Source organism: Artemia franciscana, chromosome 20, assembly GCF_032884065.1.
Source record: "Artemia franciscana chromosome 20, ASM3288406v1, whole genome shotgun sequence".
Classification (NCBI taxonomy): domain Eukaryota; kingdom Metazoa; phylum Arthropoda; class Branchiopoda; order Anostraca; family Artemiidae; genus Artemia; species Artemia franciscana.
This window is the reverse complement of record NC_088882.1, coordinates 29,477,403-29,542,503: the sequence shown is the minus strand read 5'-3', so window position 1 is coordinate 29,542,503 and position 65,101 is coordinate 29,477,403. Positions and strand designations below refer to the sequence as shown.

The following is a 65,101-nucleotide window of genomic DNA, read 5'->3' as shown; positions in this document are numbered from 1 at the left end:
TTTTTTCACTTTTTTTTACAAAAATACACCCTCATTTGCAATAAAAATTGTCAATCCACCAGTCGACATTACTGGTATTGATCAATAGCGTCAATTCATGGAAACTAGGGGATAGGGCCGGATCAAGTGAGCTAATCCCCAATTTTTTTGTCCGACTCGTTAAAATGTAACGCAATGCATTTAAAAAAGTTTCTGATGGGTTTTATTTTCTATTATTATTTTTTTTTGTATCCCTTCCCCAAAAATGATTTCTAAACACAGCCTAAGTGGGAGGGGAGAGGAGGTGAAAGACTATTCTTCAGAGTCCAGGGAGGGGAATCTTGTTGTCTTTTCAATTTCTTTAACAAAAATACAAAGAAAAAAACAAACCCTTTTTCAATGATAATACAACGAAGAGATTTTTTTTTAGTCTAAGAAGGGGCATACAGGAAAAACATCTTGTTGAGAAAACTCCCTTCCCTTAATTAAAGCCACTGGATTTCCATATATGCTACATGATAACAATGCAAGTTATATATTCAGTCTTCATTCAGAGTTCATGGTATGAGGACCTTTTTTGGATATAACCTATTACTAAAGGATTATAGTCTCTACCCGACCTACAGCTAATATTCAATTCAGTAACAAAGGGATTATATTTTGAAAAAGCGAATTATTTTTCTTCTTGAGTGGAAATTCCCTTGGGAACTTTGATTAAGATTTAACCTGGGTGATTTCCCTAGAGTGATTTAATATACGATTGCTTAGATTTATTTACTATTGACATTTTTGCAATTTGAACTTGGTGTACTCAGTAGCGATACTTATTATAGATCTGGAACAGTGTGGTATCTGTTTAAAAAGAATTACAAGCAAGACAGGCGGCGTGCAGTGTATCAAATGTAATAAATGGTCTTATTTTAGTTGTGGAAAAACTAAATACTCTAATGACTTGAAGAAGACCTTTGTGTGCGTAATTTATACACAAAAAGATTCCCCAAAAACCTTTACTCTGAAAAAACTGAGATCGAAAAATAATAGTCCGAAACAGCAAAGTAACAACGACAAAATCCAGGATCAACTTAAAAAGAGCACTATCTTCCCAATAGAAAACTTGTCATCTAAATCTGCAGCCATTCCTGGCGGTGCACTGAGAAGTATGGATACTATAGAAAATATCAACGAGGAAAGAAATGACTGCTCAGGTCCTGATCTGAGCTGCCTCTTATGTGACGAACCAACAAAAGACAGCCCTTCGTTTGATTGCCATCTTTGCTTACACCGCATGCATGCGGCCTGCGCTGCAATTGATGCAGACATAGTCCTTGCTCTGCAGAAACCCTCGGGACGTTTCTTTCTTTTTACCTGTGAGAAGTGCTTAAACTAGGGTAATATAACCAGCTCTAAAGTTGTCAGTAATAATGTATCTGTTCAATGCAGTAGCTTTGTTACTAGTCAAACAACACAAACCGACCTAGAGTATTCTCAGTTTCCGCATAAAGATGAAGAGGGTCTTACAACAGATCATATTCCTGAACGACTTGTCTGCAGATTTCACATAAGGCGAGGCTGTAGAAAGGCGGAAAATTGCACGTTTCTCCATATTTGCGTGTATTATTTCAAAGGCATCTGCCGTGATGAGTGTTGTATTCTGCCTCACATATCTCTATGTAAAAAATTTGCCCATGGCCTTTGTTTCATGAACTGTTGTCCTAATGTGCATTTCACTTCCCACAGAAGGAAAAAGCTACGCTCCAATACTGAATTGCGAAGTTCAAAAACGGGGAGCGAAAAATTCCACCTCTGTTAAAACATGGTTGCCAAAGACAGCAATTTACAGTCTCACTTATGAGCTTGAAGCTCAAACCACCTGTCTTAAATCAGCCAATGCAGATCCCTCCCCCCTCATACCAACCACTCCTCGTGAAACCTTAGAGAAACTGGCAAGAACCAACATCTGCCAGCCTTCCGACAATATATCCAGTACTAGCAACCAACCAGTTTGGAATTTCAAAGAAATCAGAGATTCACCCACCCCTCAAACCATGTCTTCCGAGTATCCCAGCTTGGAACCGGTTCAATGTGCTGGCAAGGAGATTCGAGACCGCAGTGTAAAGCCCTTCTTCATCCCTATATATTTCCGAAAATACTATTATCAAATGTCCGGTCACATATGAACAAATTAGAAGAGGTTGAACTTTGGTTGAAGAATGAACTGGCTGATATTGCTTGTATCTGTGAATCATGGTCCGTGACTGAAGATGTTGTAGCATTTGAAGGATATGATACCTATTTCAAACGTAGAATGACACCCAATGATATTACAGTAACACATGGTGGTGGTGTTGGTATTATTTGTCGATCCTCTATAAGAAATCGAGTTCTCACTTTCAGTAATATACCAAATAAGCTTGGTTTGGAAGTATTATGGTTGTGGTGCAGGCATAAGAACCTTCCCAAGGAAGTGGCATCACTGGTGATATGTGTTGTTTACTATCCACCCCGTGGTCCCTATCGTAAAGACCTTGTGAAATGCTTACAGAATTGTACTGACAATGTACGATCCTTGTATCCTAATGCTGGTATCATAATGTGTGGTGACTTTAATGACTTAGATGCCAAGTGCCTAAGTAATTCACTATCACTTAAGCAGGTTGTCAATGTGCCCACAAGAGGTAACCGTAAGTTGGATCTCATTTTTAGCAACTGTCCTGAATATTATAATACTCCAGTTACATTACCCCCATTAGGTTTGAGTGATCACCTGTGTGTTGCTTGGACACCCAATCATTCTATCCCAAATAGACAAATAAATAGTGTGGTGTACAGGCCTTTCACACCTGGTCTAGTAAATCTCTACAAGAATTGGCTCACATATCGTGACTGGCGTGATATTCTCTCATTGTCTGACGGTGACAAAATGGCAAGTTTATTCTGTGAGGAACTGTTCAAAAAATACTGTGAAATTTTCCCACAACAAAAAAATATATATATGTGAAATCTAATGATAAACCATGGATTACTCAAGAGATTCGGAATCTGATAAAAGTGAGAAACGAATTGCATTTAACTGGAACCGTAAAAGATTTCAAAAGAGTAAGAAATTTAATTGTATATAAAATAAGATATTCACGTAAGCAGTATGGGTCTAAAATAATAAGCAAAATATATAAATCCAACCCAAGGAAGTTCCATGACTGAGTTCAGAACATTATCGGCAAAAAAGTAACTAGAGTTGAAGTGAGAGATGTCAATGGTAAACCCTTGTTACCTAGTGAAATTAATGACTTTTTTGCATCAATTTGTAAAATTCATCGGCAACTAAGAAAATTACCACCGAATGATTCAGTTTCAAATATCCCTATACTAGAGATTTGTTCAGTTGCTAAAAAGTTGAAGGCACTTGATTCTCGTAAATCTAGTTATACTAGTGAGATACCGATTAAATTGATTATTGAGTGTGCTGATCTTTTATCTACTCCTTTAACGGCAATTTTTAACCAATATTTTATTGATGGTATTTTCCCATGTATTTTTAAACAGGCGTATGTAACGCCAATCCCCAAATGCAAGGCACCTAAAGATATTACCGAAATGAGGCCGATTTTGAAATCACCAGCTCTCAAAAGTATTTGAAAGTTGTATTTTTGATTGTTTATTTGAGGACATAAATGATAATATTGATCCCCAAAAATTTGGATTTAGATCCGGGCATATTACTGTTCATTATTTGGTTGCATTGTTGGATACTATCCTTAAGCACTTAAAATAATGGGGCCTAGGTTGATGCATTATTTGCAGACATAGTTAAGGCTTTTGATAGTCTTGATCATAATGTAGTTGTGGAAGAAGCAAAGGCTATGGTGTCGTCCATTTGTTCTAAGAATACTCGCTAGTTTTCTTTTTGAAAGATCTCAGTGTGTCCAACTCCCTGATCATGAGCCATCTGAATTTGTAAATATTTTTTGTGGTTCACCACAAGGGGCTAAATTAGGCCCGCTTTCTTTTCTTATTTTTTTTTAACCGTATTTTAACAACAATTCGTGAGCGTTTTAAATTTGCTGATGATTTAACTGTTTTATCACTGCGACTAAGCCCTCCAACTACTGAACAGTCTGACTTAATCGAAATCTATCATGAACTAAAAGCTGAATTAGAAAAGGTAAAACTGACGGTCATGTGAAACTAAGAGCTCTTATATGACGTTTTCCTTCCTAAAAGGGTAACAACCACTCTTCTCATAATTCCATACTGCCAACAAAGAAAACTGTTGTAATACTTGGGATACTTTTGGACGGTGATTTAAGATGGAATTCGAACGTTGACTATCTGACTAAAAAAGGCGCATCGCTTTTACATTTATTTTCCAACCTAAAAAGATTTGGTGCACCAGCTGAGGTTTTAAAGTCTGTATACTGTAGCTATGTTAGACCTTCTTTTGAGTATGAATGTCCTGCTTGGCATCCAGGATTGACAAAAGATCAAACGGATAGACTTGAGACCATACAAAAAAGAGCTGTAAAAATTATACTTGGACAAAACTACTCAATTTACGAGGATGCACTGAAACAACTCAATTTGGACTCACTTGATAGTCGTAGACATGGCTTAACATATAGATCTGGACTAAATTGTTTGAATTCCCCAACTCATTGTCGTCTACTACCCAACCTTGAGAGCCTCCCAACTGAAGGACCAGTTACTAGACTCCGACAAGTAAAAAAGAATTGCCCACAGTTACTGACTTGCTCAGTCTATAGTACTGAGAGATATCGCAAATCATCTGTTCCATATTTTACCCGTCATTTTAATAATGTTGACTCGACTAATATTTAATGTTTGATTAATATAATGTTTCTTTAAATTTTCCTGTGAGTGTTTTTGAAGGTATAAATTATTTTTGTCATGACATGCTAATGCTAGCTCCGGCTATTGTAGTGAATAAATATATTCTATTCTATTCTGTATTAAGACACTATTAAATTTGCTTCAACTATGGACACAAAAGCTGAATTTTCTACCACCTAAGAAAGATACACTGACACGAAACAGTGAGACTTTATCAGAAAAATGATTGCTTACTTTATTTTATAAGTATTTATCATTTTCATTTGTCATTTACTTGATTAATTCTATAATTCTATCTTATTACTAACAATGTAGCCAGAAGACTGTCTTGAATAATAGATGTCCTTCAAGTATAATTCTAGTTTTATAAAATTCTATAAAAAAAAGTTTTTAAAAATTTATAAAACTTAGGACGGTTCTGCAGGAAGGCCTGCTAAAGAAACAAGGGCCAGTCATGACCATACCAATTCCTTGTACCGAAATATGTTGCAGAATGCATTTCAGTCATCAACTAAATGAATTCATTGTTCATTGAAATATTTTAATATATATATATATATATATATATATATATATATATATATATATATATATATATATATATATATATATATATATATATATCTATATATCTATATATATATAAATAAGTTGTCTGTCTGTCTGTGGATCAGGTGACGTCATGTTTCTGTGTCGACTGACGTCATGTTTTCAACTGACGAAATTACAGACCGGGACATCGGGACACAAATGACGACCGGGACACCGGCACATAGGGAATATAAATGACGACACTCAAAGAGAAAGCGACCGGGACAAAAGGAATGTTCGATTAGCAATCACCATCAACAAAGCACCGGGACACAAATGACGACCGAGACACAGGGAGTATAAACGACGACCAGGACATAAGTAAAAAAAAACTAAAAAAACTAAAAATAAAGGTAAAAACTAGAAAAAAAAAAAAAAAAAAAAATAAAAACTAATAAAAAAACTAAAAAAGCTAAAAAACTAAAAAAAACTAAAAAGAAAAAAAATAAAAAAGGAAAAAAAATGAAAAATAAAGGAGAAAAACAAAACTAAAAAACGAATGTATATACAGACCGGGACACAAATGACGACCGGGACACAGGGAATATAAATGACGACCGGGACACAGGGACACAACTACAACGGGGACGCCGGGGGGCACAGAGGGATATAAATGACGACCGGGACACAAGGAATATAAATGACGCCCGGGACACTCAAAGAGAAATCACAGACTGGGACACCGGGACACAAATGACGACCGGGACACAGGGAATATAAATGACGACCGGGACACAGGGACACAACTACAAAGGGGACGCCGGGGGGCACAGGGGGATATATAAATGACGACGGCGACACAGGGAATGGTCGATTAGCAATCACCATCAACAAAGCTCAAGGGCAATCATTAGAATCATGAGGTATAGATCTGAATACGGATTGTTTTCCCATGGACAATTATATGTTGCATTTTCTAGAGTCGGTAAACCTGACAATCTATTTATATATATATATATATATATATATATATATTCACAGGTGGGACATAGGGACACAACTACAATGGCGCGTAACGCCTTACGCGCGCGGGGGGGCTTGGGGGGGGGGTGCGAAGCGCCCCCACCAACTAGGTGTTGGGGTGGCGCGAAGCGCCACCCCAACAGCTAGTATATATATATATATATATATATATGAAATCTCTTAGAAACAGAAATCAAAATTACAGTGGAATGAATGAATGTGTCATTAAAGCGTGCGAATGAAAATGAAGCACAACGAGATGTGTGGTTAAGATACAAGGTGTGGAACTAACAGCAACAAAAATCACGTTGAATTCCAAACGGAAATGTCACAAAACGAAACCGGCGGTTAGAAGACAAATTAAAATTATAATAGAATAAAGGAATGTATTATTTTAGAATCTGTGAAGGCTAAACAGGGATTGGATTCATACCAGAATTTCTTAATTCAAATAAAATAGCTGATTATGATTCAGAGCAGATATTTCAGAGGATATATGCAATGGAACATGCCTGCTTGCTACCGAATTTTATAAGAAAGTCATTAAAGCAAAAATATAACTACTGGGGAAAAGCTGAAAAAGAGGTTTGTAGGGTATTTATGACGTCATGCAAAATTATACAAAATGATGAATGAATATACAAGTCTAAAGCAAAATGCATGGAAAAAACGTCTGTGATAATGATGATTGGAAATGAACTACGATCATCATATAGCGACAATCACATAGAATCATGAATGAAACCTGTGGTTATAACAAAAGCAATAGCAAGAATCACAATGAATCCCACGAGATTACAAATCGTATAAACTGCATGACTGTGAAGAATAAACCCTTTTGATTTTGAGTCTAACCCTTTTGATTTTTCCATATTCCAGAGCCATGATAAATTTTCAGGAAATAAGATAAATGACGGTGGGCTAATTAACTTTCCAAATTGTAAATATAAATTACCTTCCGAAGTTTCTGATCTTCCCAGTACCGGTGTTGTGAGAACAGGATTCTTAAATTGTAGGGGTTTTTTTAGTTCACAGGATGATCTTATTGATGTAGTTCATAAATTATCTTGTCATGTCGTTGAATTCTGTGAGACTTTTCTTACAGACCTGACTCCTCAGGTTGTTTTTCCTGGATATCAATTTATTTTTAAAAACCGATTGACTAGGCGCCAAGGTGGTTTAGCAGTAATAGTTAAAGAAGGTATCTCTTTTCGACGCATTGCAAATCTGGAAGGTTCTCATGAGGAAATGCTTTTTGAAGTAATGGTGACTGAAATTAGTCTTGGAAAAAAAGATGTTTTTTTTTTGCGTAGCATACCGACCGCCTTCTTCTCCAGTCAAATCTTTCCTCTCTAAACTCCATGATTTTTTGCATCAACCCCATTTTCAAAATAAAGATGTAATCCTTTCCGGAGATTTCAATATTGACCTTCTAGAAGCTTCAAATGAATCTTCTGTTGAGTTATTGTCTTCTTGCTTTTCTGCGTGTCTGCTTCCTACTTGCCTGATACCTACAAGAATTTCACCTAGTTCTGCTTCTCTCATTGATAATATTTTTACATCTTTACCTATTCAAGCAAATTTTGCTGTTTTAAGTGATATATCGGATCATTTCCTGCTGGTTTCAGATTTAGCTTTTACTTATAAAATACCACAGGTAAGTAAGGAACGTCAAGGACGGTTAATAAATAAAATAACATTAAAGCACCTGAATGAAAGCCTTGGACTATTGGATTGGCAGGAGGTAATATCCACGGAGGATACAGATATGGCAACTGATAATTTTCTAAGAAATTTCAATTGCTGCCTTGGATTCTAGTTGCCCATTTGTTACGATTAAAATTTGCAGAGAAAAATTTCCTATAAGGCCATGGATAACGTCTGGAATTTTGATATCAGTTAAGAAAAAAAAATCAGTTATTTCAAAAGCAGTTAAAGAATCCAACTGATTATAATATTAAAAATTTTAGAATTTTCAAAAATAAATTAACCACAATGATACGTTTGTCGAAACAATTGTATTATAAAAAGTCTCGAAGAGGCTCAAAATTCTCCTCGCAAAACGTGGTCTTTAATTAATTATTTTATAAAAAAAGAAAGTAAGTCTAATTTTCCTGAAGTTATTAGTTTAGAAGATGGTTCGACTACTAATAAATCGGAGAAAGTGGCTGATATTTTGAATACTCATTTTGCTAAAATAGGAGAGAAAATTGTTTCATCAGTAATGAACCAGTTTGATTCACGTAGTAATAAACATTTTTCTTCATACCTTCCATCTCCTCAAAGTAATTCAATTTTTCTCGGGTCTATTTCTCATTCTGAAATAACAAAAATAGTGTGTGATCTAAATCCAGGTAATTCAGCGGGAATTGACGGGTCTAGTTCTAAAATTGTTAAAGAAATACTGTCTGCAATAATATTACCATTACAGCATATAATTAATCTTTCATTTAAAACTGGAGTTTTCCCATCTGCTTTTAAAGAAGTGCGGATAGTTCCGCTTCACAAAGGTCTCTCCTGAAAATCCATCAAATTACCGTCCTATTTCTATTTTGTCAGCATTTTCTAAAATACTTGAGAAGGCAATTTATAAGAGGTTTTATGACTTTCTTAAATCGTCTAATTTCTTCACAAATTTCCAGTTTGGTTTCCGGTCTGGACACAACACTGAACATGCTATCGTTGCTCTCATCCAATATATTCATGAATGCTTAGATAGAGGTGAAATTCCAGCAACATTATATTTAGATTTTAAAAAAGCATTCGATACAATATCCCATTGTATTCTTTTTAGTAAATTGGATAATTGTGGTGTGCGTGGACCGGCGTTGGATCTAGTTAAATCTTATCTTGATAAGAGAAAGCAACGATTAGATGGAGGCAATTTCCTCTCTTCACCTGTACATCAGTCTTCGAAGGTTGGGGTACCTCAGGGCTCTGTCCTAGGTCCTCTCCTTTTTTTAATTTATATAAATGATTTTCACCGCGCTTTTACATCCCCGTGTCTCAACACACATTTTGCTGATGATACGGCAGTTTCAATTTCTGAAAAGAATGACGAGGAGTTGGAGACAAAACTGAATACTGCATTTTCTAATGTTCTTGATTGGTGTTCTTCAAATTTTATTGCTTTGAATGTATCAAAAACAAATTTCATAATTTACGGCAGAAAGTCAAATATCTGCCCTCGTATTACCCGAGTTACTTCTCCAAAGTATCTATTATCAATATCTCGGGTGAAAATGACAAAGTACCTTGGACTTGTGATTGACGAAAGCTTATCTTTTAAAACACACATTCAAAATCTACGATAAAAGAAATCAAGGTATGTTGGTTTAATGCGAAGGTTAAAGCTTTGTTTGCCCTACTCTGCTTTACGAAGTATTTATTTTGCTCTGATTCAGACTAATATTAATTATTGTTCTCTAGTATATTTATCTACATTTAAAAGCCATATTAAAACAATACAGATTTTACAAAATAAAGCCCTAAGAATCCTTAAACTTTTTATTCCATCACCTATTGAACTTCCAAATAAGTCTTCTACTGCATCTTTATATACTTATCTAGATATACTTCCAGTCTCTCAACAATTTGCTTTTGGAGCAATTCTTTTCAAAATCAATTATGACATTAAGAAATTACCGCCATATTACCTCCATCAAAGTTTGTTCTCCCAATCACAAGATTTACATGATTATAACACTCGACAAAAAAAGAATATCTACATTGACAAGTATAATACTTAGAGATCTAAATTCGCTCCGTTTGTGTCAATAGCTCGGTGCTGGGATGCTCACAAGGCTCTTATTGATAAGTTTTCCTCTATCCATTTAATAAAAAGGAAACTTAAATTTCATTTAGTTCAGAATTATTTTTAATTAATTAAGTATCTTTTTAGTAAGGCAAAGTTTTTGTATGGTTCGTTGCTCTGGGTGATTATGGGCCTCTCAGCTATCTTCCAGTATTAATTTATATTTAATAATATTACATTCTTAATTTCTTCAACAGTATTGAATGATCCTGAGCTAGCTGCTACTTTCATACTATTGTTGTGTCATTGTATCTTTGCCGTCATGTTTATCTTTGTATTGTAGTATGTTATTATTTTATTCTCTGTCTAGGCCTAGTTTTTCGAGCTTGTCTCCCCATGGGCCTATGTCATATATATACATGTATGTGCGATTAATAAATAAATGAACTTGAACTTGAGTCAACAATAGAATTTCTTAATACAATCTACATTGTTGATTTACCACCCCATGACTAAAAACTAAAGAATAATATAATAAGTATGCTAATGCGTAACTTGAGAATTTAAGACATATAAGACTACCGTCTGCCGAGTGCCAGGGTCCAAGCAAAGCTTGGGCTTACATACAAATACATGAAAATAGGAAAATAGAAAAAATAATTGTAAACAGTTAGGTTAGTTTAGTTAAATATGGCTACAATTCTTCCTATACTAATTAACAATTCATTTGATTTCTATCTTATCGGTATCATTTTTCAAAAACAAAAGAACCATGACATTAATTTTGATAAGCAAAACAAATGGAAATCAATAGTAAACTAAATAAAAGCTTAATCTAAGTCATCAGGTTGCAAAGTAGGTCTCGGTATTGGTGACGGCTCTGTGGCTAATGGTTGCTGGTTACTTCTGGTCTCTGCGGAGCCGGTTGCAGATGATTCACCCAAGAGACTTTGAATCATTCCTAAATATAAAGCACCGTTTTTAGTTACATCAAAGTTAAACATAGATGGAAGTAGTCAAAATGCAAATAGAAGTCCACGGTTTCGTCGTTTGACCCCCCACAAACATAAATGCTTTTTTTTTTACCCCTGACTACGGAACTCAATCCAGTAATAAGGTAGGCTGGATTTCTTAGGAAATTTCTGCACCTCTGTCGTTCAACTAAAACTTTTTCAGCTTATAAAAATGATTTCTCTGGGGAGCAGCCAATAAATGTGTTTTTTTTAATCAACGTCCGTGACTAAAACGCCCATTTATAATTAAAAATTATCAAATGGGGTAGAAGGAAAATAATGTTTAATACTTTCTTACTCTAAGAAAAAGCTAGATTAACAACACTTTTTCGCAAGACATGTATGTTGTCCTGTTAAAAAAAAAGAAGAAGAAAAAAGTTTCCAGCCACTTTGGATAGTTTCTGAGCATATTTCCACCTTGTCCCCGTTCGCAACTGTACCTTCAGATATGAAACAAAATCTTTTGTCTCCCTACATCGTAAAAAAAAAAACTTGAAAAAGCTGAAAAAGAAGTTTGTAGGTATTTATGACGTCATGCAATATTATCCAAAAAGATGAATTAATATAAAAATCTACCAAATGTCTTAAGCCTAAGAAAAAAAAAAAGATCGTTGAATTAGTTTCAACGTAACCTAAAATATATGCCCAAGAAGGATTTCGAAAACTGCACATAAAATTAATGCGAGATTTAAACTCTGTGGAAGTTCCAAGGGCAGTGAAATTGAAATCTGATTATTTGAATTGGTTTGGTGGAAACTTACACAACCGAATCTTTCTAAATAATAATCTATCAACATAACCAAACAAGATGACATCCCGCTAGCTTCTTTCTTTTTATTGCTTGTCTAAACAACATATCTAATATCCTTTGTTTGCATTTTTAATGATTTCCATGAATCTAATTCACAAGTTTCACTTATTACAGAGATATCATAGAAAGCTTATTATAGGCACGCGATGTTTGGGTCAGGAATTTAAGCACCGAAACCTATAAAGACTAGTGTGTATTCCTATCTAAAAAAAATACCAGAAAGGAGAAAGCAACAATGGTAAACTGAAATAATATTTTTATATCTTCCATGCTCTATGTTTATGGTTTCAAAGCATGTTTCGATTATTACATTAAAAACCTTAAAAATGATAGAAGAATCAAAATATTAGGTTAAAAAAATAACGATAAAAAAATAGATCTTAAAGTGACAATAAAATTTAAACATAAAAATTTACACAACAATTAACAGAACAAATTATCAAAAAATAATCAAAATTTTAGTACCAGTAGTTCCACACTTACGTAAGTTCTTGTTTTTTCCTTTGTAATGTAGAATATTTCAAAATATACTAGATAAGTTTAAAAACTTGTTCTGAAAATTTGTATCTCAAAGTTTTTGAGAACCAGCGGATGTTATTCAAAATGTTTTATGCACTAATAAATAACTAATATTCATATCATATAACTAATATAATTCCGTCAATAACTAATAAAAAAAACAATTATCTGAAGCAATACGACAGGTAACCAGAAAGGCAACGAATTTTAAGCATAGTTTGGCAATTTTACCCTTTTCGTTTCACGTGTGAAGAACTGAGCTGAGAATTCAAATTTATTTTTGTGCGCACGGAGGGAGGATACTTTTTCCCCATCGTCAGAAGAATTTAGCCTAAGGTTTCTTCTTTATTCAACCTGTACCATAGTTGGTAGTGTCAACGGTATAAAGTTTTCAGAAGGGGGGGGGGGAGATTTTCAGAATATTTTTCACTCATTCAATAATTTCATTAGTTTTTCAGAATGGCAATTCTTAGCTTTCTTCCTTTCCAACTTATAGCTTAAATCTATGCCGTTTGGTGATAATTCAAAAATCACTTCTTCAGTACATCATCTTTGTTTTATATAAAATCTGAAGCACACTACGTACTTTTTTGTCATGTTAACTTTTTTCCTGTATGGTTTTCCCCATACTTTTATTATTTTATAGATGTTGGTGGGGGCGCGTCGCGCCCAGCAACCCCCCCCCCCCCCGCGCGTAAGTCGTTACGCGACGTATTAGTTACGCGACATTTTAGTTGTGTCCATGTGTCTCACCTGTGAATATAGATAGATCGATAGATAGATATATACATATATACATCCGTATTCAGATCTATACCGCATTTTTCTACTGATTGCCCTTAAGCTTTGTTGATGGTGATTACTAATCGAATATTGCCTGTGTCCCCGTCGTCATTTACATATCCCCCCTGTGCCCCCTCCATCGGCGTCCCCGTTGTAGTTATGTCCCTGTGTCCCGGTCGTCATTTATATTCCCTGTGTCCTGGTCGTCATTTGTGTCCCGGTGTCCCGGTCTGTAATTTCTCTTTCAGTGTCCCGGTCGTCATTTATATTCCCTGTGTCCCGGTCATCATTTTCTCTTTGAGACACAAACCTGTTTTCACGTTGTTCTTGTGATTCCTCGGCACGCTTTCTTTTCTTACTTTCTCTATTAGCCGCAAGCCTTTTGGCATTAACTGATTGAACAGCTTCCTCGCTTTCTTCGGTACATTATCTTTGTCAAATAGCTCATTAATGAATTGTAAGTAAGGAGCGACTCGGCAAAATAGTAACCGAAATTCTAAAAAACCGGAAGAAAGTCGATAACTATACCTGCATGAAAAGAGTTGCCTTTTTATGCTCATTCAATATGCGTAAAATTTACCAACTTTGATTTACTCATTAAAAGCTACAATCTAAGGGGAGAGTTCTTTATGCCGAAGTTTGGCTTTTCGCCCAATCTTTTAAGAATGACTCCAGAAACATAAGGGCCGTTTAATTAGAATAAGAAGTTTTTTCAAATTACTATACGCTTTAGCATGAAGAGGAAAGGGCTGAGGAGGAGGGAGTCCGCCATATATATGAAAAACATTCGGCTCGTTTTAAGTTTTAATGTCGCTGCTTACTTTCAGTTGAAAAACATTTTTTCACTTTATTCTATACAAAATATTAAACATATTGCATACTTTTTTCAAAACACTTGTGCTATTTTTTGTTGTTGTTTGAACTTTGGGAATAGTTGGAATTAGCCCCTCTTATACCTCTAATAAACTTCTTATCATAGGCAGCGCAATAGCGCTGCCTAAGTAAAGAACGATGTTGACCTGATCTATTATTATTTTTTTTTTTTTTTTTTGTGTGTTTACCTTAGGCCAGGGCACTTCGTATCAAAGGAGCTGTCATAGAAATTCCAAAAAAGGCTCATTCGATTAGAAATTGAAAGGGCTAGTTTCTTTTTTTAATAGTCGAAAGTGATCGGAAAGCTAATGCACCCCCCCCCCCCACACCCATCATTTCCCCAAACACTTCCGATCAAAGTTTTCATATAGCCATTTTGTTCAACGTAGTTGAAAGGTCCAAAAAAGTATGTCTTTGAAGATGACATCCCCCACAGCCCTCAGGACACGGATGGACAGTTATGCCCTTGGGGTATATAAGGTTTTTATGGAAGTCGTTGTCGTAAACTTCAAAAAAGAGCTCATTCGATTAGAAATGGAGAGGACTAGTGCCCTTTTTATAAGTCGAAAGTCTTCGGAGGGCAGTTCTCCCCCCTCCACTCCCATCATTTTCCGTAAGACTTCCAATAAAAATTTTGAAAAAAACCATTTTGTTCAACATAGTTGAAAGGAGATATAGGGTTTTCTTGACAGCGTGGTCATATAAACTTTTGAGGGGGATCATTGGATTGGTAGTCAGAAGCTCTAGGGCCCTTCTTAAGAGTCAAAATAATTGGAGAATAGCTACCAACCCCCCACACACACAAACATTTATGGAAGTGTGTTATGGAAAGTATGGTTGTATAACCTTTAGAGGTGGCTCATTTGGTTGAAATTGGAATTTTTAGTTCCCTTTTAAGAGTAAATAGTGATGGGGGTCAACTAGAGCCCCCTCCCCCCTAAGCCACCCCTCTTTTCACCAAATGTATCTGATTGAAATTGTGCGATGAAAATTTTGTTTAAAATAGTCCAAAGAACATATATGTGCACACTATTACTAATACTACTGCTACTGCAACATTTACTAGTTCTACTACTACTATTACTATTGCTCCAATTACTAATTCTTTTGCAACTGCTTGCAACATTATGAGCATTAAGATGAAAATTTCAAGAAGTATATGAATATAGAGGTTTTCAAAAGAGCAAATCGACAATATCATAGTAATGGCTAATTGTATTAATTTATACTACTGCTGTGACTAATATTACAGCTATACCTAAGGATATGAAGGTGAAATTTTCAGAGGAGATTTCCTCAAAAGTTCTGATGCACGGATGACAACCTACCATCCATATGTGGGCAGTCAAATGGGCTGTATGTAGCAGTCAAAAATCACTAATATTTTAAGAAGAGTATCGCGTGTAAAATTAAACCTTACAACGCTTGTTGTGGAGAATTTTGAAATAACCAAAAGAAAATATTTGCATCGTAACACTACTGCTTCTGCTCCTACAACTACTACTGCTACTATTATTATTATTACTGCTACTACTACTACTGCTTCTAAAGCTAAAACTACTACTATTAACTCTACTCCTGTGCTACAACTACAACTACTGGTGCTAATACTAATAAACCTATAGGTATTAAAACGAAAATTTTGGGCAATATTGAAACTGTATTTAAATAAATCAAAATTGACCTTGTTCCTTGACCTTGTAAACTAGGCATCCTCATTACTTGTGCTGGATACAGGCGAAATATCCGCGTTATTTTAGTCTTTTCTCTCTACTGGCCGCAGTCTCGTTTGAGGTTTTTTTTTGCAGAGTTTTATCTCTCTTTGTTGTTTGTTGTCATGTCTGGCCAGTTCGGCTTAAGAACTTTCATCAAAATTTAAGATAACTTTTTTGATCAGCATAGCTGAACGGTCTCGTAACTGTATCTCTAGGGCTATTGCGCATGTCAATCCCCCACAGTTATGTAATTTGCCCATTATGTTTAAAAACTAAATGTTGCCTTGTGATTAAATAAAAAAGCACTGTGTGTATGGTGATAGCCAATAAGGTATCTCAGTAGTATCCCAAGAACGACTGAGGGTATTATGTTCAAACTTTCGGGGCTACTGCTATTACTGGTTCTGCTCTTAAAATTTAAAGAAATCTAAAGAAATTTTTCTATTTCTTTATTTCTGGTTCTTTATATTTTTTATATTTCTATTTCTTATATTTCTTTTTATATTTTTATATTTCTTATTTTTTATATTTCTTTTTTTTATATTTCTTTTTAATTTTTTATATTTCTATTTCTGGTTCTGCTGTAAAGAAAACTTTGAAATTAATTTTTTTTTTCACTTTCATAACTTTAATAAATCAAGCAGCCTATTATTAACAATTTAAGAAATAAATATCATCATATGTATGTTAAACTGACAATGCACATTCATTTGTACTTTTTTCACTAAAGTACAAATTATGGTCTGGCCTTGGGAAGGCATAGGGGTTTTCAGCCCAACTCATTTTAATTTCTGCTCGTTTTAAGCTTGACTCGGCTATTTATTGTAATTTCCATTCGTTTTGGGTTTTATTTATTTATCGATGCTGATTTGTGGTAGTTATATGCTTGGTAGATCATTTGATTTGATTTCTGCTCATTTTTGGTTTAATTGAGTTCTTTACTTTTCTTTGAAAGACTTATTTCGTGGATAAAATTTCTTAAATTCATTTCTATCTAGACCAACAAATTAGACACAAAAATCTACCAAGTCTTATTCCACTAATTAGCTTCAAAAATGTATTGAGCTATTAATAATTAACAGGGAATAAAATTCACACTCTGGTTATGATATTAGAGTTAGGAGGACCCCCTAAATGTCGAAATGAAATTATTTCCCCTTTAGTTTCTATCACTTTCTATACAATTTGCCTATTTTTGACATGCTTGGGAATCTGTGTCCTCTTGAAGCTCCCTTTTACGAACAAAATTCGTAAAATTCGTAATTCGTTTTTTGTCTCTTTTCCATTGACTAATATAAACAAAAGAAACTAGTCATATCAGTCAAATGAAAAAATATATTACAAGGCAATACAGAGAAGAAAAACTAATAAAAAGTAATTACAACTATTACTGATTAATAAAAATTAAAGTAATATTAAAAAAAAAAAACAAAATAGATATAAGTATGCACTAAATTAAAGTGATTATTGATTAAAGTAATAATATTTTTTCTTTACCGAGAATTCCGCCGCCTTGTTCTCTTCTTGAAGGAATGTCGAAGTAGAGGTTTCCGATTTTTTCTAGATATGACTTAAATGAAGGATCAACTTCTAAGGCTGGTTTATACTGTTCTATCAATACCTCAAAAGAATCTTTTCTCCTCCTAAAAAATAGAAAATCATATCATACATTGTAAACCACCAGTATGAGCTTCGGCGCAAATTCACGAAAATATAGGGGGAGGGTCTTCTTTTTTTTTACCGGAAATACAAAATTTTGGCTTATTAATTTTCCAATAAAAAGTTTATTTTTTGATCTGGAGGAATCCCTTATCCTTGCCAATTGACATCCCCTGAGAACCCCCAGACTTTCAAGATAACCTTGGTACTAGAACTCTATTACCTTTTTTCTCTCTGTGCAATAAATGTATGATCGTATACAACTCGAATTCAAAACTAGGCATTTAAAGATAAAAAAGATTTTGAGACACAGCCTTTTTCTATTCTTCTTTAGGTTCCAAATGTGTAAAACTTTATAGGGGTTACTTTTTTAATCTTCCTACAGCTATTTTACTGTTAAATTACATGAAAATAGAACAATAGATCAAACTGGAAAAGCTTGGGTAAAGAAAACCAGATTCTGTTATCAGTATCAACCTAAAGTCAATTAGTCAGTTAATCCTACCAAGACTTTCCCAACTAAAGGCTCAATTATATGAGGCGAGTTTACAAGCTACTAGCCAGTTGTTTCGCAATTAGATCGTAAAGTAGTCCCATATACTCAATGCACGCGCTCCATTAGCTGCTTTTATAAACACTCTGAAAAAACTCGAGCTGCCAGCGACTTTATACACCACTCACCCCCTTTTGTGTGAGCTAGCTTGTAAGAAACTAGCCACGTGTCCAGCAGAATTTTTCCTCCCCATTTGATTCCGTAGTCTCCAATTGCCTTTTCTGTGCTCTTTAAGACGAGATTCATTAAATGATCCATATAAAGGGGGATAGAGCACAACCATGCTTAACTCCTGATTTAAGACAAAAAAAGTTGCTAATCTCATTTCCTACCTTAACCGCAGCAGTTTTATTCTCGTACATAGCACAAATCACTTTAATGTATTTGTCTGGTACACCATATAAGGATAAGACCTTTGCTAATGCTCTTCTATCAACAGAATCGAACGCTTTCTCATAATCTATAAAACTGAGGACCAAAAGTGTTTGAAAACGAAGGCACTTCTCAATTATTAACCTAAGAGTGAAAACTTGGTCGACACATCCTCTACCTTTTCTAAAGCCGCACTGTTATTCTCTTGTGGTTTAATTGAGTTTTTTTTTTAAATCATTGGGTACTTCCCCTTTTAAAGAATCATATTCATAATCTTTAGTAGTTTATTTCTAACCTCAGAGCCACCATATTTAAGAAACTCATTTATCACACTATCAGCACCTGGAGCCTTATTATTTCTTAATCCTTTTAGTACTGTCGCTAATTCTTCCTCACAAAACAAATTTTCCTTCACATCCAAGGTATCACAAACTTTTTCATTTTCATCTATGTCATTTCCTGACACTGTATCTCGGTTTAGCACATTCTCAAAATGTTCCGCCCATCTCTCTTTAACTCTTTCCTTATCACTAATTGTGGCCTCATTCCTATCTTTAACTGGGACTACTCCGGATTGACTACTCCCTCTCAGTTTATTAGCATACCAGTATAATATTTTACTAGTATGCCGTCTAGCTGCATCTTCCAGATCCTCAGCAATTTTATCCATAGCCTTCACTTCACATCTCCTTTGTTCATATTTTAATGCTTTCTCCACCTTCTTTACATTGTTTTCATATGATCTATCACTCAGATAATTCTTGAACAAACCCCTTCTATCCTCTATTAAACATAAAGCCTTTTCATTGATATTCCTTGTTGCAGTCTTAACAGTCTTCCCAAAGACACCATCAGCAACTTCACAAATTATTTTTCTAAAATTGAATGAATGCTGGATTTTGAATTACGTAAAGAAATCGCCTATGATTTTCAAGAAGTGTGTTTTTCTTTTTGTCGACACAAATGTGGGAATATTCTAATACGGTATTCGATTCATCGTTTATATCGAAAGCAATGTTAACAGTCTGTAAACCATATAAACCAAAGAGGTTATAACCGATGTCAACATGATAAATAGATTCATTCAATAACTGATTATCCGATAAAACAAAGCAATAATACTTGCGTAATAAACAATATTACGGAGCATTTTCAATCTATTTCAGTGGCATCCACTGAACGAAGCCAATATATCAATGGCATTGAGGCAACAAATCAACAACAAGAGGGCAAAGTGTCAACAGCATAGGCAAAAATGAGAGAAATATAAAATGAAAAACAGAGAAAAATGAGAACAATAGAAAACTTGATTTTTTTTTAATTTCAAGTGATTCATCATGAGCCAACCATGGCCTTTTATTCATAAGTTACCGCAAAAAACTCACAGTGTTTTTTAATAAAAGCATTAAACCCCACCATCAAATGAAAAAAAAAATGAACAGGGTAAAACTTACATTTTCAAACTTTCTAGCAGCAAAAACATAAAATTGAGCAATGGAAGGCGGAAAACGTCGCCACTTCTTTGGAAACGTTACGATAATAATTTTTTTTTTGTTATTCCAAGTGATTCTTCACGAGCCAACCATGGCCCTTTATTCATAAGTTACAAAAAAAAAGAAAAAAAGAAAACAGTATAATGCTTTTTCAATAATAGTATTTATAGTTCCCCCCCCCAAAAAAAAAAATAAATAAAAGCGTTGAACAGATAAAACTTACATATTCAAACTTTCTAGCAGCATAAACGTAAAATTGAGCAATGGAAGACGAAAAACGCTGCCACTTCGTTGAACTTGTGGATGAGTTGCAACATACTTTTGAAAGCAATCATTTGCTACTTCAATATTACGTAAACACAATGCCCTGCATAAAAGTTTGTAAATTAATTACTTCCAAAATCAAAAACTTCTGAAATGAACACACCTTACATTAATAAAACGAAAAGAGAATGTTAAGAAAGGGACAAAACATTTGATAACCAAGTGAAAAAAAAGACAATACAAATATTAATTTGTATTGATATTTCGATATTTGATTGATATTTTGATATTAATTTGATATTTCGGCTTCAAACCCGGAAGTCTTTTTGAACAAAAACAGCCAAAATACCAATCTAAACAAATATAAAAAAGCAACAAATAAACGTTGTAAAAATTATGTTCAACAAGACTAGATGTCAGCTATATACTACTGTTTGTAGAACTATTTTGTGTACGAATTATCTACTAATAAAATATAAAAATGGAATATTCTTTTTATCTAAAATTCGATTTATGCCCATGGTCAAGTTAATTAAAAATCTGATAAATTTTCTAATCAAAATGTTAACTTTTTTGAAAATTCCATTTTCAAGTTTTCGTATTTCCATTAAAAGCATGTTTTTCATCAAATTATTCAGTTTTTCAATTATTTCATGATTTTTATTTCTCTTGGATTTTTTTTTTGTAAAAATCAAAGGCTATTAATATACGTATATACTGAAAACATTTTAGGAAGAAAATAAAGACCGTGAGGCACAAGCAACAAATTTATCGGTCACAAATAAATTTGCTCCGCCAGACATCCGTATCATATTTCTTGTGTGTGTGTGTGTGTGTGTGTGTGTGGGGGGGGGGTATTTGCGTTGGATATCATTCGGTTTACCGCAAACTCCTGTGGTTGAACAAATACCACCTGTTGACAAGCACCGCCAATGGCCTTTATTGAAGAGGGGGGGGGGGATGGATTTGTCTTCTCTCAATATTATTGCTCGCTGTAGATTTAAAAAAAACTTCTTTTTGGTAATTTCCTTGAAACATTTTCTTTTTTGCAGTTGCGTTTTAAACTGAAAAAAATTAGCGGTGTTCTAGCAGTCTACTATCTGCTGTAGATACAATAGATGACACCCTTGTCTACTACAGCGGATGTTAACCGTTGTATCACAAACTCCAGTGGTCTGACAGATACCAGGAGTGTTTTAGTATTCTAACTGAGACATTGATAAGCATTACCAGTGGCTTTTATTAAGGGGAGGGAGAGCTATTTTTCTTATCTAAATATTTTTGCTCACTCTGGATTTAATAGAAATACTTTTTTTTTGTATTTCGATCTTAAAATGAAAAAAGCAGGATGAGGTACAACTAGATTATTATAAATTTTTGCAAGATTTAATTTATCGATATGTTTAGTATTAGATACCACTGAAGCATAAGCAGTTCTTAGTTTTTAATTAAAATTTTCAAGGAATAATTTCACAGTTTCTTTCATATTTTTTCCAATAGGCATTCCAAGGTAAACCAATTTTTGAGAAAGGGGGATCTCTGATCAATGGATATTTTTTCAAGGTTTGGTCAGTTCTGGTGGGCGTTTTCGGGCAGAAGACATTTATCATTTTCGGATGAAACAATTATCTAATTTATCTACTATGGGTCAACGAGTCGAAGGTAATAGGCTTGAGATTGTCTGTGGAGGATTGCGACTCTTGTTGATAGAAGAGTATCGCCAAATGCTGAAAATCATGTTGTGGCTGATATGGGCCGAGTATTACACAAAGCGTCCACTCAACTACAGGTCCCAAGGATTCTTGCTGTCCGGTTCTAAGCCGGCTTAAGCACTTCAGTGTAGGCTTAAGATGATGTGTTGGTCTCTGTTCTGCAATGGTTCTGGGACAATTACTTTCCTTGAGGCCAAAATAAATTCAATGATTTAAGGAATATGAAAATTGGAGCTTGGAATGTCACGACGGCAAAAAGACAACTATCTTATCGATATTTTGACTTACGAATTCAGACACTTCAAACTGGACTTGTTAAGAGTTTCAGGACCTCTTTTCCCAGGGGTAGGAAAAATGAAATTAGGTGACATAGAATTTATTTGCTAAGGCAGGAGGAATGGGAAACATAGACAGGGGGTAGGGCTCATGATTAATAGGGAATCTACAAAGTCCTGTTTAGGTTAGCAAGGTATTAATAATAGAAAATGAATCACTCATTTTATTACTAAAAAATGAAAAGTATCAGTCATAGTACTATATGCCCCTATAAACCGACTGATGGAGATAGTAGAGACTCAGATGAATTTTAATTACAGTTACAAGATTAAATAGACAGGGTTCCAGACAGAAATATGGTATTTTCATTAGGAGAATCGAACACCCAGGTCAGTAGAAATAGGAACAGATGGTATCCTAGCCTAGGTAAATTTGGCGTAGAAAAGAAAACAGTATTGGCTATACACTGCTAAAATTTTGTAAGTATAACAATCTAGCTATAACCCATATTTTAATTGGTTATAAAATGTCTCAGAAGTAAACCTGGTATTCACATAACGGTGACATACTTAATATTATTGATTATGTTATTGTAAACCAAAGACTGCCAGGATCAGTACAAGACACTGGGGTATATAGGGGTGGTGTTATTGATGTAAAAAGGAAAGATCACAATCTAGTAGTGTCAAGGGTTAATTTAAAGCTGAAATATTGGAAAGGTAACTATCTTCCGGGAAGCTATAACGTTGGCATACTCTTGGATGAAAAGTTGAATATTAAACTGGAGGATTTAAAATGTGACAAAGTAGGAGATGGATGGAATAATTTTAGGAAAACAGTTTATGAAGTTGCAGATGGTGTCTTAGGAAAGAGAGTTAGGAACGACGCTAGAAAAACTAGAAATTTTTTTTTATATTTAGAGGAAACGGGAGCTTCATGGAAGGGTATAGAGAGGGAGACTCTGAATAGATAGGGATGGAGGAGGAGCGTGCACAGCTGTGTCGGGTTCAGGCGGCTTAGCACTGCGGCGAGTTGTTAGTAGAAGTAGTAGTTATTTTTGCCAGAATTATATGTTAGAACGTACTTGCTTTTAGCATTTCCATTGGATTTGTTTATTACGTTTTCATTGACAAACTGAAAAAAAAGGAAAAGCCGCTCAACACTCTTAATTTTCGTGCATAGAAGCTACTGGTGACCCCCAATTTAAAATCAACCTATAGATCACATAACTGTTCTTTATATGACATTTATACATACATGACGTACGAAAAAACAAAACAAAAAAAAAAACAGAAAGGATAAATAATAAACTAGCAAGCATATATTTCAACAAGGACCTCCGCCAAGTCGTCTTCAGGGCTCAGAAGAAATAAGAAAAAAAAAAGCCAAAAAAACAAATAAAAATCAGAAAATACATATTTCCTCAGAGAAATGTATATATGCAAAGGTAAACTTTCTGGAACTGATTAGTGTCAATTGCAAAATTTTCAGTAATATTGTGGATTAATACACGTCTTTGGCTGCTTTTTTCTACCGAAAACAGGAGCCACAGTTCCAGTCACCTCTTCAAAGAAACCGACATTAACACATTCTATTTATTCAAAAATGAGAAATGAAGATTGGCTTTCATAGCTAGCGAAAAAATGGCAAAACGACTAAAATTTCGATGTAGATTGGAAGAATTGGCAGAAAATGCCAATTTGGCTTGAAGCTTTCCTTTCCATAAAAATAGAATTAAATCTACGCCACTAGATTTTCCTGTCCCCTTCTGATAATTTTCTGAGGTAAATATAGCTAGAAACTAATGCTACTGTATTAGCTTATTAGGGGGCCTCATTCCATAAAGACGTAGGGAAAAGGAGAGTGGTAAAGTAACATTTTGAAAATCTAGTGGGCGGAATATTTTTTTATGTTTTTTACTATGATAAGCTTGGCGAAAAACAGGTTGTGGAACAAAGAAATCTGGAATCCATGGCTTTTTCCTCTCATTATGGGGTTCAAAGTTGAAATAAGAGAAACACAAATAAAACTTACTGTAAAACTGGCTGTGTAATAAAGAAATCCAATTCTTCTTCTTTTCCTCTCTCGATATGCTGCTCAACCAAAAGCTTTCCTAAAGCACCTCCATCATTTGACCGTAGAAAATGGTGGCGAGCTAGAGGATAGTTTTTCTCTAGAAAAGAAGGGGTAGAAACATCAAAATGCAAGTAGAATTTTTTATAAAAGAAGATAGAATACATTACACAAATACTAGTAATACTACTAATAGCTCACTGCAGCACCAAGCCGCCTGAGGCCAACACAGCTACGCACGCTCCTCCTCCAACCTAATCTATTCAAGGCCTTCCTCTTTACACCCTCCCAGGAAGTTCCAATTTCTTTTTGATTTTTATTTGTGACATCCTCCCACCCCTAACGAGGACGACCTGCCTTCCGTGTAGCCCCAGACGGTTGGCCAAAAAGCACAATCTTCGGCAATCTGTCATCCTTCATCTGCAGAACGTAGCCTAGCCATCTCAACCTTTCTTTCACTATAGCCCTAGAAAGCGGAATTGAATCACGTTTTTCGTACAACCTACTGTTTGAAATACAACAAATACAGACAAATTGAATGAATTGTCTTTTTTCACTTCACTTTATACACCAGTCCTGGTTGAACTTCCCTGAAGTAATGATAATATGACTTTTAAAAAGATTTTAGGTTTGGTGATCGTATTTTAATGTTTCTTTTTTTTTATTTGTTTTGCAGAGGACGGCCCTAGGATATAGGGTCAAAATATTCATTTAAATTTCGCATGCCATTGTCTTATCGAAAAAATTTCCCTGTAGTTCTGCTTGTACTTTGTTGTTTATATTGAAAAGGCAGTGTGTAGTCTTCGTCGCTATTTAAAGAAGGGGTAAAGAACTGCTTGGAATTGTGTGGCGATCGATTCAAAATTACAACAGATGGAAATAAAGTTTAAACACTAAAAAAAACCTTTGTAAGAATGAAAATTAATGTAACTTTAAAAGCATATAATCCGAAGAGTATCATGGAAAAAAAAGTAAAATAAAAGGTACAAGTCTAGGAGACCAGCCGTACATAAGGAAACATGTTAAGAAAAATTCTTAGTTCATAATATGCAGCATATTCCTAGTTAACACATTTAGCAGCGACAGAACCTTATCTTCACTTCTTTCCTTGTATTTCTAGTTTTTCAATAACATTTCTAAATATTTGTGTTTATTCTCTAGGTCTTGAAAACCGTTTATAAACAAACGCCGAAACGCCATCCAACCAAACCTAATCTAATTTATCAATATATGTCTATTGTTATGTTTTTGTAAGAAATAATTAGATGGCACTGATGGTGTTTAATTACATGCAAAGACCGTTTGAAAATGGGAAAACGTAACAGAATCCACGTTTATTTTTCAGAAATTGAAAAAAAAAAAAAAATTGTACAGCAGTGAAAGAAGTGAAGATAAAGGTTCTCCGGCTGCATCCGTTATAAAATGTTTTAACTAGGAATATTCTGGATATTATGACGTAAGAATTGTTTTTTAACAGTATGAGGATTCCTAGCTTATTTTTTTTTTTTTAAATATCGCTGTATAAAATCTTTTGCTTTTTGATATCGTTGTTGCCCATTAAACCGACGGTTCGTGTACATATTTACCAAGTGCTCATCATTGCATTCAATTTTATTTATTTTACTAGTTCTCAGCCAGCCAAAGGGCTGGCTGAAATTGCAGCCCAAGTGCAGACAAAATGTCGGAGAGATTTTATACAGCGATTGTGGCAGAGGAAAGTGCCAATAGAAACAATTATTGCAGTTTTTTCTAAAGTTACAGTCAAGTGCGGGAGTGTTTGTTTTAAAATATCCCCATTTATACAGCGATTGTGGCAGAGGAAAGTGCCAATAGAAACAATTATTGCAGTTTTTTCTAAAGTTACAGTCAAGTGCGGGAGTGTTTGTTTTAAAATATCCCCATTTATACAGCGATTGTGGCAGAGGAAAGTGCCAATAGAAACAATTATTGCAGTTTTTTCTAAAGTTACAGTCAAGTGCGGGAGTGTTTGTTTTAAAATGTGAGTTTTTGTTGCTTTTATATTTGATTGTTTATATTTTTACTTTGGTTTAGTTGTCGTGGCATTTTTAAAATGTCTTAAATTGTTGTAATTTTCTCCCTTTTTGTTTTGTTTTTCCGTTGAGAAAGGCTCCCGGAGGTGGGGCCGAAATATTCGGAGTATTTTTATTTTTTGTTAGTTAAAGTGTAGTTTTTATTTTATTTTGTTGTCACTGCTTTATTTAAAAAAATTAAACCCGTTTTTTCTTCAATTATTTGTTTCGCTGTATAGTTAGTTTTCAAACCCTTGCCAAAGTGCCAGCGTTAAGATTCAACGGAAAAAACTTATTATGTTTCAGCTTTAAAGTTCAGTTGAGCTGAAATAATTATAATAATCCATTTGGTTATTCCTTAATTTAATAATTGATTTATGAAATAATCTGCTTAATGATTAATTATTGCATAATTTATTAAATCATTACGGAATGAATTAATTAATGGTAATAAATATTTGCCAAAATACGTCTAGCCAATATTCTTTTCGATGCAAATGTGTATGTAAGTGATAATTAATTGAATAAGTCACAAACTTGTTCATTTTCTAGATTATTGGGGCTTACATTATTCTTTCTTTTTTCTTTTTTTTTTTAGTGCATCATCAATTTTTCAGCTTGGCTTTTTATTTTACTTTCTACAAAATTGCACTTTTTTGCAGCTATTCTCCACCTGAAATACATTTGAACGACACTGTTGGCTTTAATGAATAAAATTAATCACTTCCGGTTGTTGTTGAGCGGCTTATGACCAAAACGTCAAATTTGACACTTCTTTCCAAGAATATATAATGATGCATACGCTTTTGAAGTTTAAAATTACTGCATTGTTTCCATACAACTCCAGGCTTTTGGCACATTAGATCGAGAACAAGGTCCTGTATCAAGCAGAGATAAATCCCACTGTGCCACCACAGCATTATTTATCCTGTGGCACCTTAAATTTAATGTTAAGCTGTTAAAGAAATCTAATTATCTTACCCCTATCGGGGGCCTTACTTGTGAACACTCACCTTTCCAAAATGTTTTTGCAAAAGCTTTGTGTAAATCTGGATGACCAGTTGTATTTGTAGCTGGGTTTACACCTGACCAAGCAAGGGCATTAGATAAAAAAGTCTGGCGTTCTGCCAAGTCTGGCTTCATTTTCTGATGTAATCTACAACATAAGAATAATTTATAGTTATTAAAATATACTTAACAGGAGAAACTTTAGAATTTGTAATAAATTAAGGTACTTGTGTATTACACCAACCACCCTCAAGAAGAGAAGTTAAGTTAATCATAATATTATGGAAATTACAACAGACTTATAGAAAGAAGGCCGCCCAGAACACATTATACTAGATACCTAACCTAATCTAACCAGCTCTATATAGTAAATACTTTATTAATATATACCTGCATATCAATTTGTCTTACTCAGGCTAAGCTAATTATATCCGAGTGCACACAGAGAAACCAGTTTTAAACAAATCAAGAACAATAGCGTGGTTGGTATAATAAACAAGCACCAAAATTTACTTTAAATTATGCTTTGATTTATATGGAGCAAGTAGTATAGTAATTGCCCATTATGATGGAGCAAGTAGCATAGTTATTGCTGATTCTGGACCACGTAGATCACCCTATCAATTTACATCATTATCAGTCCATTTTACATCCAATAACAACAAATATTAAACATTCTGAACATTTCCCATTCCAAAATTCAATATGAAAAACCGGTCCTTGGAAATCAAAGTTTGGTCTCATTTTTATACTTTTTCACAATATGAACACAGGTTCTAGGCACCACCTAGATCACCCCATCAATTTACCCTTTTATCAATTTAATTCACTACATTTTAAATTATAATTTCCAACATTTTTATAATTTCCCATCATGAGCTATAAGATTAAAACAGGCCTTTTGAAATAAGAATTTGATAAATTTGCGAAATAAAAGATTAATAATATTCCATTTTTCCTATACTAATGAGAAAAAGTAATAATTTAATATGATTTAATATTTAGTAGATTGTTCGTTATCAATATCTAAATAATTGTTACTATCTTTCCCTTTTCTTTCTATAGCCTTTAAAGTCACACATTTATCTAATTTTTAAACAATTTGTTCTGAAGATCAGCTGCTTTAGAATCAAAATGCTTAGGTGCAAATAGACTAACCATTTCACCATTAAAATAAAAAATAATAACGATTTTCTTTCCATATTTAATTGTAACATATTTCATTGGTTAAATCGTTTATTCCAATCCAATGTCTAAATCTCCTTTCCTAATAGTTAGATTATATTTATTTTCCATTTTTATTTCACTTAAAAGTTTCACCATTGATTAGTAAAAAATTTTATTTAACAAATTTTCTGACTCAGAAATAATTTTTTTTCCTTTAATGACCTTTAGCTTTCTTCCCCGATATTTTTCACCGCTGAGAGATTTCTGGAAAGAAATCCAAACACGTGTCAGGAACAATTTGAGTAATTACACATTATTTGGTTAGATGGTGTGCATAGCCTTAGCATTCCAGGAAAAGATGGTTTGTGTTCTTAAAGTCTTCGAGAATATAGTGAGGAAAGTAAGAAGGGTTTTATTTATGTGTTAAAATCTATATTGGAGCAGTATTTAGACTTGTTTAATATATTTTTCATACTTTTGAACTGGAAATAATTTATAGATTAACATGTAATTTATGATCAATAACATCCATGTTTGCTTTACTTTCTGAAAATATAACGCAGTAAATATTCCATGAATTACCAGGCATATCATCTAGCAAAAGTTCGATTTCTATAACAGCAGTTGATCCAGATACATAAATATTAGGTTAATGTTTTGAAACATAAAAAAACAATGGATATACTATTTTAAGGTAATTATAGTTAACAATAGTTCCGTTATTAAAGTTTCGATGTTTGAAACCTAAATGTAAAAATCTTGGATAAGCATCAGAATAGTTACCATTATTCTTAGTAAAATCACATTTTAAATCTTCTTGGAATATTTATATCGATTCACTTTCACTTCAATTCTATTCATATGATCAACTATCATGCTATTTTGTGAAGCATTATCACCTTTTTCTGTATTCTGTAATACTAGAACAATTTTTGTTGTATTATATCTTTCAGAAACTACTCCCCATGTCAATTCTTTGGCATTTTTATTACCACTTTTATAAGTATTACACGCTTCCCATGTTAATTCAAATAAACTCTATTTTTATAGAATCTATAAATAAACTCTATTTAAATAGTTTACCTTTCAACTCATTTTTAATGAATAAACTAGGATTTAATGTTGGTAGACTCCAAGATAAATACATTATATCTACTTAAAATTTTGAAAACCCTTTCTTACAATCATATTATTGTTACTATTCCTTTTCAACGCAACTTGGCGTGTAACACCTCGAAACACTCGATTATATCTTGACAAAATCCAAATAACCTCTCTAATGGTAAGAACATAATAACTTAATGACCGTCTTTTGTTTTATTGTATTTTTTTAACAGAAAACTGTTAAATTCATCTTTCGTCTTTGTTTTAATCGTTGAATTTTCAAGTGCCTTTGCAGCAGGTTTAAAATACTTACAAACTCACTTTCTTGTGTAATTGAACCAATTGTATGCGTCTTATAAATGAACCAATTATACCAAAATATATTTGTGGCTGCTTTTCGTTAATAATCATCAAACAATTCTAATGGATTTTTCAACAGTTGTTAATATACCAACATAATCAATATATTCAATTGCTTCACCATTAATGACATATTCAGCATTTCTAAACAATTTCTACCCATTATTTGTCAAAGTAGTCATATCTTCAGCACTCATATTTGACAGCTCATCTCAGGTCATTTTTATTTTTGCATGAAGGTAACTATCACCAGGAGGGATCCAAGATTCTAAATCTTTTTTTTTATAAAGTTAAAATTAGATAATTCTGAAACATTAACATTTGTTTCTCCAATTTCTGCAAATTCATATTTCATTATTGAATCATCAACAATAGGTTTTTCAAATGTTTGCAAATAAGGAGCAGCAACTTCATTAACCTCCATTTATATTTATATAGAAATTTATCAAATAATATTTAATTAAATTTTTTTAACCCTTTGCCTGTAATCAACGCATTTAGTAGATCTCGACCTCTTCTATCTATATACATTTTATCATTCCCAAAAGCTTCTTTCATCATTTTTTTTATTTCTAAATACATCATCTAATTCTTTTCTATTTAAATAAATGAATCCTCTCCAATATTCAATATGTCTATTTTTCACTAACTCTAGTTGAGGTCAAATCATATTAGTATACATTGACAAACATCCATCCTTTATATTTTTCAGGGAAGTTTTGATGAATTCTGAGTTAGCTATTTTCTTAAAGAAAATACCATTACCACTACCGAATTGTCTTGTGTACAGCAATTGTTTTTTATTGATCAAAATTTATTATAGTAAAAGAAATTATTAAACATTTTTCCACAATCAATTATAAGAAAAAGATTGATTTAAAACTAATTCACTAACCATTAAACTTTTTTCAATCTTATTATGCTTGCTTCAAATTTAAAACATAACCAGCATTATCACTATTCAAATCGATAAGTCCACCTATATGAACTGTAATGGACATTTTCAAAGAATTAATACATTCTTTTCGATTTCAGATTTTGCCTTTCTTTAGGAATTTCTATGATCAAGCAACCTGGTTTAGTATCAGGTGCAAATGTCCATACTACATCAGATCTAACCCCATTAACGACTGAGCTGTTGACTATGGTACATGTACTTGAATTTTATCCACATTTCTTGTAATATTGGGATCTTTTGCACCGTCATTAACTTTATCTGATAATATAACATCATGTTCAAAACCTAAAATAATACTTAAATCACTATTACATTAAAATTTATAATTATCTTTCAATAATATAACGAATCTCATTGTTTCAGGATTAGATGCAACAGTCATTGCACAATTTTCTCTAAAAGCATTAAAGTATTGACTTAGAAAGTAATTGAAACACTCGTCATTATACATACCATTGGGTATAACAGCATTTATCGATTATTCATCTTAATGTTTTCTAAACTCAGACGTATTGTTTTAAAATTTATCACTAATATTATGCCATAATTACCATATTTCACTTTTATTACCTTCAATAATAATAAAACCCATTTAATAGAATATTTTTTAAGAAAAAAATTCTTTTGATAAATTGTATTATATTCATTTTTTAATATTTTATTTTCTAATAAGGAATCTAACAAACTTAAAGCCTCATGTCTAACCTCATCTGATGTTTTTACAGCAACTCTACTACCTATTAGACTATATAATCGTTCGACCATATCATTTGCATTTAAAAACAATGCAGTTCCTACTTGTGGTATTAAATAAAAAAAACAAGTTTTTTTGAACTAAAAGTAAGGAGCGACATTAAAACTTAAAACGAACAGAAATTACTCCATATAAGAAAGCTTTTTAGCTTCTGAACCAGCAGAGTCATTTTCTTTTAATTTCCTATGTAAACCATGAATCCTTGAAAAATTAGAGTAATATAATTCTAAATCCTTATCTTCCAAAAGCTCATCTTCAATTTTCTTACACTCAGCTTTTCGCTCTACCCAGGGTTTTGTTTATTGATTCCTTTACAAAAAAATTATTTTTCTTGCAGCCGCATAGTTTGAAAATGCCTTTAATCATAGGCACATCATTTTTTTCGACACTGCTAGAGTCATTGAAGTAACTGCAGCAATCTTTTTACATCGCAAACAATAAATCTTACATTGTAAATTCATTTCCATTTTATAAAAGACTGAAATTATTAGATAAATTTTCTAAATAATAAATATCACTTAAAAGAAGGCAATAGAATTCCCAGGCTTGACTATTTTGAAGTCTGGAGAATTTGTTTAATAAAACATCGCCGAATAAATGGCTGACATAGCAGAAGTGATAAAAACTTTGTTTACAACGAAGATCCAAATTCGTTAAAATAAAAAATAAACTATCACATCACACAATTCATGAATTACGCACAGCCGCAAAACCATGATATAAAAGCTGTTGATAGAAAAGATGAACTATTAAATAAAAAAAATCATCATAATGATAAAATATTACTTGAAGATAATCTGATTGAGTTAGAGCGTAATGAAAAGCGTCGAGATGATAAGAAACCCTACAGATTGAACATTATTCCAGGTTTAAAAATAAGGTTAGAAAGTGATATAATAGAAAATAACAAAACTATTTCAGATTTATGAAATCAATTTAACACTTAGAGAACAAAGATATTATTAAACTTAATTATTTAATAAAAATCAAAACAGATTCCAACTGCTAGAAATCATAACGAAGCATTCAATGGATTAGAAAAAAAAATCACTTACAGTTAATATTTCAATGAAAGCAAATGGAGCTGATTTTGGGCCATTTTTTGACTCTGTTGTTAGAGATTGCAGAAATTGAATGAGTGATAGAGATAGTTACAGAGTTCAATTTACAACAAGCGTAATATTTTATTCTCAGAAGGATAATGAAGAACTCTGAAGTATCCATTATCATAGCTATTCCTTGATTTTTAATAAAAACAGTGACATCGAACAAGGCCGTCTAAACAGTAATCACAGGAATATACACAAATTAGTCATATAGAATACATCCAAAACAGGATTACAGTTTGAAAGAGTCGATGTAATTTATTATCGAATGATAATATTACCAAATTATGTAGGAGATACTGATAAAGAATTGCCTGAATTTTTAAAAAATAAAAAAGGTTGCATTAATACAAAAAATGATGATAATAAATGCTTTCTTTTGTCAATACTCGCTTATCTTCATCCAACTATAAATCATGCAAACAGACTACCGAACTATGAAAAAACATGAAAATTATTTCAACTTTAGAGAGATTACTAATTTTACAATGGATATTCAAGACATTTATAAGTTTGAAAATAAATATAATGTTAAAATTTATTTATTTGAAATTAGTAAAAATAAAGTAGGTAGAGCTCATATTCCGAAAATTAAGATCAACGCCAAAATTGCAACACGTGTGATTAATTTATCCTATTTTAATAATAATTATATTTTAATTAAACATATAAGTAGATTATAAGTATACATAAGTAGGTAAAAGTAGATTGTTTGTTCTGACACTGATTGCTATGTTTCTTGTCTTGGACCACGACAGTTGGGTCATGAAATGGACTATTACAGGGGTCGTTCCTCCTTGTCCGGTTACGGTCTCGGCAATTGGTTTGCTAAGCTGTTTTGCTCTGCACTACCCTAAATTTTTAATATATTGCATGGGTTGCCACGGGTTTTGCGTCCTCTATACTACATGATTGGGGCTCTGGGAAGGACTTTAAAGAGAGCGTTTCAGAAAATCTCAGGTACGGCACGCAATCCTTTGGCGATTGGCGACGGTAATTTTTATTACCGTGAACAATTTTATCCACAACAAACGCTCTCTGAAAATGTACATTTTCAAATTTATTCCAGTGAGGATTATTTCATAAATTTGACATCCACTTTTATAGATGTGCACATCATTGTCAAAATATCTAACAATGGAAAACCATGTGCAGCAGAGGGGTTATCCTATGAAAATTGTGTAATACACAATTGGTTAAACAAATCAGTGTCTACATAAATGGAACATCGGTGAGCAAAAGCAATAATATTTCTAATTATGCAAGTTATATACAATTCTTGTTGATGACTCCAACGCCCTATAAGAAATTGAGACGTATGGTTATTGGATATGAATATTAAACTACAATCACGAATCAACGACATTACTATGGGTACACGTACCTGTACCAATTCGTCATTTATCAATGGCAAAATTCCTTTAAAACTTTCTTTGGGTTTTGTAAAAAATGCAGGTGCCTTTTAATCACGGACAGATTTTCCACCTAAATTTGAAATGTTTAGATTTTCCTCTCTTGTATGCAAAGTAAAAGGGATTCCACTCTACAATTTATCTTTTGGTAAATCCTACAGGATCATATATGAATTGACAATGCAATCTTTAGATCAAGATTAACAACTATTTGAAAATGGTATAACCGAAGAAATGTTTGCAAAGCTCATGTTATCATTGTATTGGATTTGTCCGGTACTCAAGGATTATAGTCGTAACGGGCACACTATGTTTAGAGTGCACCTTTATAAAATCATTGGAGGAGGGTTTAGCATTGATCTCACTAAATCTATTTGAAATCTATTGGAAAATTACCCCTGATAGCAGTGTTCTATTACACTCGGGATCATGAACACAAATAAATAATCAATGTATTCAATTTGGATCCCTAAATGTCTAAATACCAGTATTATTACATATACTTGGATTTCTTTGACCATATCCAAAGTGTAAACAATATCCCTATCAGTGTTAACAGTAGCCCATGAACTGTAAAGATGGGGCATTGCCTATGGATCTTTCAAACAGCAAAGACTATTGAATTTTTGTTCCTTTTGGCCTACCATTTGCTTTCTACACAACTCACATTAAAACCATTCTTTAGCAAAGTGGAAAATCTATTATTCAAAATCGGAAGCGATTATAAATTTTAGAAGTTGGTCTCAAGAAGTTATAGTTTTCATGCACTATTATATTTTATTTTTTGATGTCGCAGATATACTTACAGTGAATATCTTAGCACTATGATGATGATCCTCGACTGGACGATTCTCTAGTTGAAAACATTCTCTGCTGCCTGTGTGAATTTCAGTGCCCTAAGAGTAAAATGCTTTAAATATGATTGTCATATTGTTTATCAATAAAGCTTGTATGTACAAAACTCTACTTTCTTTAGATTTCTTCTTCCACGTATATGTAACCATTTTTCTTGATAAGCGCCGGCAGCTCGTCAGGATTCAGCTTGTATTCATCTTGGCACACGAAGTCAGGGTCACATTTTCTACAATATAATGTAACTTCAGTTTCATTATATCTCTTCGTAAAGTCCATAATACTATTTTGATTCATACTATAAAATTCGCGTGTTTCAATTTGCTTATTCGGTTCAATGTTACGTATAAAATTCTCATATGAAGAATCACTTTCTGTAACAGCTAAATCAAAATCAGTAGGTTTATAATCATAGTAGCTGATATCTTCACAGTGATGTCGTAAAAACCAGGCTCTCTTATTATTCCAAGAATTGAATCATAAATCAGGTTCTTCTTAAAAAAAAATTTAGACGATAACAGTCTCTTAAAAACAAACTGGAATCACGTTTAGTTTTTTAGCAATCATACGAGGGCAAATATTTTCCGATTGATCGCATTTATCGTAGTGACAATTGGAGCATAGGAAACCTCCAATGTGGGGATCAGAAACATTTTCAAGGCAGGAATTACAGTCTTTAATTTGTACTGCGTATCCTCTATACAATTCACATGAATTGCATAATTTACACTTTTCATTACAGCCACCAACAATTGTACAATTCATACAGGATGACCAACTGCTCAACGTATACAAACATAATGGACATATGTAAAACATTTCAACGTTGACTGTCCCACTGCTAGACATAAACTGACTTGTAATCAATAAAACAAATGTCTTCTAGGAGGAGGAGGAATCGAGTGACGTCACAAAACATGTATAGACAAGATTTTTGACTTATTTGTTGTTGCCTTGCAAAATGGCTGTCTAGGTAGTGGTTAAAAGAATAATCACAATATCGTTATGTTTTATTTCAATTAATATATCAATAAATTGAATAAATGCATCTGGGCCACAACGTAAAAGTTTCATTCAATAGTTCAAACATGGAGATTCATTTCTCATTATATGGTTAAACATTCTTTGAGAAAACATTTTCCTTTGAAGAAATAGCTCTAGAAAATCCTCATCAAGAATCGAGCATTTTTCCAAAGCCAATAGATTTCGTATGATTTTTTGGTTCTCAAATCCAGTCATTTTAAATCCTGACACTCTCACTACCGATTACAAGGATTCTTTCTCACTATTAACAAACTTACTCCTTATTTTTATATCGATTCAAATCGTTGTCTTCAATATATTTCACTGATGCATTTAATCCTTCCCGTAATCTGTGTATATGCATTATATTCACTTTTGCTGCAAATTATGACTCCTCTTCCGACTTTATTAGAAATTAGAGGTACTTGATTATCAAGCAAAATCTCACAACATAAAACAACCGAACTTATTGCCTTCAGTCAGCTAGCCTAGCTAATGTGCTTGATGAAATAACATATTGTGCAAACATCTCGTCCCATTCTAGGGTTAGCCGGCAATTTCTTGTATTTCCTACTGCAACATTAGGCACTCTAGGCTTCGTTTCGCCATTGCTAGCGCCTTCAATATCAAATTGAGTAAAAACATCTATTACTGAAGAATAAAATCCTTGATGTTCATACAGTGAACTCTTTTTCAATACTGAAGCAGATCTAGCAAGGCACGTACGATTACGTCACCCTCACTTGTAAATATTGGACCACGATCAATTTTTTACAACCAGGACTTCCCCGCTTGACTAACGGAGTCTAACAAACCCTATTAAGCATAACCCAAACTCTATTACATTCTCATTACAACCAAAGAAATCCTCATTTGGCGGGGTCTCGTAGTTTTTTTGAAGAATTCCGATTATGTAATTAACACTTGCGTCTCTTGGAAAACACTCCCTATTACGCAACATGCACTTGCATCTTGCCCTGAAGGGGTCATCGTTAGACCTTCTACGTAATCTTAAGTCATTAAGGGGAAAAAAGAGTAGTGGCTATGGGTCTTGCAAAAACCATCTTGGGGATACTACTTCTGTAGGGGAAATGCCATCCCCAAAGTCATAGTTATTGGACCTTTCAACTACGCTGAATCAAAAATATATCTCTAAATTTCCATTGGATGTCTTTATTCGAGAACTAAGGTCAACGCCAACAAATTCAAAAGTTTGCCCATGCGACTTATGTATTGTCATTGCAAATGCGATTCGAAGTAGAAATTGATGTCGTTGAATAGTAAATTCAAATTGATCTTTACTAGAGTCCACTGTAATTCGAGATATATGAACTTCTTTTCCTGTTTCTTTCCCAGTAATGCTCCCTCCTCAACGCCCCGCTCTTTACGCTAAAGTTTTACTCTGTCTCTCAACTCTACTTTTTAAAAAAGTAAAAAACTTTAGCGTAAAGAGCGAGCGTTGATGAGGGAGCAGCCCCTTTCATATACGAAGTAATTTCTGTTCGTTTTAAGTTTTAATGTCACTCCTTACTTTCAGTAAAAACTTGTTTTTTTTAAATTTAATTTCTGAACGTTTTTGAATTAATGCATGTTTTGATTTTGGCCCTCCGCAGATGAATAATTAAAACGAAATTTATATATTTAACTTTTTTGGCTAAATGCCTTTCTCATAGTTTTGACCGAATGGTTTTGAGAAAAAAAGGAGCAGGGGACGAAGCCTAGTTACCCTCCAATGTTTTGATTACTTAAAAAGGCAACTAAAACTTTTAATTTTTTTACGAACGTTTTTATTAGTAAAAGATATACGTAACTTGCGAGTTAGCTTACGTAACGAACTTCTGTATTCGTATATTTTTATTACGTGTATGAGGGGATCATCCCCTCGTCAGCACCTCACTCTTTACACTAAAGCTTATATTTTGTCCCAATTCCTTAAGAATGGTCCCTGAATAACAATGGCCACGGAATAAATAATTAAAATTACTAAAAATAGTTTAGCGTAAAGAGGGAGGTATTAGGAGGAGGCGAACCCTTCATATGCGTAATAATTTCTGTTCGTTTAAAGTTTTAATGCTGCTCCTTACTTTCAGTTGAAAAAACTTGTTCATATATATTCTTTCACTGTTTTTTTAAATAATGATAGAAAATCCTGCGCTCCGTACATGGAAATTATCTTCCGCCATGACAAGTTCCTCCATGAAAAGTTCCCCCAACATATAACCCTCCTCTCAACCTCTCCCTCCAACCAAAAAATCTCCCTTAAAACGTCTGTACACTTCGTAATAACCATTACTATATGTAAGCACTGGTCAAAGTTTGTAACTTGTATCCCCTCCCAGGGGGACTGTGGGGGAGTAAGTCGTCCCCAAAGAAATAGTTATAAGGTTTTTCGACTATGTTTAATAAAATGGCAATCTCACAATTTTGATCTGGGGACTTTGGGAAAATAATTAGCGTGGGAGGGGGCCTAGGAGCCCTCCAATTTTTTTAGTCACTTAAAAAGAGCACTATAACTTTTCATTTCCGTTAGAATGAGCCCTCTCGCAACATTCTAGGACCACTGGTTCGATACGATAACCCCTGAAAAAAAACAAAAAACCAACAAACAAATAAACACGCATCGGTGATCTGCCTTCTGGCAAAAAATAAAAAATTCCATATTTTTGTAGATAGGAGCTTGAAACTTCTACAGTAGGGGTCTCTGATACGATGAATCTGATGGTGTGATTTTTGTTAAGATTCTATGGCTTTTGGGGGATGTTTCCCCCCTTTTCTAAAATAAGGCAAATTTTCACAGGCTCGTAACTTTTGATGGGTAAGGCTATACTTGATGAAACTTAAATATTTAAAATCAGCATTAAAATGCCATTCTTTGGATGTAGCTATTGGTATCAAACTCCGTTTTTTAGAGTTTTGCTTACTATTGATCCGGGTCGCTCCTTACTACAGTTCGTTACCAGGAACTGTTTGATTGAAACTTTGTTTAGACAAAAGTTCTACAAAAACTTCCTCAATGGAAATTATGGCTTCCGTTAATTCAATTTCACTAAGAAGATTTTTATTTCTCAGTTTGAGGATCGCATGCTCGGTGTCACATGTCTTCTCTTCATTTTCATTTTTGACACGCTCTAATTCTCGTTTTCGTTTATCTTCTAACCGCCCCTGTCTTTACTCTTCATTTTCATTTTGACACGTTTTGATACCGACCGTTGCATATCTTCTAACCGTATTTGTCAATTTTCTTCATTTTTGCTTTGCTTACTTCAGTCAATTTAGCAATGTCCTTTGCTTTAGCTGCCCGTATTGGTGTTGTCGTAACTGATGGTCTAGGTTGTTCATTTTCACATCTTATCATGTTTGATAGTTCAGGTTTTCGCTCCAAAAAATTATCACTTATAGTAACTGTGACTGCAAATTTTCGTTGTTTGGGGCCTTCTTTAGTATATGAGATCATCGAGGAAGGGGCTTTGGAAAAATATTAAATAGCCCGTCCCCTTGACTATCTGGATATAAGCCCCTCTTGTCCCCCCTTTAAAATGCTAGAGATTCGCTCCTGGTTTTGGGAGTAGAAATGTCAAATAAAGAAAATGACATGAAAACAGAATATAAATAAAACTTATGAAACTTATCATGCTATCATTATTTTTTTTCTGAAAAATCTAGCCTGAAGAAAGTGGGTCAAGTTCACACAAAAAACCACACAAGTCCGCAATAATTCATGTTGTTGTGTGCAGCAAAATTTCAACAGGCAGCCACAATAAAGAAAAACAAAAATACATTAATATTTTTTACTAGATTTTACTTAATTTGACTGCTAGACTTACAAATTAGCAGAACGTTTGCTTGATCGAACCTACTAATGACTTACATTAGATGTGGCTCCTAGGGATTCCGTTCCAATTGGATCATAGCGCCGTATTCAGTTGTTTTGTACATGGCGTTCCATCGCCAAGTAAGTATAGTAAGCGGACAAAATTGTCTACTTATATTTTTGTCTAGTTACCTTCAAAAACTGGATAAAAGAGAGAGCACTACAGAAGGAGACGAAAAGAACGAAGATAATGAGAGGTGAAGAGATTCTTTTAGAAAGTGGTAACTGACATTACATCAAACCTTATTTGCACCACGGAGCCTTGGTGCTAAAAGTGACCATTGAAGTTTAATTAATTAAAAACTAATTATTAATTGTATATTAATAAATATATCAAAAGAGCTGTTCCTTCCTTTTAATCTATTTATCCAAACTAATTAAGTCGTGATCAAAATTACATACCCAGAGAGAATCAAAATTACATACCCAGAGATAATCAAAATTACATACCCAGAGAGAATCAAAATTACATACCCAGAGAGAATCAAAATTACATACCCAGAGAGAATCAAAATTACATACCCAGAGAGAAGCTCCACTTTCAGATCGTCTGCTTGTTTATTCGCCTTCTGTAATACTGTTAGCAATAATATAGCTAAATCTGCACCGCTCGTTTGCTATAAAGAAAAAAATAAATCATAAAACCGAACTAAACTATTGCATACTATATCAGAACATGACCTCTCTTAGTAATAGGGCGCCATTCATCAAGGTGCCAGGGTAATTGCCCTCAAATAAAAAACAAATATATGCAAAATTTATCTCTGCTCGGCATTAACGCAAGCTAATTTCCTAAAAAAAAGGCTACTTTAAAAAAAAACACGAAAAAAAGAAAAAAAACTTTTTTATGGGATTCTTTGGTTACCCCTGAGGTGGTCTTCCAGGTATCATTCCAAGGCTATGGAAACAGCAAGTACCGGGGTTTTGTATCATGGAGGGGGGACAACCCTGAAAAAGGTGGTTTATGATTTATCAAATAATTCGGGTGTATTAGTCAAAACTACGCCACACTGTCCTGCGGTTGTGGAAAATGAAATGGAACTACTTTATGAAATACAGATTTTCCCGTAGAGGAGAAAAAAAAAACTGTGATTTTTATTAAAGTTAAATACAAAAAATTCATGAAAATTTTCTTAAAAAACATAGCTCATGCAAGACATTAACTCGGCCAGAGCAAAAATTGCTGTATGAAATAATTCATGAGCGGGAGTCTAAACCACGTTAAGATGCTGTTTGGTTGTGGTAAACAAAATGGATGTAATTAGCACACCATGAATTTTCCGCATAAAAAAATAAGAAAGTGAGTGTGTTTATTTACTATTATTAAATTAGAAATTAGACTGCACATTTCAAATGAATGGACAAACAAAGAAAATATCAGTCTAAAAATGAAAAAAAAGAGACAAAAACGAAAATAATCGTCCTAAGCATCGAGAGATTTTTGCCATAAGTCATACATAGTAATTTCTGCTCGGCAAGTTTAATGTCTTCATATAAGCTAATTTCTGTTTAAGTAAGTTTTAAACTCGGTCTCTACTTTTCAAGGAAAAGTTTTGGTTCAGTTTAATATCATTCCGGTTGGAAATTAATATAATTTTACAATGATAGTAGAAGCACCCCCTAAAAAGTTTTACTCATAGTAACAATCGTGCTGATTAATGATAGAAACCTACCACTATCAGCCATGGTAGGAATAGAAGTAAGATTTAAGATTCCGATATCGGACTCCGATTTAGACTCAATAAACCTAGAAGAATAAATACCAACTTTGATTGAAATCGAACACTATTTGAGGGATACAGATATAATCTTATTCATATTGGACTCCTCTATTTGTGAAATCCCCCTCAGATTTGAAATGAACGATGCCATATACCCTTAGAACTAAATCCTTCACTTTAGGCACTTCAACAACAAAGATTGCAATTCCTTAATGACTCTGGTTTTCCAGAATATAAAAATTTCCATGATTCGCAAAATATGCCCTAGACATATTCTGATTAGGACTTCTTTATTGCATTAGCAGTATGCCATGAGAGAGGTATGAAAACTCATAAAAACCAACTTTGGGGGAAATAAAGCACATACAGATTGAAAATCTTAAGGAGGAAGAAAAGTTTTTCATTTTTCAATGAGAATAAAAAAATAGCATTTTAAAATGAAAATAACTAAAAAAAGGCGTTTTTTGAAATCTATAGTGGGATCTAACTGGGGGCCCATGCCCCTTCGTGGCACTATAAACCCCAAAATTGTAACCACCAAGTTCAGAAACCCTTGAATTTTGGTTTTGGTGAGAACCAAACACTATTTGTAAAAATATACTTAGTATGTTTTGATCCAAAACATTCATATTACAACCTTAATAGTTTTTGCTAAAGGAGGTGTGTCATTGGCGAGGATAAAGAGATCTCTGACCACAAGAAGAGGCCGGAAATTCTCAAAAGGAAGAAGACCATTGATAAGATACTAGGTGGAGCCAAAGTTAAACAACAAAGTTGAATTCCTGCCAGATCTCAATTAATTCGCAAAGCGATGAAGGTTTTAGAAAACCACAAATATCCTTGAAAAGACAACTTTCCCTTAGAACTACACAAATAGTGCCCACAGTTACAACTAAATAGCTTTATTACATTTGTGATGGGTTCACTCATCTCCCATAGAGTCAAATACATTAGTCATTCTCCTTTTCTAGAAGAAAGACAATAAGCCAGAGCACAAAACTTACCATGGGATGAGCTGGATAAACATAACTGTAAATCTATTTGTAAAAATAATATTGAACTGCTTTATGGAGGCAAGGGAGACAAGAACCCCCAAAAATCAAGCTGGCTTCTGACCAGGTAGAGACTACACTGACAACTACTTTGAGCGTCGGTTCATAATGCGGCCAATTGAAAGGCATAACCTGTCTCTGATTCTACTAATCCCGGACTGCATTCCCGCATTTGACTTGATGACTTATCAGCAAATGTTGATAAGTCTAGGATACGATCCAATACCACTTAAGTTTGTCAAAATCACGAAGACTTATCATGATCAATCAATGATCTAGGTAGGAAGTTACAGCAAAAAGACAACAATTAGACCTAATTATCAATTCTCGAATGCCACTGATATATAGATTAGCCTTTAACAAGAAGTATAATTCGACAGGCTCTCAAATTTGAATTAATACAGGATTCTTTTAAATTAACATCAATTTTAATCAAAGTCCATTATCAGTTAAGTTTTCCTAAGTATTTCTTGGCTCAATTTCAGAACAATTTATAACTCTTCTCGAAAACGATGGTCAAATTGAAATTTGGGAAAATGTCTACTTTTGGATGAATTTTGATTAAAATAAGACTGTTTTCTCTCTCCAGCTTCTTTAACTACAGCATAGATTCATCCATGCTGATATTGATACTGATAGGATCATTGATCAAGTAATCAACAATCCCCTGTCTTCCATTCTAGGAGTCCAGATTGGACACAAACGTTTGGTCGGCAGCCCTGCCTACACTGATGATATTGGTATTCTTTAAAACCCAGAGGAAGCACACGGAATACTCGACATTGGGGAGGACTGAACAGACTGAATATATCATTGGAACACAGATGGGGAAATTTGTGGCATAAAACATTTTTTTTTTCACTAGTATTAAAACTGGTGGAACAGGAGTAGGTTGACAAGCTTATTTCGAGTTCTGTACTGGTGAATCTTACAACACTGGTATACAGCTGAAACTATAGAAAACAGAAGCTTTTTCTTCCCTTTGTCAACCCCTAATGAACCGCCACAATATCAGTATATTCGCACGAGATTTTGTTTCCGCAAGGCATTGGTCTCGACAATTCTCCTTCATCGTTACGAAACTAAGTTCACGTTAAATACAGATACACAGCAAATGTGAGACAGATAGAGAAACACTGGCTAGACAACCAAGCAATTATAACTAAATGTTTATCTGTGTCTTACACAGGCCATCAAGTGCCTCTCGCAATTCATACTTCTAGCAAAGCCCTTTAGCTCTTGGAAAACAAATTAATTTGGGCAAAATATATAGAAAATTATAGACCCTGATGAATCCGATATTGAGCAAATAGTATTCTTGTGTACGTAGCAAAATTATAACGGAGACTCAATTAATAATACCAATTATTAATAGGACAACCGTCGTAGAAAACTTCCTCGTGGTTCCCCAGTCCCAAAGAATTTTAGTCCGTAAACTGAATGGTGCGAGGTGTCATGAAAACACTCCACTCTGAACCCGACATAAGCACAATCTATGCAGGGGCACCACCTCCAACGCTCAGGATGGGTAAAGGTGCATCAACTCTGATCTCCATCTAGGAGATGCACTGACCCTCGGAGTTGGGCTAACCACCCGACAAGGCGTCTGTTACCTGGTTCGAATGCATCAAAATAACCCTGAGATCAAAATGACCTTCCTTCGACAACTTTTGGTGCGTCCCCAGACAATCCAAACGGTCATAATTATGGTAGCCCAATGAAATGTACGAGGTCACACAATTAATTTCGACTGGTTTCGATATTAGTTGAACTTAAAATCATCTATTATACACATTGCCAAGACCAATTTCAACCAGAAGATACAAAGCAGCGATATTGTCATACTGGGATAAACGCTTCTCATGATCCAATACACACCGACCGTGCGAAATATGGGGGAGTAGATGTTTCTGTTTATATTCAGAAGCATATAATCGAATCATGTCTGAATCTCCCAAACTCAGTAGGCAAAGAGGTTCTACAGGTTAGGGTGACCCGTACAAAGGGTTCTGTGACTATTCAGACTATACAGAGCTCTCCAACCTGCCGGAATACTAGATACCTTGAAACCTCCCTTAATTTAGCACATAAATTTGTATGTCGATGACTATGGCTATGATTTTTATATGTTTAGTGCCTTTTATAATTGCTATGGATGTGATATGTTTATCTTTTATAATGGTAAGAACTATCACCTACCAGCATGACCGTATAAGTCAACCATTATCTTCCATGGACACTTCATCATAGCATATGGCTTCGTAGCAAAAATACTAATAAGATGGGATTAAACCTGTATTATCTTTCTCTTCCTATAGTGCATAAAAAAAAAACAGCTAAATTTGACACCTACCATGACCCAAACAGATCATCTTATCTTGATCTCTTCTTTACGGATTACTCCAATTCTTTTAAGGTTGATACTCATGCCTTTACTAGTTACCACACTCCCGTCATTGTGGGTGGAAATCTTCGCCTTCCTCATCCAATAAAGCACGAGCGATCAATCATGCAATGCAAAGGAGGCAACTGGAATGGCCTAAGAAACACACCTGCTGCAGAGTAGTCTTCCTCCTTGAGGAGCCTAAGAAAGCTGTATAAGACTCCACCATGTCCATAGTCGACTATACCACAAGCTATGTCACTTCGAAGTGGATCAAGGTATTTAATGTTGCTCCTTAATTTCAGTAAAAAAAAATTGCTTTTTATGGTGAATTTCTTACCAAAAATACTTCCAATCATACTAGCTAATCCCCCTCTCCATTTAAAATTTCCCGTGAAAATTATCCCAGGAAACTATCTTCTGCACAGAAAATTATCCCCTAAAAAATTCTAGAGTATTTCGCAGAACCAAATATTACATATAGACGATGAACAAACTGCACAGCTTACAGAAATTTCCCAAGCGGCTATAGGGTCATGTCATCCACATATACATAGTTATTGGACCTTTCAAGTATGGTGAATCAAATGACTCTGTCAATACTATGATCAGATGTGGGATTTGGAGCAGAAAGAGACATGGAAGGGGACCTAGTTGCCCTCAAATCTTTTTGATCCCTTAAAAAGGGCACTAGAATTTTTTTTTTATCTCCGTTCAAATGAGCCCTCTACCAATCTCCTAAGACCCTTGATTCAATATAGTCACCCCAAGAAAAAAAATAATAAGCACGCATCCGTGATCTTTCTTCTGGCAAAAAATACAAAATACCCCATTTTTTTAAGTTAGAGGCTTAAAACCTCTAAAACCGAGGTTTTCTGATAAGCCTAATCTGACGTTGTTATTTCCATTAAGATCAATTGACTTTTCGGGTTTTTCCCTTTTTTTCAAAAATCAGGCACATTTTCCCAGGCTTGTAGCTTTTGACGGGCAACATTAAACTTGACAAATTTTATATATTTTGAATCAGCATGAACAGCCAATTCTTCGGAAGTAGTTAAAAAGTATTGTCAAATTCATTATATACTTCTATATAATAAAATATATTACGTTGCAGGCAAGATCGTATTCATAAAGATGGTTCAACTATTATAATAAGTAAGAAAACATATAGATCATTTGACCTTTTGGGGACCTTTTCTTCCTTTTTCGAAAATAGGGCAAATTTCCTCAGACTCATACCTTTTGACGAGTGACGTTAAAATGGACTTGACTTACTTAAGGCTCCTGCCGCATGGTATGTGGCGTAGAGGGAATAGCAACCTTGCTCCTCTAGGTGGACATATCTACTGCTATAAGGGGAGCCTCGACAGCAGCAATATTGGCCATGCTGAGGAACTTTCAAAGGATGTCCTTCCATTTGGACCAAGGTCTAACCTTCGGGCGTAACCAACTATGGGATGTGGGGTCAAATTCTATATGGTTCTAGCAGGGGCTTTCAGTGATATACGGTGACACCCAAACCCTCTGAGAATTCGTTGGGTGATTTGTGTTACATCCCATCGGGGAGTGTATCTTCATACGCCTATAAATATGGGTAGAACTACAGATAGAACTGAGCCCGGACGACAGAAACAGCTTTCACCATTCGGCTGCCTTGTTCCACGTCCACGGAGCCATCATTCGCAATCATGCAGCCAAGATAGATGAAGTTAGTAGCAGCTTCAACGTGGGCTCCACCAACAGAAATAAATTCCAGTGGAACAACTAGGACTGGCGGCTCGACTGTCACTATTTTTTTGGGGGGGCCATTTTACATCAAGCCCAACTTTTTCAGCTTCTTCCAGCAGGACATTCAGAGCATTTATAAGCTGTTGCAAGGAGTCAGTAACACGATGCTGGGACGGCAACACACCTTTGTCAGACAACACTTTCGATGGTAAATGACGCACTCCGCTTCACATTCACTTGGATGCAGCCCTCGGTTTCTTCGTACAGATTTTCAAGGAGTAGACAAAATTTGGCTGGGAGTACGAGAAATCAGACTATAAGTCATAGATATTTACAGTTCACCGAATCGAAGGCAGTCTTAAAGTCCACAAAGACTACAAGCTTCTCTACGGAATTCTTTGGTCTTTTCCACCAAATACCACATTGTAAATTCTATTCAACTGTAGACTTTTCTGGCATAAGCCCAGCCTGTTGGATTCACCTCTTCCTTCGAAGAAAATTCCTGGTCGAGCAGTCATTCTAAAGAGCTTTCCGGGAATTAAAAAAAGAGTAATCCCTCTGTAGTTTGAGCATATGCACTTGCTTACCTTCCTTTTTCATGGAGGTAAGATGATACCCGCACGCCAGTCCCTCAGAAACCTTTCTGTGTGCTATATTAGCCTATAGAGAAGAGTATTACCGACCCCGCGTTCTTGAGGAACTCTCCTGATATTCCAAACAATACTGTATCTTGATGATTCTTCAAACGCTTTGTTGCTGGCTGAATTTTTATATATTTAGAATCAACAGAAAAAGGCAATTCTTACAATATATTGAATTTTCATCAGAATCGCTGTTTTTAGGGTTGGTTGCTATAGGGCCAAGTCGCTTATTATTTTGAACTGTTTGAAACCTGATGCCCACGATTGCAAAAAACTGAATTGAAGGTCTTTGTCATTAAAATTCGAATTTCCGCTTTTTCCTGATGTTTCAAGACGTATTTACTTTACCAGATAAAAAAGAGATGCAGGCAAAGACCAAATAATAGATAGCAAAGGGCAATAGATATAAAACAGAGAAAAAAATACCTGATCTTTTTCAAGAAATAGAAGGGCTCCATCCATAAGCAAAGCTATTAATTCCTCATATTTCTGTTGCCCAAGATATCTAAAAAATAGATCACTTATTTTTTTTTTCAATGAATATCTAACAAACAATAGATGAGAACCATAGATTAAGATACAGGTTTAAACTGTTTCTAAGTCTCTAGAGCATTTTTTAAATAATAAATTTTCTGAAACGAAATTTTTTGAGATATTTAGATAAACAGATTATCAAGAAATAGAAGGGCTCCATCCATAACCAAAGCTATCAATTCATCATATTTTTATTGCCCAAGATACCTATAAAATAGATCACTTATTTTTTCAATGAAGATCTAACAAACAATAGATGAAAACCATAGATTAAGATACAAGTTTAAACTGTTTCTAAGTTTATCGAGCATTTTTAAATAATAAATTTTCTTACAGAAATTCCCTGAGACATTTATATAAACAGATTTTCTCCAAACAAATAGGCAAGAAATACAAAAACCAGGGGTGAAAACGGTAAGTCAAGATATGAAAAATATGTATTTAAACAAACAGTTTTTTCTGCTGCCAGAGAGACCGTTTTTGTTGTTATTAGTGTTTAAAAACATATAACTAACACTGAAATAACAGATTTATCATAATGGCAATTATTTCTTGCAAAAGACTGTTTTTCGGTAGCTTAGAAATGATTTAACTGATAAAATACTCAAGACAAATTTTAAGCTTTGAGAGCTTCATTTTGATTAATGACACATAAATTTTACTGATCTCCAAACCGTAAAATCTAATATTTTGTGAAATCACCATAAGCCCTTCTATTGGAAAAGTTTGAGCAGCTTGATCCATTGCTCTATTCATTATCCGTTTTTTTTAGTTATACTTCTTCATATATTAGCAAACACTTAAAAAGAAGAACAAGAAGAAAAATTGTCTTGTCCATCTCAGTTGTCGAGTTTCTACAGTCTACACCACATATTAAGGTTGGTATTGATATTACCTCAAAACTCACAAGCTATCATTTTCCGTCAAAATTCCGGTTGACCACCTTCTGACCAAAGCAATGAACTCAAATTTGTCAACTCGATACAAGAGTACTTATAATAAAAAAAACCCAACAGAACATCAAAAATTTCAGGAATTAGTTGCACTATAAATCTCTGTTGAAATGCAGAGAAATAAGCAGAGGACTGAACAGTTGCGGAAGCAAAGTCCATAACCCCTGACATAAGGAGTTGATCACATAGCAAAAAAAAACTAATTTCACACAATTACATGAGATAACGTTCTAGAGTAATGAGCCTGCTAAAATAGTTTTCAAAGAGTAAATAATAAATAAAAAAAGCTATTTGGAATATGATATATAAAACAAATATGCAACTAGATCTACGTTGCAAAGGCAACGTGAGGTGTTGTGGCAACCTTTGTTCAGCTTCATCGAGTAAAGTGTTGTGAGAGCAACACTTTGGTTTTGTTTCCTCGCTGCGATTAAACGCTGAAGTTGTTAATCTGTAGAAGTTCTTAATATAAATACTAGGTACACCAACTCGCGAAAGTTGCAAACCCCTCACCGCTAAAGATGATTGTAGCCTAACAGCCAATTATTACTTACAACTCCCCTATATGTCTTACCGCTGGAACCAAATTTGTCTTACCATTAAATACACAAGAAGCAATAATAGGTACACCAATTAGCACAAGTTACAAGCCCCTCATTGCAGAAGATGTAAATGAGCTAACAGTCGACTGTTCCTTAAGGCTGTGATTAAGTCAACTTGAAAACTTCGAGCTTCATAATTGAAGTTAGGATAGCCTTCTGTCTCTCAATTCTCTAAAGACCGTTGATTGTCAAAAACCCCTCAAATAGCACTTATTCATTGGCGGAAATAGCAGGATAATTATACCAGCTTGTCAATTTGGTCTCTAGGGGGATATGAAACGATTCTTTCTGGAAAAAAACTTGTAAAAATTTCAGGTAGCCGAAAATATTCTAGGGACTGTTCGAAAACAGGAAAATATATAAAAAAATGGTTGAAACCATCTTACAGGTTATTGTCTTCTACTCATGGTAGTACCGATTTTGTTCTAAAAGCAATATCCTTCACAGAGTACACTTGTGGAAAAGAGCAAGACACTTTCTAAGTTTTGTAAGCAATTAAAGGAAATAGAGCAAAATCCCAGCAAACATTTTGTAGCATCTTCAAGAAGCTACGGCCTGATATTAAAAGCGGTATCTTCCGCCAATGAATAGGCCTACTTGAGTACTTTTTACATATAATTTTTCAATTTTAACATGAGATTTTTGAGCTCCATCCCTTCACTTAATCACCGCTTAAGATTCCCCTATATCTCTTTCAATTGGTTTCGGCCTATTTTTGGTTTCAGTGTGTAGGTCTACCTTACTATTGAAGTTGTCAACCCCTTTAAACTTTCAAACTGGTATATCTCATGAAGGAATTTTTCTACCAAAAAATGAATGACATACACTCTGATCAGCCCATATTGCCGTCGAAAAAAAAGCTATAGAGCTATAGATTGCCGTCGAAAAAAAATCTATCTGTCTTAGTTCAAAAGTTGACTTTTTGCCGTATGCCAAGTTTCCATTTACGTAGTCACCACTTAGGAGCAAAGGATAAGCACTAATTTCTTTAGCAACGAGAGAATTTTAAAGTTTAAGTTTACCGCAATCCCAAGTGCAAAAAACCGAAAGATACATTCAGTTGAAATCACGAACAGAAATGGGTAGAAATAATAGATGGCAGTACTTTCGGTCCCAACTTTTTTATTTCTGTATTTTTTTTCTATTTATCACTCAAAGAAGATATATTGGCTGTGGGGCCAGGTAACTGCCGCATATATTTAACACTTATAGATTTTAGTCCATTTTCAATTTGAAACTGGTGCCTGCCTGCTTGCCTGCTAGAACGGAGCTTTCCACTCGAAAGCAGAAACATGGTTTGATGAAACAAAAGATTCGCTGCATAACTTAAGATAGTTCTCTGTCACATAGGCTATAAAACTCCAAACCACTTCACACATGATAGGCTCTTGCTCAAGGACAGGCAAAAACCATCCTTTTTGGCCCGAAGCAAGAGCTCTACAAAGCTTCCCAAAATGCAAAGTCATATTCATCAATCCGGCCAAGGTCCACACTTACCGTAAAAACTGCAAAGGTTAGACCCTTACCACTTTCTAGGAATAAACTGAAATCGGGGTGCTAGAAAAAAAAACAAAAAAAAAAACGACAAAACCAAAGTGTTGCTCTCTCAACACAATTTCATAACAATAAGTCCTTGTCAAAATTAACAAAATCCCAGCCATTGCTCTCTTGTTAAGTTGATCAGAAAATATTAGCCTACTTCAAATTAAAGCATTTGATGAAATGTATACCCTTCCCTTGTAGAAATTTTGTAGCCTAATTTGACGACAGATACATATCAAAAGATCAAGAGGATTGTTTAGCAGCCACGATCTCACAACAAAACAGGGAAGATACAAAAGAAAGTGGTCAAGGGAAATCTTCCAAAGCTCACACCATCCTTTCCAGCAGAGAAAAGTTATTTCTCTCGAGTTTGGAAATGCCATAGCTGATATATCGCTCAATAGTCCCAAGCAATGGCACCAGAAGATCATATCTTACTATATCTTGTTCAATATGTCAGTAATTCAACAACAAATACCCACTATTCAAAATACTGAAAATTGCCTTTATAAAGTATTACACCAAGAATGATAAAAAGCAAAAAGATACCCCCATGCAAGCCCAAGAGACTCTGGACTTACTATCTCAAGAGCTTAGGGCGAAACAAGATCTTAGATGCAACTCAAAACCGTGACAGAAAATCGAAAGCACTATACTCATCAATGTTGTATTCGAACTTATCCAATTAATACTCATATTTCTTGTCTTTAACATTGCAACATTTGTCATAAATTGGACAGCGAACAGTCAACGTGGGAAGTATTCAATCCAGGAGGATACTACATTCAGCCATGTCTGCTATATTTTCCTATTTGAATAGAAGTTGCAACTGTAACAACAGAGATTATTTAATGCGACAAAATGGAAAGTCGATGAGCTAATCACCGAGGGAGGCTTCAGAAAGACTTCATTAGTCAACCACTATTCTACATAATTGCGTACAATTTTTTAAGTACACACCATCTGAATGACCTTTGGTAAACAGAAAGGAGCATACCATCAAGATTTGTTAAACAGAACAGAATACATCCTGTAGTAATCAAATAAAAATCAGGGTCTTCTTTCTCAAGTTCTTTGATAAGCAAATTAAATACACCATTAGCTGGTTTACTAGTCAAGAAACAAAAAATAAATGCAAAAGTAAAACTAAAGCATAGCTTCTAGATAGTTAGTCTTCTATGCCAATATAAAATTACATTTTAAGTAGCACTTTTAACTTTTAGGGTATATCAGTTGTCAACACAGGGAACCTTCCCCTCTAAAATTTTTCATTGGAGTCGAAACTTGGAACCAAAAATATCTAACTTCTACTTGCTTATGACCTCCTGGAGTTAGTTTCTATTTTTTTTTTATTGATAAATTCAAATAAATGTAAAGGAAATATTTACAATAGTGAACTACTCCCAATCCCAGAGACGGGAGGGGGGGGCTATTAATCCTTCTGTCAGCCTCTTCACCGAGGTCCACTTCAGTTTGTGCAACGAAATGCTAAAGGAACAGGAAGTCAATTTTCAAACACAGTAAAGGTAATACATAGTAGCGAAAAGTCCTATATTCTCCATTGAAAATTTTTGACACAGATCACGTTGACAAAGAAATGTTTGTCATGTTTGAAGAAACATTTCGCTACTGTATTATACTGTGATTTTCCAATATGTATATTACATAATTTGTATTGTTTTAGAAGACTTCTCTTTCTTTTATTTTATTGAAAAAGAATTATGGGTGTGAACTGGAAAAATTCAGTATCTATGTGTGGAGTAATTTTCTCTCTTTAATTAAATTTCACAAGAGCCAGTTTACTCCGAAAGATTATTAATACAAAAACTACAAACAAGACAAAGCTAAAAATAAAGAGAAAAACTGAGTAAAGAACTCAAATTGCAATGACATATAACATCAATAAGTCTAATTAATTATATATCTAGAAATGACAAACCTAAAATAGAGAGTCCTATACATTTGATGAGCTTCATAGAATTGGCCAGCTTCAAGTGATGCTTTCAATTTCTCTAACACTCTATTAGTTCCCCCAGTTCTGTTGTTCTGTTGACTTTCCATTTTGATTCTGAAAAAATACATTTTTTAATGTGATACGATATTAAAAAGAAAATACAAAGAATTTGACAACAAGCAACTGACAACACTGCTAAATTTGACAACACTGACACAATTTTAAATTAGTGGTGTCAGAGGACTTCCAAAGCTATGTGTTTCTAACCCAGAGCAAGTGAGCTTTTAAATGAGAACTTTCGAATTTTCATAGCAAAGGTACATGCTTGAAATAAGCATGTATTCCAACAAACTTTTTCCTATGATTAACAATTTACCCTTGAAATATACAACTACCCACTATCAAAAATTTGCAAGCTTCTATACAGTTTCAAAACTATATAAGATAAAAGTGAAGCAATCAAACATTACGAAAACCTAGAGTCTAATTAAACCTTGAAGTCTTTGTTTGGAGTGTATCACCTTATTTTTAGACTTATTGAGTCTAAAACTTACAGAGAACTTTAAATAATTAAGTGACCATAGCTATTATGATGTTTATTTTTAATATACTTCACAACACAACAGACCTAGACTTCAGATATTTACCTATAATATAGCTATATGACAACTACATTTACACTGGTGACTAGAAAGTAATAATGTTAGCCTAATTAATTGATAATAGACTTTGATGCTTGTTCAGATTTATAGTTTCTTGAACTGCAATCTCAAAGATTATAAGTAAAATCTGTGGTGGTAGTTATGACTTTCATTATTGATTAATTTCCCAACTAATCATTAGTTTCCTTTCTACTTCCTTAGTGCATGACCTTTGTGATCATTTTGATAACAATTTTGAAATTTGCAATCATTTTATAAACTGATTGAGAGAGTACTCTTAATTGAATTTTTCCTATCTGCAAAACTGTTACAAAATTTTCTAGTGACCCCAGTGAGAGTGAGAATCCCAACTCTTCAATAAATATTGAAACATCTCTGAAGGCCATAGCCCCTACTTCTCAAGATTCACTCTTGGGTGTAAGCCAACAAGTACCTATAATTGGCAATTTTAGTGACAATTGTTGTCCAAATGAAGACAGGGTAATTTTGCCTGAAAGCAGTTTGTAGATTTACTCTATGACCATCCAAATGCTTTCCTAATTACAGAAGGGATTTCTTATATTAATGTGAACTATAACCTACTTTTTCCATCTTTCTGCATTTGCAAACAATGGCTGACTTTTACAGCACAGCTACATTGGTGATTACAAAAATTGGTTTGAAAATTTACTGGAAATTCTACAAAGGGAAAGGCTGGAATAAGACATGGAAAGGCTGCAGCAATTCCTACAACAAGACATTATGAAAGTGGTTACTTATCTTAACCAGAAAAATCTTAAATGACCCATATTTATATCTTGGCCATCCAGAGCCCTCCTTTATTGATTCCAGAGTATGATTGGATCAACTTGCTAGTAAATATGGTATAAAGCTAGAGAAGTCTTTTCTAGCTTTCTTTTCTCAAGAAAAGAAAGCATTACTTCTCTTAAAAGGATTGAAATACAATACTCACAGTTGAAGTAACCAGTCAACTTGGGCACCCCTCCCCTTGAATTGCTTCTCATTAGCTTTCTCCTCCCCCTGCAGATTTTGATATAGAAGAAATTATTACTGTCACTAATCCATCAGCCTCATTAGGTGATTCATTTATCAGGTAAAAAAAGTTAGACAAGTATGGCTTGGGCTGTATCAAATAAATAAGAAGGACTTGATCTTTATTACTCTACTGACTGAATTTGGAAAAATGTTTTTCTCTGATCTAGAGGGTTCTTTTCCTGATTGTATTATTTTTAAAAGAAAGCCTAAGTTTTACAGAATAATATGCAGCATCAGTATTGAATTTGAAAATGAAGCTCAAGCAGCCACTTTGCCTGGGATTCTGGAGTTTAGATACTTAGAAATTCAAGAACAGTGCAAGTCTCATTTGAGTCTGAAGCATTACTGAAATACTATATTGTCCTGGGAATTAAATTTGATTGTGAGTTTTTCAGAGTTGTTACAGAGAAAGTGATTTCATGATGATAATTTGCATGTCAAAGTTTCTCTCACACAGAAAAGAACTTCTTTACGAATCTAGCTGGTCTGCTATGAAAAAGCTTTTAAGTCAGTTACTAAATGCCTACAGATTATCATAATGATTTAATTTTTAAATTTTTTATGTCCACTTTCCATAGATTTAGTAACTTTACTGTCCTTACAGATTTAAATTTAAGCATTTTACAGTAGTCCAGTAAGAATACAGTTTTGACCTGGCATTTGAGCCTGGCATTTTTTACAAATATTTTTGGTACCAAAATATTCAGAAAAGTTCACTTATTAACATATCCAAAATTGGCCTAAACCAGTGGTACAGAAATACCTTTTTTTCAGGAAAAAGAGGGAAAGTCATGAATTTAAAATTCCATAATATTTTCTAGATTGAAAGGTCATTTCCTATCAATTCAAATCCGGGGGGACCAAAACAGTTAGCACCATATTTCCATCCTAAGCCAAGGTTAGAGGGGGATGAAAATATGAATTTTAATTTTTGTAGCATTTTGTAGTCTGAAAGATTATTTTCTATTATTTCTAGCCTGGGTAGACCAAAAATGACGTTAAAACTAAAAAATTCAATCATTTAATAAACCACTACCATCCTAGGCAAGGTCAGAAGGGATAAAAATGCCATTTGTGGAATTATAATAATATAACAGATAAATAAAAAATATATAATTGGAAGGCTGTTTCCTGTTATTTCAAGCCTGGGGAGACTGAGAATGACATCATTATTGGAAAATTTCATTAATCAGTACCCCATTTCCACCCAAAGCAAGGTCAACAAAGAATACAAAATTAAAGTCTTCATTTGTGAAGTATTTGGTGGATTGAAAGGAATTTTCTAATAATTAAAGTCTGAGAAGACTGAAAATGACATAAGAATTGAAAAACTAACCTAAACTATTTAGTTTAAGCTTACTTTCTTCATCTCTCTCCCTGAGCTGAAAATTCAAGAGCAACTACAAAATATGTAGTTTAACTGCAGATCCTCTTACATCCCTAATTGAAAAACAGAATATATTTAGAGGTCTACTTGATCTGAACTATGATTTTTACATAGTATTGTATTTTGTATGTGTATTTTATCTGTTCTGATTTAGTTAAGTAGGCAAGTATAATATTAACCTGCAATATTACAAAAATGAATATATATATATATATATATATATATATATATATATATATATATATATATATATATATATACATATATATCCTGCAAGGACATCAAACAAAAGCACTACATAAACAAAAACAATATCACTATGTCCACTATATCCCCATCACTATATCAAGAGGTAAACAATCAAGAGGATCACTGGTGCTTATGTTCAAAACAAGAAATAATCTTTCAGCAGTTATACTATCTAGGTAGATACAACAAAAATTTACAATATTCAAAATAATGTCTCCATAACTAAAAACGTCTTTACACTACATTAGAGGCTGAAAACCAGAAAGAAACAAAATTGTTGGGGAGCAAAAACTGAAGTCAAATTCACACAAACCTCAACAATTATCCCTTCCTTAATTTGGTAGGATTTCATCATATAAGATACATTGTAAAACACTAGCAACCAGAATCATGTACCCAAAAAAGTTTGTCATTTCATTGTTGAAACACACTTGAGTAGCATTATAACCACATCTAAAGGAAATATTAAAACAAAGAAAGTTGCATTTAGAAGCATTTACAGAAAGTTCAACATTGCCCATAGCATCAGTCAGAATGCAAAGATTATTCGCAAGGCCTACCTAGTATAGATAACTAACAGTAGATCATCAATATATGTTGGCTAATATGACTAACACTAGCATTTTTAAAAACACCATAGGACACAACATTTGCAGAAAACCAACAAGCACATTTTCAAAAATACATGGATACAGCACATCAGCTTGCCTGACTCCCTTCTTAACTGTGATTGGCTCAGATATATCAGACATCCATTGCAAATGGACAATAAATTACAATTTCAATACTGGAGAATCTTTACAACAAAAAAAAATTTCAATACTGGAGAATCTTTACAACAAAAAAATTAACACCTGCTCAAACTAGGAAACGAAGTACCTGAAGATGTGCTACATTGTTAAATGCACTTAAAATATCCATCACAGAAAAATAAAGCAGCCTCTTTTGCATTTACGCCAAAACCAACAGCTGGTCATGTATATAATGGGCTAGAGGACAAACAAAACCCACTCTAAACCCCATTTGATCATCAGAAAATCTCCCTAAGTCTGAATTTCAGGCAAGATAGCATACTCAAAAAGCTTGCTCATGAAACGTGATACTGTAGCTGGTTGATACCTGGAACACTGACCTGAATTTTTTCCCTTTTTCAAAACCTATGTTATGATTTCCTTAAAGAAAACTATCTGGAACTAATGACTGAGAATAAGAATGGATCTGGAGCAAGAGCTGAATGTGTGTTAACATTAATGGACACTTAATGGCAATGAGATTGTAACCCAGACTATCCATATCAGGAGCACTTAGCTTCTTAACCATCTTCAAAGAAACTGGGGCCAGCAGAATTAAAATTTGTGTATACCTCGTCCTTCTGATCAATCTAGAATAGGATAAAATTTAGCCATGTCTTTTTTTGCCTTTGAACCCCCCCCCCTCTCTCCTCAGAAGCTGGTTTTAGAGATTATCTTTTAGTCAGATACTTTGGAATAAACAAATTTTAAAATTAGATGTTTTCTTGCTGTGTCAGTAAGTACATGCACCATCAGAAATCACCATCAGATAATGGTAGATATCACCATCAGATAATGACAATATTTATTTATTTTAATTTAAACAGAAAAACAGCAGAGTAAGCCATAAACTGTATTGCATTTCATTATTTTTTTTCTTCCACTTTTAATTATTATTTGGTTTATTAACTGTTATATAAAAATGGTAAATAAATCTCATTCATTTGTTTGAATAGGCTAGGGTGTAGGGATAACTGAAGCCTACATTCAAATGATGAAAAAATGTTTTTTCAAGATCATAGTCAGTCAGTCCTGACAAGTCTAGTCCTAACTATCAGCCAGTCCGAATAATCTAAACCCATGTACATCATATCCAAGATTAGAAGTCTCCTGTCTATGTTTAGAAAAGATAACCCTTAGTCAAGATATCTGTTCAAGGTTAGGTGCTGCCTAAGTTCTCAGGTTCTTAGCCTAATATGAGAATTTCCCAAACATTGCACCACTATTTTAATGGCTTAATTATAGGATTGGTACTTATGTATTATACTACCAATACTCAATTTTCTACTGTGTAAAACTCAAGTATGAACCAGTTTTATCAGTCTGTATTAAGAAACAATTAGCTTACAATCAGCAGATAACAAGTGGCAGGTGACAGAATGTATGTATGTATATATTTATTTCCCATTAAAAGAAACAGATGGAGTATAAGATAAAAAAGCAAAAAACACACTACAAAAGAATACACAAACACAAGAAAAATAAAGAACAAATGGATATTTAACTACAAAAAACAAAACCTATTGGAATTAGACCTATTACAAACCTATTACCTATTAGAATACATTGGAATTATATAATTTGTGACATATTTGTTTCTAAAGTGTTATATTTTCATTGTGTTTGGCATTTTTCATTGGGATTAACCTAAATTCACTTCTTGTGTATTGGCAGTGTAATATATAAGCACCATAGGACTGATTATAGAAATTAGACTTTAAGAAATGCTGAAATAAGACACAGGCAAAGAATTTTTTAAACTAATACTTTGACTCTTGATTTGTAAATTTATGTTTAGCTTTAGGAAAAGACACTAAAAATGGTTAAAATTCCATTGAACTACAACAAATTGTATTTTCAGAAACAAAAGCAATGAAAAAGCATTGTAAACCCAAACTTAAGATAAATCAAGTTTATCACAATTTAGGAAACCTATACACTTAGGCCTCTTTATATAGGCCATATGCTTGGCTACCTAACTTAAATACTAACTCATATCATTCCTGAAAGCACTTTTCTCTACTTTACTCCCCCCCCCCTAATGTGCTAATATGCAGCCAAAATTAAATATTTTTCTATCTAGACTATATGCTAGACTGCCTAACTTAAATACTAGATAATATTATTTCAGAGCACATTGCTCTATTTACCCCCCCCCCTAATGTGCTAATATGTAGCCAAAATTAAATATTTAGTATGTATTTGTTGTATGCAGTGCTGCAACAAGTACTCCAAATTTTTACTTAAGTATCAAGTATTCTTGCAAATGCAAGTGGAAATGTCCTACATGTTCTGTGTTAACATCTGTTGGTTTTTTATAATATTTTGTAAGCTTGTGATCTCTATACACAAATTTAATTAAAAATGACCTTACAAAATATTATAAAAAAACAATAGATATTAAAACAGAACCTGTCACAAATAGACCTACAAGATAAGCTGCAAAAAAAGCTTGGCTGGCATTAAAAATGTGTTTTTAAATCATTTTCTTTCTTTTCAATGAATTGCCTTGTTTCATAACAATTTATTTATCAGTCCTGGTTGAACTTCACTGAGGTAAGGATGCTGGGACTGTTTTGAAAAACTGTTCATTTAGTTTTATTGATTTTATCCTCTTGTAAGTTGTTTTTGGTAAAATTCTAGCTAATTGACTTCTTGCTATCTCAGAAAGGGTTTAGGTTAGGAAAATGAAACTTTCAGGGATGGGTCTACAGGCTAAAGTATGTCCCTGGAAGGTATTTTTAAAGTACCCACCTCCACTCCTTCTCCCTCTAGAGGGCCCTGAAATTTGCCTACATGACAGGTCTATACCTATTGAAATTTTGCAAAACAACATTTTACCTTAATTTTCAGTTACTAGTTGCTTTTTCTTTGCCTTTAGTTCTGAAAATACAATTCCTGTTATTTGAGTAGAATTTTGAGCCATATCATTGTTTTTTCCAAAATTTAGGAAATGTATTTGCATATCTTTAAAACCTTATAAAATGGAATTTAGCAAAGTTATGAAGTTGAAAACAATTTTGTGTACTTCAATTAAGCAGAAGATCTATTTTGCAAGGTTTCACTTTTATAACACATATTTTTAAAGGTAATCAAAGATCAGGGCCCTCTAGAGGGAGAAGGAGTGGAGGTAGTTACTTCAAAATACCTTCCTGTGACATACTTTAGTCTGTAGTTTCATCCCTGAAAGTTTCATTTTCCTAACCCAAACCCTTTTTGAGATAGCAAGAAGTCAATTAACTAGAATTTTACCTTGTTTTTTCTTACTTGTATTGCTGAAGACAGCCCTTGGACATAGGGCCAAAATATTTGTTCTAATTTGTTTCCCACTGTCTTGAAAAATTCCCTATTGTTCTTCTTGTTTTTGGTGTTTGTGATGGAAAGGCAGTGTGGTCTTTTGTTGTTATTTATGTATTAGCATATCTTTAAAACCTTATAAATTAGGATTGAGCAAAGTTGTGAAGCTTAAAATAATTTTGAGGTACTTCATTCAAGCAGAATACTCTAGTTCTTCTGAATCGGAAAACATAAATTTGGAAAAAACAGGAGCGCCAGCTCTTTTTAAAATAAAACCTGAAGCGAAATTACAGAAACGTTTTTAGCAGAGACTTGGAAACATGTAAGTGGCCATTCACCTAGGGTTTAGTGGTAGTCGTGCTTAGGCTCCAAGCTTTTCTTTTTACACCCAGCGTTCTTTATAGAATATGATTCTATGAGACCGACCAAGTATGGCTTATGAATTCAGTGCAGAAATTGAAAGTTAAAAAATATGAATGAGGAGGCTCAAGACTCAGCTTTTTTGTACAGATTTTTGCCTAAATTGAGACTATATATGTTTATGACAAGCTAAGTCCTTAAAGTCCTTAACGAATTCAAAATCAGGGGTCATCTTTCAGCTAAAGGTGTGACTGTGTTAAAACAAACTAAAGTTGGGTGGTACAATGCATTTCATTAATCCATTCATGGATTGTAGCATAAAAGTCTAAAATAGAGCTTTTTTGAACTTTTTATTGTAGTATCCTAGTTTTTGTCACCAAACTATGTTTTCATAATTTAAGCGTACACATTTTATCCTTAAAAATATATTTTTTTAATTACTATTTCCTGACTAAAAATGTATACATTTTAATCGACGATAAAATATTCTTTATATTTTCTATAATTTCTTCCCAAAAATTAGCCATAACAAGAAGTGAACAATAACAAAAAACAGATACCAGAGTCGGAAAGGATTAAGTTAAATCAAAATGTGCCCGATCACTTGCACGGCACCTATATTCCTCAGGATTTAACTTGAAGCCCTTGCCCTGAGGGCTATGGGGTTGTCATCCTCAAATAAATAATTTCTGGTCCTTTCAATTACGCTGAACAAAACGGCTATATAAAAATTTTGTTGGGTATGTTTGGGGAAATGGCGGGCGAAGAAAGGGAGTTAATTACCCCCAATCATTTTCGACTATTAAATAGGGCACTGGCCATTTCAATTACTAATTGAAAGAGCTGTTTTTAAAGTTTCCACGACAACAACTGACCATCTCAAAATTTGTATCAGAAGAATTTTTGTAAACTACGTGTTGTAGTTGGGGGTATCCAACCTCCGTTAACCCTTAATCTTAAAGTGTACGTTGTGTCCCAAGGGCCCAGCGTACAACTCTTGTCCTGATGGCTGTGGAAGGGTGCCATCTTTAAAAATAAATAATTTTTGGACCTTTCAATTACGTTGAACAAAATTTCACAATTTTTATTGGATGTGTTTGGGGAAATAGTGGGCGTGAGAGGAGAGTTAGTTGCCCGCCAATAACTTTCAACAATTAAAAAGGGAAGTGGTTTTTTCAATATCCAATCGAATGAGCTGTTTTCGAAGTTTCTACGACAACAAATGGTCGTCTCAAAATAAAAATCAGATGCATTTCGGGAAAGTAAGAGGTCTGGAAGGGATACCCACCCTCCAGTCACTCTGAATCTTAAAAAGAGCACTAAAACTTCTGATTACTATTCCAATGTGCCCCCTCCAAAAGTTAAACGATTACTCTTTCTATATATACCTAATTCCATGGCGAAAATTAGAGCCCTTGCCCTGAGGGCTGTGGGGAGGGGTCTTCATCCTAAAAGACATAATTTCCAGACCTTTCAAATACGTTGAACAAAAGTTTATTGGTTAGTTGCCCTCCAATCAATTTTGACTATTAAAAACGGCACTGGCTCTATCAATTTCCAATCGAATGATATGTTTTCGTAGTTTCTTCGGCAACAAATAGCCATCTCAAAATTTTTATCTAAGGTATTTCCGGAAAATGCAAGGCGTCTGTGGATGGGGTGGGTGCCAACCTTTTGATCACTTTGAATTCTAAAAAGGGCACTATAACTTCTGATTACCAATCCAATGAACCCCCTCCAAAGTGTTCCCCCTTTTTATATATATCTTACATGCCCTCGGGGCATAACTTACAACCCTTGCCGTTATGTCTCTGGGGGGAGGCTTTACATCCTCAAAGACATAACTAGACCTCTCAATTTTGTTGAACAAAATGGCTAACTAAAAATTTGGATTGGATGGGTTCGAAGAAATGGTAGGCCTTGGAGGGAAATTAGTTGTCCTACAATCACTTTTGACTATTAAAAAGGGCACTAGCCTTTTTTTCCAAAAGAATGACTTATTTTGAAGTTTCTAAGACAACTAATGGCCACCTCAAAATTTGTCTCAGATAAATTTCGGGAAAACATAAGGTGTGGGGACGGGATGTCCACCCTCTGATCACTATGAATCTTAAATAGGGCCCTATAAGTTTTGATTACCGATCCAGTGATCAAACTCCGAAGTTTATACGATCACCCTATCTATATATACTTAATATGCCTCCAGGGCATAAGTTACAACCCTTGCTCTGAGGGCTGTAGGGGGTTGCCATCCTCAAAGACACTATTGTCGGCCCTTTAAACTGCACTGAAAAAAATGTTTATTGCAAAGTTTTGATTGGATGTGTTTGTGGAAATTTTGGACATGGGAGGGGGGGATAGTCGCCTTTCAACCACTTTTGAATATTAAAAGAGCACTACTAGTCTTTTCAATTTCCAATCAGATGAACTCTTTTCGAAGTTTCTACGATAACAAATGACCATCTCAGAATTTCAATTGGATACTTTTCTAATTTTTTTTTTTTGGGGGGGGGGGTATCCACCCTCTGATCACTCTGATTCTGAAAAGCATCTTATTTTTAATCTAATGAGACCATTCCGAAGTTTCTACGGCTACCCTTTCTATACAAACTTTATATATCCCCAGGGCAAAACTTACAATCCTTGCTCTGAGGGCTGGGTGGATTCATCCTCTAAGATATAATTTCCGGACCTTTTAACTACGCTGAACAAAATGGCTATCTAAAATTTTGATTGGATGAGTTTGGGGAGATGGTGGGAGTAGGAGGGGCATTAGTTGCCCTCTAATCACTTCCAATTATTAAAAGGAGTACTATCCACTTCAATTTTCAATCTAATAAGCCCTTTTAGAAGTTTCTATGACAAAAAATTGCCATCTCAAAATTTGTATAGTTTGTCACCTCAAAAATTTGTATTGTATATCACTCAGAATATTAACGAAGAAAATAGAACTTTTGATTACCGATACAATAATCCACCTTTGAAGTTTATATAATCACCCTTTCTGAATAAAGTTCAAATACCCACAGGGCGCAACTTACAACCCTTTCCCTGAAGGCTGGGGGGGGTGTCTTCCTCAAAGACATAATTTTTGTATCTTTAAACATAATGAACAGAATGGCTATCTTAAAATTTTGATTGAATGGTTTGGGAAATGGTGGGTGTGGGAGGGGGTTAGTTGCCCTCCAATCACTTCTGACTATTAATAAGGGTATTAGCCCTTTCAATTTCCAATCGAATGTGCTATTAGCTATTTCTACACGAAGTGCCCTGGTTCGTCCTAAAAAATACATTGTGCCCACATCGCTCGAATACGACATCTGATTATCAATCCAAGGAACTTCCTCCGAAGTTTATACGATCAACCTTTCTATATAAACCTTATATACCCCCCCCCCCGGTCATAACTTACTACCGTTGTCCTGAGGGCTGGGCGGTGTCATCTCAAAGACATAATTTCCGAACCTTTCAACTACATTGAACAAAATTGCTATCTCAAAATTTTGATTGGATGTATTTGGGAAAATGGTGGGCGTGGGAGTGGTGTTAGTTGCCCTCCAATCACATTCAACTTTCAAAACGGGCGCTAGCCCTTTCAAATTCTAATCGAACGATTCCTTTTCGTAGTTTCTAGTATAACAAATGGCCATCTCAAAATTTCTATTAAATGCATTTGGGAAAAATGCAAGGGGAGAGGGTATCCAGCTTCCAATCGCTCTGAATCTCAAGAAAGGCACTAAGCCTTCCGATTAACAATCCAATCAGCCCTTTCCAAAGTTTATACGATCATTCTTTCTATATAAACCTTATATGCCCACAGGCCACAACCTTCAACCCTTGTCCCGAGGGCTCTAGGGGGTTTGGCATTCTCAAAGACATAATTTCGGGATTTTTTAATTACGTTGAACAAAAGTTTGATTGAATGTATTTTGGGAAATGGTGGGTGTGGGAGGGGGGTTAGTTGTCCTCCAATCACTTTCACCTATTAAAAAGGGCACTAGTCCTTTAGATTTCCAATCGAATGAGCCCTTTTTGAATTTTTAATGACAACTCCTTCGATAGGAAGTGCATGTAAGAAAAAAAATAAAACAATGGTACTTTGTGCTCACATCGCTCTTTGACAACTTGGATACACTTACACTCTTTTTTATTTATTTAAATTGTTAGAAATTAGTAGTAACAGTAGAATCCCTAAAAGTTTCAACTTAATACTCCCAGTTGTTTTTGATCTATTGCCCAGGTGTCTTATTGGCAACCATTTAACACAGTGGCTGTTGATTGATTTTTAGACCAACGTTTAGTTTAAAAATATAA

The 65,101-nt window shown here is 34.1% G+C and overlaps 1 protein-coding gene across 3 annotated transcripts; it reads right to left on the bottom strand.

Annotated features, from left to right (window-relative positions):
* Nucleotides 1-10,861: 10,861 nt before the first annotated feature.
* LOC136040092 (Golgi to ER traffic protein 4 homolog) lies at nt 10,862-60,696 on the bottom strand. 3 transcript variants are annotated; one of them, XM_065724179.1, is made up of 9 exons: nt 60,616-60,696; nt 52,992-53,120; nt 47,848-47,926; nt 40,419-40,513; nt 27,295-27,437; nt 24,213-24,351; nt 20,150-20,293; nt 17,347-17,492; nt 10,862-11,096 (listed from the first exon to the last, which is right to left on the bottom strand). In XM_065724179.1, exons 1-9 carry the CDS (start codon nt 60,618-60,620, stop codon nt 10,966-10,968), a joined length of 1,011 nt encoding a protein of 336 aa, XP_065580251.1. In that variant the 5' UTR covers nt 60,621-60,696; the 3' UTR covers nt 10,862-10,965. The 3 variants fall into 3 exon arrangements, with proteins under 3 accessions (XP_065580251.1, XP_065580252.1, XP_065580250.1); XM_065724180.1 differs by having other exon boundaries at nt 60,563-60,651; XM_065724178.1 differs by lacking the exon at nt 60,616-60,696 and adding an exon at nt 60,398-60,441.
* Between the last annotated feature and the right edge of the window lie 4,405 nt (nt 60,697-65,101).

Excerpts from the sequence above, each read along its gene's own strand:
- LOC136040092 (XM_065724178.1), bottom strand. The coding sequence starts at position 60,426 with ATGTCCAAGGGCTGTCTTCAGCAATACAA. Across the intron at positions 53,121-60,397 it reads GGCTGTCTTCAGCAATACAA|AATCAAAATGGAAAGTCAAC; the intron begins GTAAGAAAAAAC and ends GTATTTTTTCAG. Across the intron at positions 20,294-24,212 it reads ATTACACAGCCAGTTTTACA|GGCATTGTGTTTACGTAATA; the intron begins GTAAGTTTTATT and ends ACTTTTATGCAG.